Source organism: Balaenoptera musculus, chromosome 12 (assembly GCF_009873245.2).
Source record: "Balaenoptera musculus isolate JJ_BM4_2016_0621 chromosome 12, mBalMus1.pri.v3, whole genome shotgun sequence".
Classification (NCBI taxonomy): Eukaryota; Metazoa; Chordata; class Mammalia; order Artiodactyla; family Balaenopteridae; genus Balaenoptera; species Balaenoptera musculus.
The window spans coordinates 54432443-54504531 of NC_045796.1; the positions used below are offsets into that span (position 1 = coordinate 54432443).

A 72089-nucleotide genomic window follows, 5' to 3' on the forward strand; every position below is an offset into this window, starting at 1 on the left:
CCCCCAAAGTCCGTGGCTGGGGCTCCCCAGGGCCTCTGCCTGTGGTGCTAACACCAGGAACTGCACTGCACCTCAGGAGAACCTATGGGGAGCCCTCTCATTGGAAGAAAGGCCTCCCAGTATGGGCTGGGAGGGGTGTTTAAAATACCAAAATGCTGAAGTAGACACCATTAAATGATGTACTTTCTGAAGGAGAGAAGAAAATAAAATAGAAAGGAAAAAATCTTCTTCTCTAAATAAAACCATAATTAAAACCGCTTTAGAGGCATCAGGTTTTCATTCCACTGCCCTTTTCCCCAATCTGTTTTATTTGTACAAGTCAAGGGGGAAGAAATCCATCCACAGAAGAAGCTTCACAGAGTAAAAAGATGTGTTAGGGTTCCACTACCCAATAAATTCCCCACAGGCACCTAAAACTGCATTTGGAATCTCAATGGCATGGAACGCAGAGATATTTGAATATTGATCTCTAGCTCTTAAGTATATCAGGTCCTCCAAAATTTCCTCCCAGGTTAATCTTCTTAGTGGACCCCATTCTCCCCATGGAACTGAATTTTCACCTGATCCTTTCTGTCCCGTGGAAATGAGAGGAATTTCCATCAAAGGAGGAATTATTTTATTCGACAGCAGAGACCTAAAATAAGACTTTCCGGGGAACCCATTTGTGTGGATAGGAAGCCTCCTAGAATTCTGACCTTGCTCGCTTTGGCTCTAAAGCTTCCCTCTTGGCAGTTTTCTAGGCAGGCTTCCTGACTGTTCCTTTTGACCCCAGCGAGGTCAGGCCAGCATGTGTTTTAGTGAAACCTTGCACTTTCCCTACCGAGTAGCCCAACATAATTTACAATTTCATGTTTTGCTCCTGAGTTTGCCTCACCTCTTCTTTCTTCTTTCTTCCATTATCTCCAATCCCTTAACCTGTATTCTTGAGACCTCAGGATTCCCATCTCTCCCCTAAACATCCCCTCTCCATTCCATGCCATCAGTACAACTCTGTGTGTAAGTGTAACTCAGTAGCCAATGATAACGAACCCCTTAAGCCTTCTCCCCTCATTTTCCCCATGAGGCAACTGAACTGAAGAATGTCGTGGGCTTTGCTTTACAAGAACCAGGAATCCCAAACCTACCTCCTTCAAAAATGTTAATACTAGATTGAACCAAAGAATGGGAAGAAAAAGGATCAGTCTGTCTAGCTGAGACAACAGATATCCTCGCCGCCCCTGCCACCCATTGAGGAGATTAAATATACCTACTTTTTAAAACTCTCAAGCTATCTGACCATGTGGCATACGGGTATTTTACAAGATATATGAGAACCCCTATGTCCTCAAGTTTTATACCATAGAAAAAATCCTCAGTGTCTTCCAAGCTAAACCAAAGAAACCGAGTTTACTTGATTTGCCTCTGCTAGTCTCATCTGTTCAATCAAGCTCATCTGTGTGCTGTTATATATACGGAGTGAGGGGCTTTATTGTATCTCCCCTCTATTTAGTGATGCATTCTGTCTCCTATGCGCATAACACTTTTGCTTCAGTTATGACCCTTGATTTGAAACTTTCCGTTCTCTGGATAGGATGGAAAAAATAACTGGGCAAATCTTGCCCAGTCTTATAAAAATCCACAGATGCTTCTTTGAATAAAACAGTTCAAATGGCTTAAAAGAGGCTTTCCACTCTAACTTTCATCTAACAGATGAGGTGGCTGGGGGGGGAAGGAGGAAGTGGATCACCGGCTACAATCAAGTTTTGATCCCAGCTCTCACCCAAGCCCCACCCACAAACACCATCTAAAGCAGGACCGTTTGTCAGCACTTCAGTCATGAGCACGGTAATTAAGATTCCACAGTTCACTTCTGGTGTCAAACGGTGGGGTTTTTTTGTTCTGTTTTTTAAAATTTAGTTATTTTATTTATTTTGGGCTGCGTTGGGTCTTCGTTGCTGCGCGTGGGCTCTCTCTAGTTGCCGTGAGTGGGGGCTACTCTGTTGCGGTGCGCAGGCTTCTCATGGCGGTGGCTTCTCTTGTTGTGGCTCGCGGGCCCTAGAGCGCGTGGACTCAGTAGTTGTGGCGCACGGGCTTAGTTGCTCCGCGGCATGTGGGATCTTCCCGGACCAGGGCTTGAACCTGTGTCCCCTGCCTTGGCAGGCGGATTCTTAACCACTGCGCCCCCAGGGAAGCCCCTCAAACGCTGGTTTTAATGGAAATAATTTATATGGCATCTTCTCTGTGAAGAAGCAGTAGGGCCATTTGGACTCTCGCCTCTGAACACTGGTCTGAGCACAGCTCCATGCTGCAGGGTGGAAAGCTTGCAACAGACCCCACTGAGATGGACGCTACAGATGTCACCCAGAACCTGGAGCAGCGAAGAACTTCGGCAAGTTAGGAAAGAAAGTGAAGAGGAATGTTTTCCCTTCTGCCATTTCTCTAACAACTGTGTCAAACCTGAAAATGTGGCTCCAATCCTTTTCAGAACTATTATTTTCTTTACAGCAAAGTTCTAAAAACTTGGTTTCTTTTGATTTCTGCCCCCCGGCAGGAAAATGACACATTTGGGGCCAAGGCATTAAAGCAGGGTCTCTTGGGAGAAGGGAGAGGGCTATTGCTTTCCAGCCCACAAACAGTTGCAGGTGCAAAAAATGTGCACACGAAAAGGGAGGTCTGCTAGAGGCCCCTTTTAAACTGCAGCCTTTTAAGTTCAATAAATCTCTTTGCTCTTCCCTTTGTGGGCCGTGTGCTTCCCTCCCACGATCAAATGCACATCCCAGTCCTCAATGTGGCCTCCAGAAGGAATCTTCATGTTTGTCGTGAAGTTTTCCGTAATTACATAATCGGTGAAGTCTGTGAGTTCGTGTTGAGGTGGTTGAAAAATTCAAGCCTGGGGATTACGGTAACATAATTAGATGGCTTCCTGTAAGAGCCAAGTGATTTTTCCCTGCGCCGGACTCTGATTGGCTGCCCTCAGAGGCCTTCCTCTTGATCAGTGAATCACAGTTGGATGGACACTTCTGTTGGCCCAAGGTGTTTTCACGGGGTTTGTTGGTGGTGTGGGTGAACTCTGCGTACTCTGTTGATTTGATTAAGAAGGCAGGAGCCACGAAAACAGAGGGCTGTGGTTTCTTGAATGCCTTTGCATCCGTGTGTGACAGAGCCAGTGCTTAGCTTGTCTGGGCTGTGGTACCTTGACTCATCCAGCAGTGTCTAGAAGCCTGGATTCCTTGCCTCTTGGGGTTTTAGGGGCAGGAAGAAAGAGAATTTTGAAGGGAAAGACCACAGCTGAGTTTTAGGTGTGTAATAGCATTTGGTACCTGATATGCATCATTTCTTGTGAATTTTTTCCAAGTCAGCTGGATGTTGACAATTAGATATCAAAAACCAAACAGAACCAGAAATAGCCTTTTATTTTCCCACAGTGTTAGTCTCTCAGAATCTGCTCTCCCAGTACCTAGCAATCCTCTGAAATGATTATTCATGTGCTCTCTAAACCCTACCCCCTCTCTCTGGTGTTCAGTTCTTTTGTGTATTTGCTATTTTAGCTCTGTCCTGACAGGTGCAGAGACTAGGAATTGTTTAAAAGCACAGGCCAAGGTGTGGTAGCTGATTGTTTTCTAAAGGAAACCCTTACATCGCTACCTTGCTATTTAGCTGGTTTCCATGGAAACATCAACTGTCAGTGGTCTCAACCCAAAGGAGTAGCTATGAGATAAGAAAAGATGACTACGAGGGAAATCTCTCCCTTTATTTTGTTCCGTAATAAAGAGCTAGACAGTCAGATTCTATACTTGATGCCAGAATTTAACATCTGATTTAAAAAAATACAGATGGAAACACAGATGAGTCTCAGGTGGAAAGAGTATACATTTAATTTTCAGGGGCATCAGGACTGGTTCAATTGCCAATGACTATGTTCATCAGGCACAAAATGCTTCTCTGAGCAGATATTGATCAGAGTTTGGATCCTCGAGTAAAAATTTTCCAGAGGTCTCTCTTCATTCTATTGCACTGAGAGATTCTCTGGCTCTGCCCTCTGGACCTTTCATTTCTGCTGCCATCCTACTACTCATACATTCTGCCCAGTTTGCTCTCAGAGTTATTCTAACTACATAAATTTATACAGGGAAGCATAATCCCTCTTTTGCTATGTTCCCCAAGAGAATAAATAACATAAATGTATTTCTTAAATATTGAAAGAATCTCTTTGAAAGCAAACTGAGCCCTGTGCCTTTTTGAGAGGTAACTCCTTATAAGACATCTTACTTTTTGAATAACAGCTGTTCTTGATTTTGTCTTTGCCAAATTTGAACTCCAAAGAATAAAATGGTCAATGATGCCTATCTATACATATTTGCTCTTCTGCCTTATAAAATGAAAGATAAAAATTAGATTTGTTTGGAATTCTCCAAATTTTAATGATTACAAAATGATTGCAAGAGTCCTCGTATCAATCAAACGTATGATAAAAGAAACAGAAACTTGACAAATCAAACGAAGTTTAGCATTCTGGATTATGTTTAAGTAAAATGTGTTGCTGTAAATATGATCCATGTTTGAAAGAGATATACTCATGCTCATGCACAAAGACTAGTATAATAATTGTCAGTAGGGTAATGAGAGAGAAAAATACTTTTTTTCTAGAGGTTTAAATGTCCTTGTCAACTAGTGACATTTATAATACACTTTATGAGTTAAATTAATGATTTGCCAGTATCTTCACTGTCCATAATATATCCTTACTCCCAGGATAATCAGTGACCAAATTCCTATAAAACTGATTATGTATAAAACTTCAATAGAAGAGAAAAACCTCCTTTCTAATATTGTTATATAATAATATATAACATAATTATATAAAGTCATATAATAATTTTTATTGTAAAAATTAACCAGAATAATTTAATCTTATTTTATCTATCCATTATCTATGGCTATTAACAAGTTATCCCCAAACTTACTGGCTTAAAACAACAAACATTTATTATCTCATAGTTTCTGTGGTTCAGGAATCTGAGCATGGCTTTGCTGGATACTTCTGGCTCAAGGCCTGTCACAGGGCTACGATCAAGGTGTTGACTGGAGCCCCCAACTGGGGGAGGATCCCCTCTGAGTTCACTCACTGGAGGAATTCAGCTCCCTGTGGACTGTTAGACTTGCTGGCTCTTGGCCAGAGACATCCTTTCCTTGCTAAGTGGGCCTCTCTATTGGGCAGCTTACAACAAAGCAGCTGGCTTCCCTCTGCATAAGCCAGTAAGAGAGTGAGAGAGGCAAGTAAGATGGGAGCCATGTGCTTTTGTATCCTAAGCTTGGAAACAGTATCCCATCTCTTTTGTTATAGTTTATAACTTAGAAGCAAGTCACTAGATACAGTCTGTGCTCAAAGGGAAAAAATTACATAATGACATGATTATCGGGAATCAGAGATCATTAGGAGCCATCTTAAAGGTCAACTACCATACTTATCATCCACAGGGATTCCTGCTTCTTCCTTATAATTACCTAAAGCCCCCGGTGATAATCAGAAATTGAGTCTTCTGGAAGGAATAGTACAAAATCTCAGTAAAGAGCAGTACTTTAGTTTTTTGCTGGTTCACGAGTCTGAATTGTTAGTAGACACTCCTGTCTAATGGTCATGGGACTTCTAAAACCATTGCCCTTGACAATTAGCAGATGTGGGACTAATCTTACAGACACTGGCAAAGATAACCCATCCGTGTCCAAATTAAATGAAAAGGCCATTTGAAATTAGCTATCTATTGTACTCATGGTCTGTCTTGATATTAGTTATCTATTATATTAGTTATCTATTGCTATAAAACACATTGCCCCAAACTTAAGGACTTAAAACAAACAAACATGTATTTCCTTTAGCACAGAGTTCTGTGGGTCAAGAATTTGGGAGTGGCTTGGCCAGGATGTTCTGGTTGGTATCTCTCATGAGGTTGCAGTCAAGATGTCAGCTAAGGCTATAGTAATCTAAAGGCTTGACTGGAGGATCCACTTCCAAGGTGGCCACTCCTATGACTGGCAAGTTAATGTCAGCTGTTGGCAGGAGGTCTCAGTTCCTCACTGCATGGGCCTCCACAGGGCTGCTTGAGTGTCTTCATGACATGGCAGCTGGCTTTCCCCAGAGAGAGAAATCCAGATTGATTATGGGACATATGAAATATGTTTCAAATTTGAGTAATGATCCTTGTCTTAGGGTTTGTCCATGTTGCAGGCAAAATACGTATGATTGCCAGAGTATTAGGTTCTGCTACACAGGACCTACCTTGTCAAATGATTCAAAAAATATTCAGCTCCCCAAAAAGGTCAAAAAAATTCCCAGGAAACTGTGATAGCTGATCACCAGTTGCCAAACCACAGTGCAAATTTGTTGGACCTAAGCCCATCTCCTGCCCTCTGAATCTCTTAGATGTTCCACAGAATTGCCAATACACAGACCTCAGACGGGAGGAAGAGTTGTATAAAAGGATTGATTATACTTGGCAGAACTTGGAGAAGGAGTGCAAATATGATCAAATCACCAAAAAGTCCTGGGAGATTATATCCATAAGACAAACAAAATAAAACCAATGCTGAAGGGCTCAACAAAAGACTTGGAGCTCACTTTGGTAGAGAGACTCGGTTTGTCAGGACAGGCAGAGTGGCTTTTAGGGGGTGGAGAATTAGGGCTCCCAGGTATGGCTATCTGTAAGAGTCCAGCTCTACAGCAGCAAGAGTCTCTGACAAATCTTGATAGGACCTTGATTTGTTAAAATATCATCCAGAGACCACGGGCACACACCTGTAGTAAAAGGAAAAAAAAAAAAAAGTTTGATTTAGCCTGCAGCAAAAGACAATACAAAGCAGAAGAGTGAGTCAAATACAGTACAAACCATGGAGTGAGTCCAAAGTTGGGGAGCTTAGGGTAAGGTTTTTGTAGGACCTGGGGGCTGGAATTAGTCACAAGATGGTCTTGGCATGGATTATTCAGAATCTGTAAACCAGGCAAGTTGCTGGAACAGTCAGTGGTCTCAGTTTTAGAACATACGACCTTTTCGGAGTTATTGTTACATCACTCTATGGTTCTATCTTGGAACATATGCATTTAAACAAAGAGATATACAATTTTGACCTTAAGTCATTTATCTGTTTTACTAGTCATAGTGCAGACCATTTTGTAAGCTATGGTTTCTGTTTCAACTCTCATCCTCAATCTATATAAGGGAATCTGAACTAGCCCCTTCCCACGCCTTCATGTTCCATGAGGAAACCTCTAACCAAGGTGTATTTGATGAAAAAAATCCCTTTCCTCTTTTTGTGCTGTTTCTTTTTTCCCAGCAAGACTCACCCCCAAGCTTGAGGGGAAAGGAAGAGCTCAAAACTGGATCAGTTCTATCATTGCCTTTGCACACAGTGTTTTCTCTAATTATAACTCCACTGCAAAATTCTGCTCTTTAATACCCAGCTCAAAATTACATCCTTTAAAAAGTATTTTCCAATGTCTCTTCCTTCTCTCCTCCCCATCTTCAGCTCCCACCCCTGACTTGGAGGATAAAATTATGCTCCCTATGTGTTCCTGGTGCTTAGTAGTCCTCTTGGTACACAGTAGATGCTTAGTATATATTTTTGAACTGTGTTGGTAATATCTAATTAATTTGGCAGTAGATATTATTAAAATACTTTGATATTACTGTTACTTCAGCTCTTTCTAAGTTCTCTCCTCTCTGATTTCCTATTGCACAGTTTGGCATTGTTGTTCTCTGACAGTTTCATACATATTAGTTTTGTTTTTCTTTTATTCCAGTTATTAATAAATTGTGAGCTCTTAGGGATGGGGACAATTTCTTTTACTGGGTCGGCACCTTCCATCCCACTCCCATGCCCCTTCAGACTTAAGACGATTCTCATACTTCCTAAATATTTGTTGGTTTTGAGCCTATTTTGAGATATTAGCTTATATTTTCTCCTATATTTTCCCTACCCTTCATTTTATCCCATTCAGGAAGGCAGTTGGCCCAAACTTCATTGCCTCAGGGAAGAGTTGAGGCCAGGTGTGAAGCAGGAGTAGAGCATCAGCCATTGTGGGTTTTTTCCCAAAGGCCTAAACACTAAGTTGAATGGAGAAAGTTTGGAGAGGGAAATAAAGAATGGGACTCCCAGGTATAGACAGAGCAAGTGGAGAAAGCAGGCAATTGTCAGGTCCCCCTTTCACTGCTTCCAGCTTAAAAAAATAATAATAATAATGAAGTGATGGAGAATGTGGAGAGGAGACAGAGACAGTTCTGGGGGTCCAGGAAAGGTGTGGACTCAGGTCCTGCCTGCAAGGCACAATTCCAAAGTAGTGGCAAACCTTCAAAGAGGAATGGATAGAGAGCGATGGTGGGTTTGACTGTGAGAGACCCTGCGGTGGATTGTCCTCTATATTCGGTGTTTGTGGGGAACATTCCATATGAGGCTACTGAACAGCAATTAAAGGACATCTTTTCTGAGGTTGGACCTGTTGTTAGTTTCAGGTTGGTATATGATAGGGAGACAGGAAAGCCAAAAGGTTCTGGCTTCTGTGAATACCAAGACCAGGAGACAGCACTTAGTGCCATGCGAAACCTAAATGGGTGTGAATTCAGTGGGAGAGCACTTCGAGTGGACAATGCTGCCAGCAAAGAGAACAAAGAAGAGCTGAAGAGCCTTGGCACTGTGCCCCTGTCACTGAGTCACCTTACGGAGAGACCATCAGTCCTGAGGATGCCCCTGAGACCATTAGCAAAGCAGTTGCCAGCCTTCCACCAGAGCAGATGTTTGAGCTGATGAAACAAATGAAGCTCTGTGTCCAGAATAGTCCTCAGGAAGCACGGAACATGTTGCTTCAGAACCCTCAACTGGCTTATGCTTTGCTACAAGCCCAGGTTGTGATGAGAACTGTGTATCCAGAAATTGCCTTGAAAATTCTGCATCGCCAGACAAATATCCCGACACTGATTGCAGGCAACCCTCAGACAGTCCACAGCGCTGGACCTGGCTCAGGATCCAATGTGTCAATAAACCAACAGAATCCTCAGGCCCCTCAGGCCCAGTCTTTGAGTGGAATGCATGTCAATGGCGCACCTCCTCTGATGCAAGCTTCTCTGCAGGCTGGAGTTGCAGCACCAGGGCAGATACCAACGACCGTAACAGGACCTGGCCCCAGTTCCTTAGCGCCTGGAGGAGGAATGCAGGCCCAGGTTGGAATGCCAGGGAGTGGACCAGTGTCCATGGAGTGGGAACAAGTGCCGATGCAAGACCCCAGAGCAGCTGTGCAGCGTGGGCCCTTGCCTGCCAACGTCCCAACTCCTCGAGGTCTGTTGGGAAACGCTCCAAATGACCCATGCAGAGGCACTTTCCTTTCTGTAACTGGAGAGGTAGAGCCTAGAGGTTACCTGGGACCACCTTATCAGGGTCTGCCCATGCACCATGTCCCTGGCCCTGATAGCCGCGGCCCACCCCCACATGAGATGAGGGGAGGGCCATTAGCTGAGCCCAGACCTCTAACGGCAGAGCCAAGAGGACCCATGCTAGATCAGAGGGGTACACCATTGGATGGCAGAGGTGGAAGAGATCCCCGAGGCATAGATGCACGAGGTATGGAGGCACGAGCCATGGAGGCCCGTGCAGTGGAAATCAGAGGGACTGAGGCCAGTAGCATGGATACAAGGGGCCCAGTCCCAGGCCCTAGAGGCCCTATACCTAGTGGAATCCAGGTCCCAGTCCAATTAACATGGGGGCAGTTGGCCCCCTGGGATCCAGACATGTCCCAGTCATGCAAGGAGTGAGCATTCAGGGTGGAGGCCAGCCTGGTGGCTTTAGTCCTGGCCAGAACCAAGTCACAACACAGGACCATGAGAAGGCTGCTTTGATCATGCAGGTTCCTCAACTAACTGCAGACCAGATCGCCAAGCTTCCTCCTGAGCAGAGGCAGAGTATCCTGATCTTAAAGGAACAAATACAGATGTCTACTGGAGCGCCTTAAAATATTTTCAAAACTACCTGGCGACAAATCTGGAAATTAATTCCATAACTTGGTTGAAGTGTTGCGAAAAGATGATTTCTGCATCCTTCCCTTTGAATGACTCAAATTGGTGCCAGGTGGGGGACTCCCATCACCTTCTCTCAGAACAAAATCAGTTCATTCTGTTGTCTTAGTTTATATGTTTTCTGTGACTTGAAATAAACTTTGAACACAATTTTAATATACTGCAGATTGATATACATGACCTTTTTCCTTTTAGAAGGCTGAACACCAAGGGTGAAACCTTACATGTGTTTTCTACCCTTACTGCAGTATTGTACTTTTTTTTTTTTTAACGTCTTTATTGGAGTATAATTGCTTTACAATGGTGTGTTACTTTCTGCTTTATAACAAAGTGAATCTGTTATACATATACATATATCCCCATATCTCTTCCCTATTGCATCTCCCTCCCTCCCACCCTCCCTATCCCACCCCTCTAGATGGTCACAAAGCACCGAGCTGATCTCCCTGTGCTATGCAGCTCCTTCCCACTAGCTATCTATTTTACATTTGGTAGTGTATATATGTCCATGCCGCTCTCTCACTTTCTCCCAACTTACCCTTCCCCCTCCCCATATCCTCAAGTCCATTCTCTAGTAGGTCTGCGTCTTTATTCCCGTCTTGCCCCTAGGTTCTTCATGACCATTTTTTTTTTTTTTTTTAGATTCCATATATATGTGTTAGCATATGGTATTTGTTTTTCTTTCTGACTTACTTCACTCTGTATGACAACTCTAGGTCCATCCACCTCACTACAAATAACTCAATTTTGTTTCTTTTTATGTCTGAGTAATATTCCATTGTATATATGTGCCACCTCTTCTTTATCCATTCATCTGTTGATGGACACTTGGGTTGCTTCCATGTTCTGGCTATGGTAAATAGAGCTGCAATGAACATTTTGGTACATGACTCTTTCTGACCTATGGTTTTCTCAGGGTATATGCCCAGTAGTGGGATTGCTGGGTCATATGGTAGTTCTATTTTTAGTTTTTTAAGGAACCTCCATACTGTTCTTCATAGTGGCTGTATCAATTTACATTCCCACCAACAGTGCAAGAGTGTTCCCTTTTCTCCACACCCTCTCCAGCATTTATTGTTTCTAGATTTTTTGATGATGGCCATTCTGACCAGTGTGAGATGATATCTCATTGTAGTTTTGATTTGCATTTCTCTAATGATTAATGATGTTGAGCACTCTTTCATGTGTTTGTTGGTAAGCTGTATAACTTCTTCAGAGACATGTCTATTTAGATCTTCCACCCATTTTTGGATTGGGTTATTTGTTTTCTTGATATTGAGCTGCACGAGCTGCTTGTAAATTTTGGAGATTAATCCTTTGTCAGTTGCTTCATTTGCAAATATTTTTTCCCATTCAGAGGGTTGTCTCTTCGTCTTGTTTATGGTTTCCTTTGCTGTGCAAAAGCTTTTAAGTTTCATTAGGCCCCATTTGTTAATTTTTGTTTTTATTTCCATTTCTGTAGGAGCTGGGTCAAAAAGGATCTTGCTGTGATTTATGTCATAGAGTGTTCTGCCTATGTTTTCCTCTAAGAGTTATGATAGTGTCTGGCCTTACATTTAGGTCTTTAATCCACTTTGAGTTTATTTTTGTGTATGGTGTTAGGGAGTGTTCTAATTTCATTCTTTTACATGTAGCTGTCCAGTTTTCCTAGCACCACTTATTGAAGAGGCTGTCTTTTCTCCACTGTACATTCTTGCCTCCTTTATCAAAGATAAGGTGACCATATGTGTGTGGGTTATCTCTGGGCTTTCTATCCTGTTCCACTGATCTATATTTCTGTTTTTGTGCCAGTACCATACTGTCTTGATTACTGTAGCTTTGTAGTGTAGTCTGAAGTCAGGGAGCCTGATTCCTCCAGCTCCGTTTTTCTTTCTCAAGATTGCTTTTGCTATTCGGGGTCTTTTGTGTTTCCATACAAATTGTGAAATTTTTTGTTCTAGTTCTGTGAAAAATGCCAGTGGTAGTTTGATAGGGATTGCATTGAATCTGTAGATTGCTTTGGGAAGTATAGTCATTTTCACAATGTTGATTCTTCCAATCCAAGAACATGGTATATCTCTCCATCTATTTGTATCATCTTTAATTTCTTTCATCAGTGTCTTATCATTATTGCATACAGGTCTTTTGTCTCCTTAGGTAGGTTTATTCCTAGATATTTTATTCTTTTTGTTGCAATGGTAAATGGGAGGGTTTTCTTAATTTCACTTTCAGATTTTTCATCATGAGTATATAGGAATGCAAGAGATTTCTGTGCATTAATTTTGTATCCTGCTACTTTACCAAATTCATTGATTAGCTCTAGTAGTTTTCTGGTAGGATCCTTAGGATTCTCTGTGTATAATTACATGTCATCTGCAAACAGTGACAGTTTTACTTCTTCTTTTCTGGTTTGGATTCCTTTTATTTCATTTTCTTCTCTGACTGCTATGGCTAAAACTTCCAAAACTATGTTGAATAATACTGGTGAGAGTGGACAACCTTGTCTTGTTCCTGATCATAGAGGAAACAGTTTCAGTTTTTCACCATTGAGAATGATGTTGGCTATGGGTTTCTCATATATGGCCTTTATTATGTTGAAGGAAGTTCCCTCTTTGCCTACTTTCTGGAGGGTTTTTATCATAAATGGGTGTTGAATTTTGTCGAAAGTTTTTTCTGCATCTATTAAGATGATCATATGGTTTTTCTCCTTCAATTTGTTAATATGGTGTATCACGTTGATTGATTTGCATATATTGAAGAATCCTTGCATTCCTGGGATAAACCCCACTTGATCATAGTGTATGATCCTTTTAATGTGCTGTTGGATTCTGCTTGCTAGTATTTTGTTGAGGAATTTTGCATCTATGTTCATCAGTGATATTGGCCTGTAGTTTTCTTTCTTTGTGACATCTTTGTCTGGTTTTGGTATCAGAGTGATGGTGGCCTCATAGAATGAGTTTGGGAGTGTTCCTGCCTCTGCTATACTGTGGAAGAGTTTGAGAAAGATAGGTTTTAGCTATTCTCTAAATGTTTGATAGAATTCACCTGTGAAGCCATCTGGTTCTGGGCTTTTGTTTGTTGGAAGATTTTTAATCACAGTTTCAATTTCAGTGCTTGTGATTGGTCTGTTCATATTTTCTTTCTTCCTGGTTCAGTCTCAGAAGGTTGTGCATTTCTAAGAATTTGTCCATTTCTTCCAGGTTGTCCATTTTATTGCCTTTTAGTTGCTTTTAGTAATCTCTGATGATCCTTTGTATTTCTGCAGTGTCAGTTGTTACTTCTCCTTTTTCATTTCTAATTCTATTGATTTGAGTCTTCTCCCTTTGTTTCTTTATGAGTCTGGCTAATGGTTTATCAATTTTCTTTATCTTCTCAAAGAACCAGCTTTTAGTTTTATTGATCTTTGGTATTGTTTCCTTCATTTCTTTTTCATTTATTTCTGATCTGATCTTTATGAATTCTTTCCTTCTGCTAACTTTGGGGTTTTTAGGTTCTTCTTTCTCTAATTGCTTTAGGTGTAAGGTTAGGTTGTTTATTTGAGATGTTTCTTGTTTCTTAAGGTAGGATTGTATTGCTATAAACTTCCCTCTTAGAACTGCTTTTGCTGCATCCCATAGGTTTTGGGTCGTCATGTTTCCATTGCCATTTGTTTCCAGGTATTTTTTGATTTCCTCTTTGATTTCTTCAGTGATCTGTTGGTTATTAAGTAGTGTGTTGTTTAGCCTCCATGTGTTTGTGTTTTTTACAGATTTTTTTCCTGTAATTGATATCTAGTCTCATAGCATTGTGGTCGGAAAAGATACTTGATATGATTTCAATTTTCTTAAATTTACCAAGGCTTGATTTGTGACCCAAGATATGATCTATCCTGGAGAATGTTCCATGAGCCCTTGAGAAGAAAGTGTATTCTGTTGTTTTTGGGTGTACTGTCCTATAAATGTCAATTAAGTCCATCTTGTTTACTGTATCATTTAAAGCTTGTGTTTCCTTATTTATTTTCATTTTGGGTGATCTGTCCATTGGTGAAAGTGGGATCTTAAAGTCCCTTACTATGATTGTGTTACTGTCGATTTCCCCTTTTATGGCTGTTAGCATTTGCCTTATGTATTGAGGTGCTCCTATGTCGGGTGCATAAATATTTACAATTGTTATATCTTCTTCTTGGATTGATCCCTTTATCATATGTAGTATCCTTCCTTCTCTCTTGTAATAGTCTTTGTTTTAAAGTCTATTTTGTCTGATATGAGAATTGCTACTCCAGCTTTTTTTGATTTCCATTTGCATGGAATATCTTTTTCCATCCCCTCACTTTCAGTCTGTATGTGTCCCTAGGTCTGAAGTGGGTCTCTTGTAGACAGCATATATATGGGTCTTGTTTTTGTATCCATTCAGCCAGTCTATGTCTTTTGGTTGGAGCATTTAATCCATTTACATTTAAGGTAATTATCGATATGTATGTTCCTATTACCATTTTCTTAATTGTTTTGGGTTTGTTATTGTAGGTCTTTTCCTTCTCTTGTGCTTCCTGCCTAGAGAAGTTCCTTTAGCATTTGTTGTAAAGCTGGTTTGGTGGTGCTGAATTATCTGAGCTTTTGCTTGTCTGTAAAGGTTTTAATTTCTCCATCAAATCTGAATGAGATCCTTGCTGGGTAGAGTAGTCTTGGTTGTAGGTTTTTCCCCTTCATCACTTTAACTATGTCCTGCTACTCCCTTCTGGCTTGCAGAGTTTCTGCTGAAAGATCAGCTGTTAACCTTATGGGGATCCCCTTGTATGTTATTTGTTGTTTTTCCCTTGTTGCTTTTAATATTTTTTCTTTGTTTTTAATTTTTGATAGTTTGATTAATATGTGTCTTGGCATGTTTCTCCTTGGATTTATCCTGTATGAGACTCTCTGTGCTTACTGGGCTTGATTAACAATTTCCTTTCCCATATTAGGGAAGTTTTCAACTATAATCTCTTCAAATATTTTCTCAGTCCCTTTCTTTTTCTCTTCTTCTTCTGGGACCCCTATAATTCGAATGTTGGTGCATCTAATGTTGTCCCAGTGGTCTCTGAGACTGTCCTCAGTTCTTTTCATTCTTTTATCTTTATTCTGCTCTGCAGTAGTTATTTCCACCATTTTATCTTCCAGGTCACTTATTCGTTCTTCTGCCTCAGTTATTCTGCTATTGATTCCTTCTGGAGTATTTTAAATTTCATTTATTGTGTTGTTCATCACAGTTTGTTTGCTCTTTAGTTTTTCTAGGTCCTTGTTAAATGTTTCTTGTATTTTCTCCATTCTATTTCCAAGATTTTGGATCATCTTTACTATCATTATTCTGAATTCTTTTTCAGGTAGACTGCCTATTTCCTCTTCATTTGTTAGGTCTGGTGGGTTTTTACCTTGCTCCTTCATCTGCTGTGTGTTTCTGTGTCTTCTCATTTTGCTTAACTTACTGTGTTTGGGGTCTCCTTTCGCAGGCTGCAGGTTCATAGTTCCCGTTGTTTTTGGTGTCTGCACCCAGTGGCTAAGGTTGGTTCAGTGAGTTGTGTATGCTTCCTGGTGGAGGGGACTAGTGCCTGTATTCTGGTGGATGAGGCTGGATCTTGTCTTTCTGGTGGGCAGGTCCATTTCTGGTGGTGTGTTTTGGGGTGTCTGTGACCTTATTATGATTTTAGGCGGCCTCTCTGCTAATGGATGGGGTTGTGATCCTGTCTTGCTAGTTGTGTGGCATAGGGTGTCCGGCACTGTAGCTTGCTGGTCATTGAGTGGAGCTGGGTCTTGGCATTGAAATGGAGATCTCTGGGAGATTTTCACCATTGGATATTACGTGGAGCTGGGAGGTCTCTTGTGGACCAATGTCCTGAACTTGGCTCTCCCACCACAGAGGCACAGCCCTGACACCTGGCTGGAGAACCAAGAGGCTGTCATCCACACGGCTCAGAATAGAAGGGAGAAAAGAGAGAAAAAAGAAGATAAAATAAAATAAAGTTATTAAAATAAAAAATAATTATTAAAAAAAAATTTTTAAGTAATAAAAAAGAAAGAAAGAAGAGAGCAACCAAACCAAAAAACAAATCCACCAATGATAACAAGTGCTAAAAACTACACTAAAAAACAAAACAAAACAAAAAAAATGGACAGACAGAACCCTAGGACAAATGGTAAAAGCAAAGCTATACAGACAAAATCACACACAGAAGCATACACATACACACTCACAAAAAGAGAAAAAGGGGAAAAATATATATCATTGCTTCCAAGGTCCACCTCCTCAATTTGGGATGATTCGTTGTCTCTTCGGGTATTCCCACAGATGCAGGGTGCATCAAGTTGATTGTGGAGATTTAATCTGCTGCTCCTGAGGCTGCTGGTAGAAATTTCCCTTTCTCTTCTTTGTTTGCTCAGCTCCTGGGGTTCACCTTCGGATTTGGACCCGCTTCTGCGTGTAGGTTGTCTGAGGGCCTGTCCTTCACTCAGACAGGACGGGGTTAAAGTAGCAGCTGCTTCGGGGGCTCTGGCTCACTCAGGCTGGGAGGAGGGAGGGGTACGGATGCGGGGCGAGCCTGCGGCGGCAGAGGCCGGCATGACGTTGCAGCAGCCTGAGGCGCGCCGTGCGTTCTCCCGGGGAAGTTGTCCCTGGATCACGGGACCCTGGCAGTGGCGGGCTGCACCGGCTCCTGGGAGGGCGATGTGGATAGTGACCTGTGCTTGCACACAGGCTTCTTGGTGGCGGCAGCAGCAGCCTTAGCGTCTCACGCCCATCTGTGGGGTCCGCGCTGATAGCTGCGGCTCGCGCCCGTCTCTGGAGCTGCTTTAAGCGGCGCTCTTAATCCCCTCTCCTCGCGCACCAGGAAACAAAGAGGCAAGAAAAAGTCTCTTGCCTCTTCGGCAGCTGCAGACTTTTCCCGGACTCCCTCCCGGCTAGCCGTGGCACACTAGCCCCCTTCAGGCTGTGTTCACGCCGCCAACCCCAGTCCTCTCCCTGCGATCTGACCTCCGAAGCCCGAGCCTCAGCTCCCAGCCCCGCCCTCCCTGGCGGGGGAGCAGACAAGCCTCTCGGGCTGGTGAGTGCTGGTCGGCACCGATCCTCTGTGCGGGAATCTCTCCACTCTGCCCTCCGCAACCCTGTTGCTCCGCTCTCCTCCATGGCTCCAAAGCTTCCCCCCTCTGCCACCCGCAGTCTCTGCCCGCGAAGGGCCTTCCTAGTGTGTGGAAACCTTTCCTCCTTCACAGCTCCCTCCCACTGGTGCAGGTCCCATCCCTTTTCTTTGTCTCTGTTTTTTCTTCTTTCTTTTGCCCTACCCAGGTACGTGGGGAGCTTCTTGCCTTTTGGGAGGTCTGAGGTCTTCTGCCAGCGTTCAGTAGGTGTTCTGTAGGAGTTGTTCCACATGTAGATGTATTTCTGATGTATTTGTGGGGAGGAAGGTGATCTCCACATCTTAGTCTTCCATCATCTTGAAGCCACTCCTCCCAGTATTGTTCTTTAATGTTATGTTGCCATAGCTCTGTTTTTCCTTTTAAGATAACCATTTATTCTTCTTGATGATATTTGAGAATTTCTCAGAAACAGTGTTTTCTGGAACTTAGTTTTTGCTTAGTTTGTTTCCAACAGGAATAATAATATTTGCCCTTTGAGAACTTGCTAGAACTTCTGAGTCCACTGGGAGAAAATAGCATGTGCTTAGAGCTATAAAATGGTCAGAAGGCCAACTATGCAAAGAGCCTACCTAGCAGAGCAGTGTTTTTAGTGTAGAATAATCCAAATATCAAAATGTGTTTTTTGGTCAGTACCAAGTCTATTCACACACATAGTTCAGAGGTAAGACAAAGATGATGTATGATCACTGGTTTGAGTGTGTCAACAACACAAGAGACTGTTGACATTTTCTTCTCTGTTTTAAAACTCTTCAGTCTGGGTAGTCAACCTTAAACGTTAAGAAAGGCACTAAATTTTCACATGCTCAAGGTGAAATAAACACTGAACAGAAATCAGACAAACAAAATACATTTCATCCTGCCTTCTAATAATAACTAACCTACAGCCCTACCCAGTAACCAAATTTATTCTGGGAAATTAAAACCTAGAAACTCTAAAACTTTTACATTTTTCTCATTTATTTTAAGAGGACCAAATGCAGAGCAAAAGCTGTCAGATTGCCCATTAGGCCTGCCCCTGCCTGCTTCCTTTCAAATAGGTGTGAACATAATCAGTGCTACTGACACTAACCTATTGCTCTTCCAGCCTAGAATTCTCTCTTTCATAGTGGCATTAAGGAGAAACATGATTTCTCTCCATCACACCAACCTCAAGAGGTTAAGAGGTGCCTTAATAATTAGTAAAGTTCCACTGGAACTACTCCTGAGCCTGTTTATGTTCTCAGAGTCTTAGCATCTGGGTTAGGATTATGGTCAAGTGAATTAAAAGCCTGCCATAGGCTTAGAGAATGTAATAACATATTGCTTACATGTGAAACAAAAGAATGCAAAGATAATCAACTTTATGAGAGACATTAAAATTGAGGGATTTTCTACTCTGATATATAAACATTTACTGCAACAAAAATTTGCTGAATAAGATACTTGATATAACAACCTAGGAAGAAAAACTTGCTCAAAACAGCTGAGGAGATTTCTGGGTATCTTGCTCATCCCCAGTTTGGGCTTAGATGTTGATTATGTGTAGGATTTATTATTATCATTACCTTTCCTGCCTACTTCCATGAACATTCTAGGCCTTGATATGTTGATTTTAGCAGCAGTCATATCTTGACGTGTCAATATATTTAGACATTAAGACCAAGAGTACAGCCTTTCTCCTTAGGAACTCATTATAAGTTTCAAGAGCACTAAGATTCCAAATCAAACTCACTGATGATCAAATTATAATTCGGTCAGCAGTTGTCTAGAAGGAACCATATCATCAAGGTTCCATCATGCATGTTCCAAAAGACTTATTAAATTTAAATTAGCTGAAATCCGGGAAATTGGTAACAGCAGGGGTATCCCAATCTATTCCCACGGAAACATCCATTAGAATTTTTTCCTGATGTCCAGTTAATAAATGAAACACAATTAGCTACCATGAGTTCATGACCTACCTTTATTTTGTTCAGACTAGTGACTGAAAAAATTGGTTTTACTAGTCTTTCAAGTCACGTAGGTTTCTGGATAATTAGAAACAATCATTCATTTTTGCTCACTTAATGGTAGAGAAATAGGTGCTATAATGTTGATTCAGTAGAAACATTCTTGTAAATCTAGTGATTTAAATTGTCTTTGGGCACAACGAAATGTGGATTATTTTTCCTCTTTTAAGGGCCCCAGTCTTCTTTCCTTCTACTGATTCACTGTGACTACTGACAACCCAGAGCCAGGTGGATGGAAGAAATAAAAAGCATTTCGATAGGAGAAAGAAAAGGTATTTTGCTTATGTCATTAGGTGAATGATTCCTTAATGAATAGGTACATAGGAGCCAAAAAAAGTGTTGTCAAAATTTTAAATTATCTTTTTTTAAGACTAGACATTAATAACCCCCCTTGATAAAAATGGTAATAAAGAGCCCTTGCTGACTAAATAATCATCCTAAGATGGAGTTCAAGTTTTCACAATTATTTCCGAACAATGCAAGCTAATGACAACATAACTGACTTTCAGTTATAATACAATTTCAATTACGATTATCATACTTTCAAGATTTTCTTTCCCAAATAGAGAGCCTAGGTAAAGTAACAAAAGATTTATTCATTAAGCAAAGAAGAAAATCCTTCATTTTTTGACAAGCAAAAAAAAGTAAAGCATAAATTGCTCTTCACACTGGATAAGCCCATGTTCAACAGTAAGAATGTACATAGTGTTATATAGGGTTTGGATTCTCAGTAATTCTATGTTCGTTGTTTTACTGTTTATGCTTATTATTATGTTTTGTCATTAATTCTTTAATAAATTTTTATTTAAGAAAAAAAGAGGAATGGATACACTGACCAGGGACAGTCTTACAAAAAGCCCTTCCACTCATGGTATCATTTTAAGTCCCCCACCAGTGTGAGATGCTTTCTTGAGCTTTGGGACAAGGTGGATGAGGTTGCTTGAAGGAATGAAACACAGGGCTTAGAATCAGAATTTAAGTTGCTATAATCCATAGAGAAAGTGCTCTTCTTGCACACCTGAGTATGTGGGAATTTACAGACATACCTCATTTTATTGCATTTTGTTTTATTGCATTTTTTTTTACAAATTGAAGATTTGTGACAACCCTGCATGGAGCAAGTCTATTGGCGCCATTTTTCCAACAGCATTTGCTCACTTCCTGTCTCTGTATCACATTTTGATAATTCTCACAATATTTCAAACTTTTTCATCATTATTATATTTGTTCTGGTGATGTGTGATCAATGATCTTTGATATTACTACCATGACCTGCTGAAGGCTCAGATGATGGTTAGCATTTTTTAGCAATAGGCATTTTTTAATTAAGATATGTACATTGTTTTTTTAGACATAATGCTTCGCACACTTAATAGACTAAAATGTGCCGTAAATATAACTTTTATATGCACTGGGAAACCAAAAAATTCATGTGATTTGTTTTATTGCAATATTCACTTTATTGCAGTGGTCTGCACTGGTCTTTATTCACCTTCAATTTGCATTTGTTTAGTTGATTAATTTGTTAGTTATATAAATTTGGCAAAATTATTGCCTATCACATCCTAGAAGGGAAAAAAGTTCATGTCTCATTATGTAACAGGTGAATGTGTTATATAATTTTGGTTCCTAACTCTGTCACTAAATTAGCTGTGTAACTTTGAGAAAATTATTTCACTTTTTTAAGTCCAAGGTGCATCATATATTTGTAAAGGAATGTCTGCCTTGTTGGGGTGATATGAAGATAAATTGAGATAATATCTATAAAGTGCTTCACAAAGGAACTGCAATGATAGCTATCATATATTAAAGTACAGACTTTTTTTTTAGGACTGAAGAACCTTAATATTCATGTAGACCAATTATAATATTCAAATTTTGACAGCAGTAAAAAAATATCCTTTTCCTCCTGTATCTTTATTTCTCTTTCAAAAAGTAATTAATATTTTAGGGAAAATTCATCAATATTTATAGAAGAAATGGACAAAAGTAGTTCCTCAATTTTAAAAATTCTCAACTAAAAAAATATAGAATAGGAAGAAAGTTATGCCTCAGAGACTTATTGAACATTAAAAAAAAAGTGTAGATAAGATGAAAACACAAATAAGTTATTCGATACTGCATATTTTAATTAAAGTAAGACTGAACTAAGTTGTATATACTCATTTATTGCATACCCATGCCAGAAAAGGAGTCTTATTTTTTCTAGGTGAATTTACAACCTATATGTCAATGAAGTCTAATTCTTTGCTGATTGATGGAAAGCCATATATAATGATGACGAATATGTTAAAAGCAAGAGCAGTAAATGGCAATCTTCTAACTTACTGTATATGTCACTGGGAAGAGTGATTATTTCTCACAAGTAGAGGTGAAGTCAGGAACTATTATCGTCCATATTTAGGTGGTTTTGCTCTTTTCTTCTACATCCACCAACTTGATTAAATAATGATTTGGCTCACAAGAGACTTGAGCTTGGTGGCTCCAAGTTCATTCCCAGTCAGGATTGTAAATGTAAAGAGAAACACAGAGATAAGAAAAGGCTCCACTAAGTCAGAACCAGACAGGGTTATGGGAGGGGGCAGCAGCCTGGAGGAGAGGCAGCAAGTCACCAGCCAGAGAAAGAGTCAGAAGACCTGAGTGACAACTACAGGTCGCCTTCCCAGTACGTTGCATAGCCCCAGGCAAATTCTAGTCTGTTGAGGAGGAGGAGGGGGCTGTAGAAGCCATCCCTTAAGGAAAAAAGCTTTGAATCCTCTCAGACTGATTGAGGAAAATCCAGGACTTGCTAGAAGATCCCAGTAGTTTCACAGGATAGTCAAGGAAGACAATTCTCTGGTGGTGGTTGTTAGGTCTTCAATGAGAGCCAGGTAAAAAGTATTAGTCACATTTCTGTTTCAGCATTTCAATGAAGAAACACCAGGGGGTTAGTCTCCCAACACCTGTGATCTCAATGGGCATTTTAATTGGTACTGCTAGTGGGCAGGAAATAGACAGCTTTTTACCAGGAGCAGAGAGTGTCAGCATGGCCTAACAGTAAAGAACTTCAGAAAAGTTATGTGATACTATGATTTATAAGAAATATGTGTATTTAATCTTCGTCCATGGTTCTTGGCTCACAGCTCCCAAAACCCCTGGAATTTCCTGAGTGATAAGAACAATGGGAGCATCTTTTATTATAATATTTGGTTTTGACCTCAGTTTCTGAAAATGCTCCAGAGCCATAGAGGTGAAATGGGTGTCTTGTTATTTATAATAAGCTCTTTTCCACCACATCTGGGTTCATGTTACTTTTAAAAATGCCCTGAGGATGGGGACTGGTTGCCAGGAGAATGAACCATGAAGAGAGGGTTGGAACTTTCAGTCCCACCCCCTGATTTCCGGGGAGGGGAGAGGGGCTGGAGGTTAAATCAGTCACCAATGGCCAATGAGTTAATCAATCATGTCTAGGTAATGACGCCTCCATAAAAACCCTAAAGAGGTGGGCGCTCGGAGAGCTTCTGGATTGGCGAACGCATTGAGGCGCAAGGAGAGTGGTGTGCCTGGAGAGGGCATGGAAGCTCTGTACCCTTTCCCCACGTGCATCTCTTCCATCTGGCTGTTCCTAAGTCATATCTTTTTACAACAAACCAGTGATCCAGTAAGTAAAATGTTTTCCTGTGTCTTATGAGCCACTCTAGCAAATTAACTGAACCCAAGGAAGGGGTTGTGGGAACCTCTGATTTATAGCCAGTGGGTAAAGAAGTACAGGTAACAACCTGGTTTTGCGGTTGGCATCTGAAGCAGAAGAGGCAGGGGTGGACAGTCTTGTGAGATTGAGCCCTTAACCAGTGGAATCTGATGCCATCTCTGGCTAGATAGCATCAGCATTGAGTTGAATTGTAGGACACCCAGCTGGTGTCAGAGAATTGCTTACTGGTGTGTGGGAACCCCTCCTCCACACCCACATTGGAATTGGTGATCAGAACTCCTTTAAGGTGGTTGTCTGAATGTCTTCTTAAATTTTTTAAATTTACTACTTTAAGTCACAGTTACTCAACTTCTACTGCATTCAGAGTTATGCATTAGGGTTCACAATGTTTAATGTCAGATATTTGTTCAGAATTATAACTAAATTCCTCTTGCTTCTAAATCAATCTCAGGTATATAGGCTATCAGCATTTCCTTTTCTGAAAAACTGGTCTGTGTCAAGCACTAAAATAGTTTTTATTTTTAACATATTGTCTCATGACATCATTGTAAAAGTGCCATGTGGTGGTCATGTGCCCCATTTTCAGAAGAAGAAACTGAAACTCAGAAGTTAATTTGCCCAAACCCCACAGCCTAGTAAATTGAAGAGAAGGAATTTGTAGCCAGAGCTCTCTAATTTCCATAAATCGTACTCATTCCTCCACAAATGCTACCTGTCATAGAACAAAAGAGACAAAAGCCTTTGTGTTGAAGAAAAATCTCTGTTCTCATTTGGAAAAATATTTTGGGGTCATTTCTCACTTTGCCTACTTTTACTTATATCTTGATTAATAAGTAAAAATGAAAAATCTTTTCCCTATCATTAGAATGCTGTGGTTTGACAACATAATGAATTAGGTGCTTCATTTTTAACCCATGCCAATCCCCATGACGTGCTATAACTGTTTAGAAGGTGAATTCTGAAGTTAACCTTAGAATTAGTTTCTTAGAAAATACTTGCTCACAAAGAAAGTCTCTCACCAGCTTTTTCCTATTCATTTCAATTTGGTAGACGAGACCCTAAAATACACTTAGGAAAGAACACAGCTTTCCTTTCATAGTTGGCATTCTGATACACTGAGAAAAGGAAAGGGGAAAGCAGATATCTGAAGCAGCGGAGGCATTACAAAATATATAAAAAGAAATGTATCATTCATCTGTTGATAGACACTTAAGTTGCTTCCATGTCATGGTCAATATTTTATAATAACTTTGGGGTTATTATAGTCATTATAGTCTATAAAAATATAGAATTACTACATTGTATATCTGAAACTAATATAAGTCAACTACACTTCAGTAAAAAAAGAAATGTACCATGTTTATTAAGAGCATTTCTAAATGTTTGACTCATCTTCTATGTGTGAGTACAAAATTTTTTTTTTCTATCTAAAATTACTTGACATGTCTTCCTAAGTGTAATTCTGTAGCCGAAATTCGGCCTCTGTACCCAGTACCAAATCGAATCTCGAATCCTGGGTGAAGTAGAAAATGATAGCTTTAAACTTTGCCAGGTAAAGGGGGCTACAGCAGGTTAACGCCCTCAAAACTCTGTGCCCAGACCTGCAGGGGAGGAGTAGTGACGAGTTTTATCACAATGGTTCAAAGAGGAGGGTGTGATCCACTAATGGACAGTCTTCTGATTGGTTGGTGGTGAGGTAATTGGGAGTCAGCATCATGAACCTTCTGGTCTGGGGTTTACGTGTTCCTGGGCACCATACAGTTAACTTCTCTCACCTGGTGGGGATTTCAGTATCTGCAAAACAACTCAAAGATATTGTTACGTGTATCCCTTGAGAGGGAATCAGGACCCTGACCCAAGGCTGCACTATTGGGTTATTTTTTTGTTTTCTTAAACTGCTCCACCCTTGTCTCCGCATAGCCTCCCTTCCCTGATTAGCAACTGTTTGAACCTGCCCTTTGGAACTGAGGGAAGGTCATAGAGACTGAATGAAGCCTATTTTCTGCTAACAAGAAAATGGGGGACACAGAAAGATTTTGTGCCCAGGAGCCCCACAGGGTCCTGCTTGGTTTCAATCCCAGTTTATACATTTGTTTTCTCTTATGAAAGAAGGCTATTTTTCATTATCTTAAAGTGACCTATTGCTGATATATACAATATATAGCTATGTATTATTATACGTGTGTAGGTATATATATGTATATATCATCTTTGTCTTCTATACAAATATTACTGAATAATATACTTTTTTGATAAATATTAAGGTAACATTATTATAATGGCTTCTGTACATATATGAATATGGTTTGCAAATAATGATAATTATCTTGAGAAGAAGAGAAGCAATCCCTGACATCGGGAGTTGGCCTGGTACTATTAGGCAGGCCTTGGGGTTCTTCCATTAAATATACATAATTTCACAGAACATCAACATCAGATGAAGCCACACTGTGACCATCATGTATCCAGACTAAAATAAGACCACTCTGTAATCATGTCTGAGCACAGACAAATCATGAACAATGGCCAAGCCACAAATTACCAAATATGTCCCTGTTTTGACTAATAAGTGTGTTGCATTATTACCAGTTACAGCTTTAGCCTTGGTCTAGTCTCCCATACCTCTAGACGAGATTAATTAAGACTTTAATAATTTACTGACACCCAGTCACAGAGTTATCTCCACTTCCTGACAGCATCCTCTCCAGAGATAAGCCTTGCTTCCTTAAACCCTCCAAAATCACTTAACACAAGCCAAATTGTAGTTAAGTCCTTCCCAATATCTTGTTACCGAGACACCCCACAAATCTCTGTTAGCTTCATTCCCCAGCAAGCCTTCTCTTGATGCAAGGAGTAATAAGCCCACATTGTTTAACAACAGATGAATTCCTGGTGGTCTTTGTCTGGAGGACATTGATAGATAGTCTCTCATATCAAGCTTTTTTTCTTACTTTTTCATATCTTGTTACATTGACCAGATTCTAAAATTACACAGAATAATAATGACAGCAAAGGGACTAATATGTTTTACCATGGAATTAATACTTGCTTTCCTTTTAATGTGGGTTCCTTTATCAAGTAAGAATAGTTCTGTACTTAAAAAAAAAAGTTTATTTTGAAATTGACACAAAATTTTAATAGTTTTTGTTTATTATTAACTTTTTATTTTTTAAATATTGTAATGGAACATGATTTTGATAGATTTTCCTCCCATGAATTTCTAGGATAAATCCTTTTTGGTTGTGGTAGATTATATTAATGAATTCCAGCTTTAATAAATTATATAATTTACTTTATCATGTAATAAACACTCTTTAAGTACTTACAGTATACCAAGTTCTGTCTTAAGTCATAGAGACATTGCAATTTAACAAAATCACAGGGGGACTTCCCTGGTGGCGCAGTGGTTAATAATCTGCCTGCCAATGCAGGGGACATGGGTTCAAGCCCTGGTGCAGTATGATCCCTCATGCTGCAGAGCAACTAAGCCCATGCGCCACAACTACTGAGCCTGCACTCTAGAGCCCAGAAGCCACAACTGCTGAAGCCCATGTGCCTAGAGCCCGTGCTCTGCAACAAGAGAAGCCACTACAATGAGAAGCCCATGTATGCAAGGAAGAGTAGCACCCGCTCACCAGAACTAGAGAAAGCCCACCCGCAGCAACAAAGACCCAAAGCAGCCAAAATATTAATTAATTAATTAATTAATTTAAAAAATCACAGGAAGGGAGGTGACTGTGTTTATAAAAGTGTACCATGAGAGAGCCTTATAAATTTTCCGTACCTTGACTATGGTGGCAGTCACGAATCTCCACATGATAAAATTGTGTGGAATCACACACACACACACACACACACACACACACACACACACAGATGGGCACATGTAAAACTGATGAACTCTGAATCGGATTGGCAGATTCTATTGATGGCAGTTTTCTGGTTGTGATATTGTACTATGGTTATTCAAGACGTTGTCATTGGGGGAAACTAAGTGAAATGTACATGGGATCCCTCTGCACTATTTCTTACAACAGCATGTGACTCTACTATTATTTTAAAATAAAAAAGGTGTAATAATTATATAATCCCTGACATGTAGAATACTATCTAGTAATAGAAATAGATTATAAAGAAATAAACACACAAAAAAGCCATGTAATAACTACTATAATGTAGTTAGAGAAAAGTATCGGGTCCCATCGGTGCATAAAATCTTGGACTCTAGTCTGTACTCAAGGGTCAAGAAGGACCTCCCTGAGTATGTAACATTTAAAATGAAGCTTAGGGACTTCCCCAGTGGTCCAGTGGGTAAGACTCCGTGCTCCCAATGCAGGGGGTCTGGGTTCGCTCTCTGGCCAGAGAACTAGATCCCTTAGTGCATGCCGCAACTAAGAAGTCCACATGCCACCGCAACTGAGAGGCCCATATGCCTCAAGGAAGATCCCGCGTGCAGCAACTAAGACCTGGCGCAGCCAAAATAAATAAATAAATATTTTGACAATAAATAAAATAAAATGAAGCCTAAGAATGAGAACGAATTGGTCATACAGAAAGGAAAGGAGAAAGAAGATTTTCACCTTTGAGGGAGTGGGGTCTCAGCAGAGAATAGTGATCATGAGGAAGGTTGACAAAAGGTAATGCTGAAGAAATAGTTTGGGGACAGGTCATTATACTCATGGATTAGAGTAACCGTATTATGTTAATAATGGAAAGCCATGAAAATGCTTTAAGCAAAGCAATAATCAACTTACATTTTTTAAGTATTAATTTGACTTTTAAATAGAGAACAGCTTGGTTGGAAAGGATCCTCACAAATATGTAGAAAAAAGGAGGCTGTAGGAGTCCAGGTTAGTGATGGGGGTCCTTGGAATTGGGTGGGGGCCTTGGAGATGGGAATATGTAAATGGATTCAAGAGATACTGGACAGATTTAGTAATGATTTGAATGTGAGATGTTGACATCATAGATTTTACCCAGATTTTGGCATGGGCAATGGAGCGGATGGAGAAGCCATATTCCCAGGTGGGTTGGATGAGAGGAAGTACTGATCTGAAGTGGGGTAGGGGATGGTTTGGTTCAATTTTAAAACTAAGATAAGATGCCAGCAAGACTTCCAAGTGGAGATTTCAAGAAGGCAAGTAGATCTCTCCAGCTGGAACACAGAAAAAGGGGTACGTGCCAGGGATAAAAGCTTTTTAAGTCTTTGGCATATAGATGATATTTAAAGTCAAGGTTGATAGTTATGGGCAGTAAGAGAGAGTGAAAAGACAAACAAGTGGCCCAGAGGAAATTCCTGATGAATTTGAACATTTAAAAGTCAAGGAGACTGAGAAGGTGCAGTCAGAGAGAAAGTGAAAATCCAAGAGTGATGTTGGGGAAGCAGAGGGAAGCGAGTATTTCCAGAAAGAAATAGTAAACCCTGTTTCAAATGATCTGCTGAGAAATCAAGTCAGATGAGGCATGGTCATGGCCATTGGATTTAGCAACATGAGGATCATTTGTAACTGGGGTGGAGAAGGGGAGAAGGAATGCCAAGGGCGGGGGCCTGCAAATTTGACTGGAGGAAATAAAGGAGCTGAAGCCAGATGACAGTGATTTTTTTTCTGCAAAAGTATAGACATTGGGAAAGATTTGGGGAGGATGAGGAAGGTGTAAGACAGTTGTTGCAAGAGAATGACAGTGGAAAACATTTCAAGTACTGGGGTAAATTTTTTTAAAGTTTAAATAAATGGAAATTATCCAGATTTTCCCTTGGATAAGAAGACTCAGTATTGCAAAGATGTTAAGCCTCGTCATCTCTATGATTATTTTTGATGTAATCATAATTATTACTAAAATTACAATTATACATCACACTTACAGAGGGCTTACTATGTGTCAGGCACTGGCTTAAATGTTCATCAAACCCTAATCAAAGTCACAAGTTCAAGGAAACTTGCAAAATGACTAAAGTTTATCTGAAAAATAAACATGCAAGAATAGCAAAGAAAATTCTGGGAAAGAAAGTAAAGAGTGCAGATTAACCAACTGTAATTGTGGTTTGTAACAATAAAGAGCTCAATGGAAAGAACTCAGAAACAAACACAAGTTTATACAGAGTGACTTTGATAAAGCTGGGTTTTCCGATCAGTGGGAAAAAAAAAGATTTACAATTAAAAGTTTGGGACACCTAGGTAGCCATTTGGGAAATAATAAGGCTAGATTTCTACATAATTCCTTAACCCCAAAGTAGATGGATCAAAGATGTGAACAGAAAAAAATTAAACTATAAAAGAACTAAAGATAACCTTTTAAAATATAGGATAATATTCATCATTGACCTGGCAAAAACACACACACACAAACAATGCCAAAAGGTAAATGTTAAACTGGGGAAAACATTGTCAATTTTTTAGGACAAAAGATTGAGCTTTCATAGATCAATTAAAAATATGACAAGCCCATTTTTAATAAGAGGGGCAAGGGGCAGACAGTTCAGAGTAAAAGAAATACACATGGTTAATAAACCATGTGAAAAGATGCCCAAGTTTTGTCACAAATTTAAAAACACAAAAATTTAAACAACAAACTGATAGGACTTTTTACCTATCAGATGAATTCAATTAACATTCTTTTTGAGCACCTACTAGATACCAGGTGTTTTTAGTATTTTTTATGAGTATATTTTACATATTTTTGTGAGCATATTTTCCATAATCTACCAATTTTTAGTAATATCATCAGTAGTTTGAATGGAAACATGCCCTTAAAGAGCTTGATAATACTCGAAAGGTGATTTTCTTATGTAAGTCAGACTTTCAGCAATCTTGTTTATATGCTTAATTTGATTAACACATTCTTTTTCACAGAATGCACAGTCTTCAAAAGCAATCTATTTTTTTAATGCTCACAAAAGTAATTATATTTTATGGAATTGACAGTATTTCTGAGCATTCAAACTTAACATTGTAATGTTGAAATCAAACCAAAGCAGAATCATAACTACTGACTCATCTATTCAGCAGAAGGTGAGAGGTGCAGTTGATGAGACTAGTATTTCTTCTTTTCTTCATCTCTTCATTCTTTCATTCAACGAACATTTCTTGAATCTCTACTCTGTGCCAGCTATAGAACTAACTACTGGGGATACTATAATGGACAAGAGAGAGAATCCTTACCTTTGGATTTTACCATCTAACTAGGGCTACAGGAAGTAAACCTGCAATGATAATACTTTGTTGTTAAGAACTTGCATTTGTTTGAAGTAACTGACATCTCCCCTTGCCTCCATTCTTTCAATCCAGGAACAGGGTAGCGCTACCCAGGGTGACATGTTACTTCTGTGACTGTACTAGATCCCCATTTGGGGGTGATTGAGGCACCATATTTAAAGTATCTTTCTAAATATGTGTGACAACTAAATGCAGCTAAGTCATGGACTTCCTCCGAATTAATGTGATTAAGCTTTTTGGCAACATGGAAGATATATTCCAGATCTAAAAGAATCATTAGAGATGAGCAAATCATTTGTAATTAAGAAGATAAAGATGTATGTATAAAAGCATCATAAATCTCAGAATAACCCCCAAATGTGTCCGTTTGTCTTTGTCAAAAAATATTGGAAAGAACCAAAAGAAATAGTCAAATGTAATTCCAAATAGTTTATGCTTTTGAAAACCCACTAAGCTGATATATACTGTTTTAGGAGGAAAAAAACTCAGTATAAAGAATTAGTTATTAGAATTAAAGAATTAAAATAGTTTCACAAGATACTTTATAGAGTTCCTAAGTTATATTAGATTGAATCATTTGAAATAGCCAACATTTAATTTTTTTTAACCTACAAAATTGGCAATTGCCCATGGTTCACCCTAATAGCATGGCATTATTTCAATTCCTAAGAAGAAATCTTTGAGTAATGAGTAATTTATAAAGCTCTCACTGCGAGCCACACGCTGTTCTAAGCCTTTTCTGACATCAATCCAAGGTCTTTACCTGGGGCCCATAGTCGCCCACAAAAAAGTCCAGGCAAAATTGAGGAGGATCTTTTAACTTGGATGAAAAAATTTACATATTTGTTTTCACTAACCTTTAACTGGAACTTAGCATTTCTTTCAACTGTAGATGCAAGCAGCAAACTTTGGTGTTTGTTATCTTTGTTTTTATCACCAGTAGAAATCATAGATATTTTCATATTATATTACAGTTGTTACAGCTATCTCAAAATAACACTTATACTTATCACAAACTTGAAATTTCCTGTTAATATTACACCTACTTTTAGATATTATTTAATGTGTTTATTACTAATCACAAATTTGTTTTAAAAAATATTGGAAAACTCTAAGATGATTTGTTTGCTTCATAGTATCATATCTTTTATGTATTTAAAGTATATTATGCTGAAAAGAGTTTCCAAGGGCTTCCCCAGACTGTCAAATGGGTCCATGACTCAAAAAGTTAGGAATCCCTGGTACCACTTGATTGTTGTAGCCACTCTGCATAGCAGGTGGTATTGCCATCCCCAATGTACAGGGAGGAAAGTTTGGGTCACTTGCTGAAGGTACACAGCTAATAGCACAACCAGGTTTCACAGTGAGTCCGGCTTCAAAGCCCAGGCTCTTAACTAGGACCTACACCTCCTCTGGAAATTTCCACGTGACCAACGGAGATCATAATAGTCAAGATGCTGATGATCATCAAATAATGTTTGTGTGAACCTGAAAATATTTCCCTTGTGCTACAGCAAGGACTATACAACAACCAACTTGAAAAGCGTTGTCCAAGGCAATCATAGGTTTACAATATGAACAAGAAAATGTTAACTAAATAATGAGCGTGGGCCCTGGGCAACTGCAGTGCTGTGAGGGGGTAAAGGTCTGAGAGACCCAGGGAAGGATGTGTCAGAGAGGGGCAACACTTAGCACACAGAGGTGTGACAAGGTTGTAGCAAGTGAAATTTATTTTTTACTCAGAAGGTGACCCCTGCCACCTTCTCCTGCTTCTGTGTTTATTTCTCTTTCTCTCTTCTGTCTCCATTCAGTTTCTTGTTTAGGTTTCTATCCCACTTCTCCATATACTAGCCAATATTCAGCTTGAAATAGAGGGAAATAGGCCAAGTTATAGCAGATGAAATTCAGGCTTATACATTTATCCATTCATTTGGTACTTGTTTTTTGATAGAGGTATAATTGAGATATATTAGTTTCAGGTGTACCACATGATTTGATATTTGCATATATTGCAAAATTATCACCATAGTAAGTCTAGTTAACATCCATTACTGTACACAGTTATGAAATTTTTTTTGTGATGAGGACTTTTAAGATCTACTCTCTTAGCAACTTTCAAATATGCAATGCAGTATTATTAACTATAGTCACTGTGCTGTACCTTACATCACCATGACTTACTTATTTTATAACTGGAATTTAATACCTTTTGACCCCCTTCATCCATTTTGCACCCCCCAACCTCCTGTGCTGGCAACCATCAATCTGTTCTCTGTATCTATGAGTTAAATTTTTGGGTTTTTTAGATTCTATGTATAAAAATATGAGATAATACAGCATTTGTCTTTCTCTACCTGACTTATTTCACTTGCATTATGCCCTCAAAATCCATCCATGTTGTCGCAAATGGCAAGATTTCTTTCCTTTCTGTGGCTGAATAATATTCCACTGTGTGTGTGTGTGTGCGTGCGCGCACATGCGCGTGTTGTGTGTACATACCACATTTTCTTTGTCTATTCATTTTTGATGGACATTTGGGTTGTTTCCATGTCTTGGCTGTAATGTGAATGTTGCTGTAATGAACATGGGGATGCAGATATCTTTTTGAGATAGGGATTTCATTTCCTTCAGATATATACCCAGAAGTGGAATTGCTGGATCATATGGTAGTTCTATCATTATGTTGGGGGCGAATTGCGATACTGTGTTCCATAGTGGCTGCAGCAATTTAGATTCCCACCAGCAGTGTACAAGCATTCTCTTTTCTCTACATCCTCATCAACATTTGCTATTTCCTGTCTTTTTGATAACATCTCCTCTAACAGGTGGAAGTGATATCACATTGTGGTTTTGATTTGCCTTTCACTGGTAATTAATGATGTTGAGCACTTTTTCATGTACCTCTTGGCCATCTGTGTATCTTCTTTGGAAAAACTAATATTTATTCAGATCCTCTTGTCCATTTTTAAATCAGATTGTTTGTTTTTACATATGAAGGAAAGAGACAATAGATTCAAAGTAAGACAGAGATTCCCCACCTAACCCGAAAAGCAATAGGGATTCCACACATATCTCTTTCATACTTAATACATTCAACCATTATTAAGTCATGAGTCAGGTCCTAAGGATTCCCAAGTGCCTTTCAGTTTTACCAGGATAAACAGATATTGACAAATATCACCTTCCCAAATTCCACTCTCTTTATTTGCGTAATAATAAACGTAGATATGATAGCCATCTTCACTTTCCTTAAAGAACAGTGAGGATCCCCAGGGAAACTTGGCATTACAGGAACATCGCTGCTGAGAAATGGCCCTCTAGGCTAGCGTGTTGGTGAGCACCCACTGTGGCTGTTCCTTTTCTTGATTCGTTGGTATCAGGCTCCCAACAATGTGGTGGTTTGTAGACCATGGTTCTGCATTCAGATGACCAACATTTAAATTCCCACCTCCACGTTCTGAGAGAGATGACCTTGAACAAATTAGTTAACCTCTTTGTGCCTTGGTTTTTTCATCTGTAAATGACGTTGATAATATTCCTCTCTTCAAAAAGATGTTGTGGGGATTAACAGATGTTTGCAAGTAGTTGTCATATAGCTTAATAAATGTGTTAGCCATTTTCATCATGACTGATAGTAATACCACTAATTTCTCTGTGCGTTTGCTTTTCCTCTTCAATCCCCGTGACACAAATGAATTCCACTTCAATGAGGAAAGGAAGGGTTCAGAGATTGATGAAGCTTATATTTCTCCTGTCAATTATAATAGGTTTGCGGTGGTAGAAGAAATTATGAAGCAAATATCCCCAGCTATTTGGTTAGACAGAAACAAAGGGCCTAGAAAGGCTGACGCTCTCAGCAATAGAAACGTGCTTCCAGAGTCACCTAAGGTGGTATGAAACTTTGGTTTCTGAGGCATTATATGTTTTCACTATCATTGCTAACATAAATAATTAGCCCATTTTAAAGCTACGGAAATTTGAGTTTTACTCTCATTCTGTTCTTGAAGCTTTTGCTCCAGGATCAGTGAATAGTTGAAACCATATGATAATTATGAACTTCTGATAATTGAGGCCCCTTTCATGGACTCAAGACAGAGAGGTTGGAAAACCAGGTCATTGTAATGAGCACTTACTATGTATCAGGCGCTATGCAGTTTTTCACACATTATCTCATTGGTCATCAGGATGGCTCTGTGAAACAGGAATTGTGGCCCTACTTTAGTAGATGAGAAAATGGAATTTAACACAATTGAGTAATTTGTCAAAAGTAAACACAGTCAGAAAGGGGCAGCAGTGTCGGGATTTGAATGCTGGTCAGTGGTCATTGCAGGGCCCACATTCCACCCCATATGCCGCTGGTTACCTGGTGTGTTAAATGTGCTGCTCTCGTAGGAGCTGTAGCATATTAGCTTCACCGTGAAAAGTTCTGCCCCTAGATCTCAAAGATGTTTATGCAGTTGACCCTTGAACAACAAGGGTTTGAACTTCAGGTGTCCACTTATACTCAGATTTTTTAAAATAAATACGGTCCTACAGTACTATACTATCCTTGTAGGCTGAATCTGCTGGTGCAGAACTGCAGATACTGAGGAACTGCGTATGTGTCCGGCCAACTATAAGTTACATGTGATTTTTGACTGCACGGATGGTTGGCACCACTAATCCCCACCAATTCCGTGTTAATCCCCCCCCAACTCCCGTGTTGTTCAAGAGTCAGCTGTTTTCATTGTTAGTGAATTTCGCAAACCTACACGATGTTAAAATCATGATTAATTTTAACTTCATTAATAATACCATAATCTGCTAAAACTGTCAATGGCCACATAATACAATGCTATGACAAAGGTTAAGCAAAAATTAGAAAGTGAGTGATTTAACTAAAAAGAACATGCTGACTCTTAGAGTTCTTTGGATAAGAATAAAATGGTTCCGGTAGACTCAGAACTTGCATTTGTCAAAGTCCACAGGAGGGAAGGTGTTATCTTTTCCTGCCAAACTCCAGGTTCACCAGACAAGGCATATTGCAGAAAAAGAAAGTCAAGAGGTTATCTCCCACAAACATTAAGAGACTCTCAATAGGCAGGGAATGGTGTTTTGGATGAAATTCTCAAAGATCTTATCATTGGGCTAATGGTTTTAAAAGTGAACTTTTTCCTTCTATTTAGCATTCATGAATCATACCATAAATGACTGCCCCGGGCTCTAGTTAGCTGGGTATTAACCATTTCATAGCTGTGTCTATGTTTACCCAAGAATCATCTCTTCTCAGAAACTAATTTTTTTTTAATAGATTTATTTATTTATTTATGGCTGCATTGGGTCTTCGTTGCTGCTCGTGGGCTTCCTCTAGTTGCGGCAAGCGGGGGCTACTCTTCTTTGCGGTGCGCTGGCTTCTCATTGCGGTGGCTTTTCTTGTTGCGGAGCATGGGCTCTAGACGCATGGGCTTCAGTAGTTGTGGCTCTCAGACTCAGTAGTTGCGGCTTGGGGGCTCTAGAGCGCAGGCTCAGTAGTTGTGGTGCACGGGCTTAGTTGCTCTGCGACATGTAGGATCTTCCTGGACCAGGGCTCGAACCCGAGTCCCCTGCGTTGGCAGGTGGATTCTTAACCACTGCGCCACCAGGGAAGCCCAGAAACTAATTTTCCATATCTTATACTCCCTGCTGACTTTTAAAATAAAATTCAGCTGAGCTATGAAAAGTGCCTTGGGCTCATTCAATAAAGCTAATCCCATAAATTCAAGCAGAGGTGAAAATGCATGGTCCACAGTATTCATCTTCATTGCTGATACATAGTGTTTTCTGATCTAAATTTTATACCTGAAGATACTTTGCTTCTAAGAAAACAGCTTCTGCAGTGACATTCATTTTTCATCCAATCAGTAGCCTGTTGTTTTCTGGCAAAGTCAGAGAGGGTTTGCCTGTTGGGTGGTAGGGATGTAACGTCAGTGAGGGTGCTCGCAGGCAGTTCCCATGGTGACCACCATGCTGGCAAATAGCCCTCAAGGTAAGCTTGACCAGTGAATGAAGTTGTCGCAGAATGGTCCAGCTGTGAAGTTGAAAAGCCTGGCACCTCTCTTTTGGAAGATGAGTGTTAGCAGATATAGTAAATCACCATTTTAATTAAAAAGTAACCAAATATGCAACATAAAAGTCTTCCCAACATAGATACTGTCTTCCCAATATAGATACCCAAAGAAAGGCCAACTTGCTCACCTCTCTGGGGTCAGCTTGCCTTTGTAAAACTTAGGACTGGAACAGCACATATCTATGAGGCCCCAGGGGCTGGGGTTGATTCTTCCAGGGCTAATCTAATCCTAGAGTAATTTGGAGACTTTACAGGTAGATAAAATGGGAAAAGGAAATTGCTAAAGGTTTGAGAGAAGTTAGAATTTAATTCCATCTCTCTAGACCTTCTTGTAGGGGCCTATTCACTCTTTGCCCTTCAGCTGGGATTTGGAATAGCACAAGAATCATTTTCTACATAAAGAGCTGGGGAGAAAGGCTACATTAACAAATGAGTATCATGCAGCAGACCTGGCACTCACAAAAGCCAATCTTATATATAATTTTACTTAAGTAATATTTACCAATGCCTTTTATCTACCGGACTCTGTGCATAGAAATACAGTTTATCAAATCATGGGTTTTAGAAAAGAAAACATACCCAATTTTGTCTAATAAAAGGCAAAAATAACAGGATTTCTTTGATGTGTATAATCACCCTATCTTCATTCCACTTTTAACATTATTTTTTGACAAAGTGCAGATCAGAGAACACAAACAAAAACCACATCATTCCTCAAGGGAACTTTGAAGCAAGAAGAGATCATAGTCTCTAACTCCGTCATGTGATGATCAACATAGACCAGCTCTTCAACCATTATTTCAAAGTCTTCACACAGTTTTGAAATCCTAAAGGATTACATTCGTCCTTGGACCAAGCATACCATTCACATTAGTATGAGTGGGAAGTCTTCTCACAGGCAAAGGGCAGTTTGTAGCTCCAATTCTGCAAGAAAAAGCATGATTCACATTGACATTTATCTTAGGACCTGGTTTCCCATGAGCTAACTTATCTATCATGCACCTTGACAAGTTTGCTGTCTCTACCATTCTGACCATGTAGTGCTTTGTCTAAAACTCTTCAATGATAAGGGCTTTCATTCACATAAGCTTTTTTTTTTTTTTAAGCCTTAATTCAATATCAGGTAAATCCAGATGGAACATTGTTAGAAAATGACTGAGCAGAGACTGGGAAAGTTTGTGGAGTACCCATTGCAGGAGAATAACTTCTGCCCTCACATGTATCAGGAAGCTGGAGGCACAATTCACTTCCTCATGGCCGAGGGCTGGGGGGCAGGGGTTCACTTATACTAATGCTTCCCTAAATTCTCCATTCAAGAGCATTCCACCAATTGACTAAAATTGCTGCTATGGGGAAAGGAGTAAACGGTGCAGGGGAGGGGTTGTTTTGAAAAGATTATCCTAACTCCTAATAATAAGGTGGAGGAAAGAAAAGCGGCACAGATCCCAGCAAATATGGTAACTCACCTGCTGTAAGGATACCTAAGTTAGGAAGTACAGCTTGCAATGTGAGTTTAAGTCTGCTTCCAGAAGATTGGGAGGAAGGTTCGGCAAGGAAGAGAAGAGGGCAGACTTCCTAGGTAAGGAAGCGCTGATGGCACCTCCCAAGGAGGAGGGGTCAGAGTGAAGCCAAGACTGGCAGTTTGTAGAGAGTGGTAACAGCAATGCCCAGTTCGTATGAACCATCTACAGTTCATGTGAACTTTCGTGATATTGTTTGAACACCCAGTACAAGATGAAGTATAAATTAGGAGCTATTTGTTTCCATCTTATTGGTGTAAATCCCAGGACAGGAAGAATTAGTAACTGGCTCATGGTGGCATGGCTGGATCTCAAACCCATCTCTTTTGATTCCACATCCTATGCTTTTTCCACGGGACCACGGTTGTTGCAGTAACCTATTTTGTGATCTGTTCTGGGGTAGGGCATTGACATGTAAACAATTCAAGTGGAATTGTGAATCTAGCACCTAAGACAAGTCAAGGAGAGGAAGTAGGCATTAGATGAGATTTCCAGTCTTGTAATGGCGTGAATATGATACTCTTATTCTAGCCATCTTAGAGGTGAACTAGTGGAGGACAAGCTACTCACAGCCCTAATACCACGTATCTGCCTGACCCAATTCCAAAGGAGAACACTGGAAGGGTGGATATGGAGCTAGCAGGAATCAAAATATGTAGGCAGAGTGTGTGTGTGTGTGTGTGTGTCTGTCTGTCTGTCTGTGAGTGAGAGAAAGAGCACGCTCAGGAATGGATCATTCTTATATTCACATTATACCTCATGACTAAGAAAACTGTTCTCTGAATGCAGCTGTCCAAGTTTTACTAAATCTTTGTCTCCTCTCATTTCACAACTTTTCTCGTAATCTTCGCAGAGACTGAAAGTATAGAGGTGAATCCTGACTGACCACATGCTGATTGCCTCTGTATTTCAGTGCATTCATCTTTTCTGTGTTTGGGGGAAATGCCCAAATGCCCAGATAGATTAGCTGAGGTTGCACCCAGCAGCAGGCGGTCGGGAAAGGGTAATGATTGTGGCACTGCGGCCCGCGTCACCTGACTTGTAAAATGTCCTGACAGCACACTATTGCATGTTGTAAAACCCTTGGACATGTACTTGGGGAAAGCTTTTTCACCCACAATAACACTCTACATGCCCAAAAGTTCCTTCCAGCCCAGTGAGTGGCATCAGTGGTAGAGTGAATTTGCTTCTCAGGAAAACTTGAAGTCAGTGCCAGTAAAATCAAGTGCACGTTGAAGAACCACATTTTTTAAATAGATAATGTGCATACCAGTAACACTGCTCACTGTTATCAAAATTGCCTCGTCTAGGGCTCCCCAGAAGTGATTTCTAGCAAAAGGGAGAAGCTTGGACTGTCCTTTAGGCTGATATCTAGAGGAATGGTCTGCATGTGATGCCTCCATCTCCTTCCTTTACATTTCTGGTTTAAGCGGGCTCACTTGTATTTTTCACCTCCTCTCTTCCACTCCACTGAAAGGGATCTCAAAAATCAGCGAGACTCTTCCCTTGCTGAGTACAGCATGCTTTTCTTAGTTTGTGTTACAGACTTTCTTCTTTCCTTGACATTCCAGATTCTACATTCTAAAACTCTTCTCCAATCTTCTTCTACTCTTCTCCAATCTTCTCAGTGTGCTTTTCTGACTTCTCTTCATTCTCCAATCTCATAATTCAATAATTCTTTACCTTCAAGTTCGTGGACCCTCAAGAATCTGATGGAGTTATGGACTCTTTTCCCAGAAGAGTGCACATATTCAAAAACATACACAAAATTGACTGTAATGAGAAACCACCCACACTGAATGGATAATAATAACAACGACGACAACACCAAGTGCTGACAAGAATGCAGAGCAGTAGAAGGCTCATTCACTGCCAAGGAGAATGCAAAATGTGGCAGCCGCTTTGGAAAACAGTTTGGCAGTTTCTTATAAAATTAAATATACACCTACCATACCACCCAGCAATCTCACTCTTTAAGATTTACCCCTCAAAAATGAAAACTATGTTTCCACAAAAGCCTGTATGCAAATGTTTATGGGACCTTTATTCATAATCAACAAAAACTGGAAGCAACCTAATTGTACATCAACTGGTGAATGGATAAACTGTGGTATCTCCATACAAGGGAATACTGCTCACCAATGAAGGGGGATGAACTACTGATACTCGTAACAGCTTGGATGAATCTCAAGTACGTTATGCTTGGTAAAGGAAACCAAACTCAAAATGTTACGTGTTATTATGAGTCTATCCATAGGACATTCTGCAAAAGCAAAAATATAGGATTAGAAAACTGACTAATTGTTGCCCAGGGGCTGGGGTGTGGGGAGACATTAACTACTAAAGGGCATAAAGGGATTTTTGGAGAGAAATGGGAATGTTCTAGATCTCGATTCTGGTGATGGTTACACAACTTTATCTAGCCATCAAAACTCATGGAACTGTATACTTTAAAGAGTGAATTTTACTAGATAAATTTATACTTCAAAAACCTGACTAAAAAAAAATTTTTTTTCGCTCTGCATTTCAGGAGCGTTAAGGGATGCCAGGGTAAATTGACAACCATGAAACCCTCCCCTTCTTTCCTTCCTTTCCTCTCACTCTGTGTTTTCTTCCCGGGCTCTTACCCTCTCTGTGGCTTCAAGCACAGTCTCCACACTGATGACTGCAAATTTTATATCTCCTGAGCTCCAATTCAAAATACTTACTGGTAATTCAAAATTACCATGTTGTGAACCTACTGAAGAGTTTCTTTCCAGAACTGCACCTTCTCCTATGTTTCCTACGTGCTTTGTCTAACTTCCCTGTTCTCAGGACACTTTTATTGGATTCACCTCTAACTCTTTTCTATGCTCATATCTCATCAGACACTAAATCCTGTTGATTCTCCTTGTTAATCATCTCTCAAACAACTTTATCTCTATCCTTATATTTCCCAAGCTACCTTCCAAATCCATGCTGTTGTCATCTCTTCATTAAATCCATGTAATAGCTCCCTTTACAACTAAATCCTTATCTCTTCAACCCACACCTCATTAACATGGCACAAAGTTTGGGTGACATGTTTCCTTTGCTCAAAAATCTGCAAAATTTCTCACATCCTACAGGGTAAAGAATGCTCTTCTTAGCCCAGTGTTTAAGGCTCTGAGTGATTGAATTAAAGCACCTTTTTAAGTCACATCTCCTACCATATCTTCCCCTACGCACATCCTCTAGAAACATTATCAGTATATTAGCAGGGGCCTGCAGAGACCACACTGCTTACATTCTCCTTGCTTGTGTGAGGTCTCTTCCTAGAATATCCTTCCTCTAAAATTGTTCAGCTAGTGACAAAAGTTCTGTTCTTTGAGATGTGGTCCAAATATCACAATCTCTAATGAACCCATCACCAGTCATTCCTCTCAGAATTATTTTCTTCCTTGGCATGCCTTTGGCCTGCAAGTGTGCATGTACGTGTGTGTGTGTGTGTCCTAATAGATTTAGTTACCATGTTGAAATTATTTATGTAATTGCTGGACCTTACTAGAAAGTCAGTCACTTCAGGACAGGAACTGTGTCTTACTCATTTTTGTGTACCCCACGGATGACGAGTAAGGGTGTCTTCCAAAAAAGATACTCAATACTCAATATTTCCTGGACTAAGTTTAATTTAGACCATCTTCTAAAGTTAAAAAAAAAAAGAAATTCCACACAATTAAAAAAAAAGATTAATTAAAGTCCATGTATCCTTTAAACAAGACATGTGTACTGTATCTACTATGTACTCTATTCCAAGTTATGATTCAAAGAATATAGAAAAGTCCTTGTCCCCAAATACCTCCCCTGTTAGCCTTAAATTCTACTATCTGTAATCAGAACAACAATATCTGACACAGCAGAAGAAAGGCCTCTGGTGCACGTGCTTCCTGGGACTGCCCTTCTTTAATAGCAAAAGTAAGGTTATTAGACATTTTGGATTTAAATCACTTTTAGGCTTTTGTACAGTAGTCAATTTGTTAAAATAAAATTGTCTGAGATTCAATACTAATGGTTTCTTTGTCCAAGTAAGGATGAGAGATTAGTTCCCAACCATGAGTCCTCTAAATGTTAAATAGAAAAATATAAAAATAAGATAAAAACCTCATCAGTATTTCAGGCCTGTGGTCAATCAGTAAGAATCCATTGAGGATTTTCCATGAAACTAGCATTGTCCAAGACAGTCTAGAGGACATGGGCATTGAGACATGTTCTTTACTCCCAAGGAGTTTAGAGCCCAGAGCCAAGAGAAGGGGGCAAAATTAGCAAGTGAAATGATCAGAAACTAGCATCCAGGTGGTGCCAGATGGTACACAGCAACCACATCTAGAAAAGGGAGGGACTTCCATGCTCTCCTGGAGCAAGGTCCACAGGTCTTGTTTGAGAAAAGACGTTCAGTGAAACAGAGTCAGGGTGTTAGTTTCCTAGGCCTCTATAACAAATTACCGTAAGCTGGCTGGCTTACGACAACAGCAACTTTTTAGATCACAGTTTTGGAAACAAGAAGTCTAAGATCCAGGTATCTGCTGGGCTGTTCTCTAACCAGAGGCCCTAGAGGTGATTTTGTTCTATGTGTCTTCCAGCTTCTGGTGGCCCCAGACCTTCCTTGGCTTTGGCTACATCATCCCAACCCATCGTCCCACTGTCTCCTCTTCTCTGTGTATCTGTCTTATAAGGATACTTTGATTGCATGTAGGGACTTAGGACCCACCTAGATAATCCAGCATGGGCTCCTCCTCTCAAGATCCTAAGCTTAATCACATCTTTTGCCGTATAAGGTATTATTCACTCTTTTGCGAAATAAAGTAATATTCATTCTTTTGCCATATAAAGTAATATTCACACGTTCCAGAGATTAGGACACGGACATACTATTTGGGAGTGAGGGCTGCCAGTAAACCCACTACAGGTAGCTACATAATTTGCAGGGCCTAGAGCAAAATGAAAATGGCAGACCCCATATGCAAAAGCCAGGAAAACTGTGCCATTCAAGGTATTAAAAAACTTTTCATTTTCTTTGGTGATCTCTCTCCCTCTCTTGACTTGTCATAGTTTTTTTATTTGCTATATAATGTCATTCTAAGAAAAGAATATTTAAATTATTTGCATGAATTCTATTATTCATCTTTATTCTGTGCAATGACAGTTTAAAATGCAAATATAATAACATTTAACTCATATCACTCATAACATTAACTCAGAATCACCAAAATTACACAATTTGTATTTCATAACTAATACATGCTTATGTATTTCATTCTTACCAGAACACCAGATATACTGCACTAAACTAAATCTACTGTTTTTATTACATTTCTTGACACACACACACACACTTTCTACCAACATTCATTCTCTCTGCCGCACTGATGATTCAGGACAGACTGAAAGGAAAATGCACTCTGGATTGTCCTATTTTTCCCTTTCCTTCTATGTCATCATTTTCAGCCTAAGTGGTTGGCTAATACAGGGAAGTAATATGAGTAAGAAAGGATATGATAAGGCTATTTGGTAATTTGTACTTCTTAGAATGTCATTGGCTTACATCTCAGTTGAAGCAAATTCAGGTTTATATTGAGCATGGACCCTCCAGGCTGTTAGTGTCCCCACTTACTCATAGACATAGCACACTTACCATGTGCTCACTTTGAGTCTCACTGAATTCCCACCCAGTGTTGATTCACCAGAATTCTGTACTCATGGGGCATCATGAATGCTGTATGTGAATGGAGGCCAAGGAGCAGCAGACACGCAGATTGCATCTATCTCTGCTCAAGTTCATGCTCCATTGTCCTGTTGGACTTCACTTACAAAACACAAGTTCAGAGAGAAAATTAGGATGAAGAGTTTTGGATGACAACAAGAGAGCCTTAAACCAAGAGCCTCTCTGAGCATGGATCTCTTCGCAACTACACAGGCTGCACGAGACAGCCCTGCCATGAAGGACCCTGTGGTATAGCTTTTCAAAGTGCGGTCCATTTGTGAATTGCAATCCATTGGTTGGTAAATCAGTTTAGATGTGGGTGGGTCGTAACCAGCTTTAATACACACACACACAACTTTAAACAGAAGTGATTTATATAGAATGAGGATAAACATTAATTCGTAAATTAAATATGGGTATATGTATATCTATTGAAATCACAGTTAGAAGGGCCAGTTCATGGGCTCTGGAGTCAGAACATAGGGACTTCAACCCCATTTCCACCTGTTTCTCTCAATGACCTTAAAGGGCATCACTTAAATTTTTTGAGCCCATATTTCTTTACTTGCATGAGGTTCAAATGGGGTAAGTGAAAGTGCTAGATAAACATTAATTATTAATGAAGTTAAGCCTAAACTGATGCTTTAATAATTTCATACAAATGACTGAATAAAATTGACACTTGAAGATTCTCAATCTTATCATCAAAGATGGAATAACTTTTTTAAAGTGTTACTAGAGCATTATTTCCTGCTTTGCTAAAGTGCTTTGAGAGTTATAAAGTCTTTCTTTTAGAGTAAATGCAGTTGTTTACCATGAACAGCTGGTTAACGAACAAGCCTTCCACAGGTAGATTTTAGCTTAATATTTATTTATGATAACAAGCACCACTCACAAATGTCTTCATATCCACACGATTCATAGTGTTTTAGTGGGAGAATGGATGTGCATAGTATTATGGAAATCAGCTTCCTCCTCCGAGAACATATGCCTTTATATAGGGTTCCCTCGAATGATTAGTAAAGTAGTTTGTAATTTACAGAGTCAAAGGCTAATTAAACATCCAAGTTTACATATTATTCAGTGTGAAGTTGATGGATCTAGCTACTTTCATTAAATTGCTATAGGATCATTTCCTAAATGCTCTGTGTTTGAAAAAATGGAATGAACAATTTGAGAATGAAAAAAAGAAATACTGAACCATTAGTAACCTTCCCACACCCTAGAATTGAAATAGTGAAATTGTTGCTACAGGATTTATAGAACATTCTTTGGAAAACTTTAATCATTGTGGCTACGATCTTCCCCATGATTCTTAACACTGAAAATGGTGTAACTAGGCCATGCCATTTCGAGAAGTCACCTCCGTTTGGAGGAGGAATACCACTGATTGTGGTTTTATCTTATTCACATTATGTAACGTATTTGGTTCTGGTTAAGTAAAGGAAGAAGCTTATTTGAGAGATACATATTTTGCGCTTTTATACTCTTCTTAAAATGATTGCTTTCTAAAAGATGTTTTTAATATAACAAAGCGTCTAGGTTTGAAGCCAATAATAGTGTCATAAATCTAAAGTGTTTTTCAAACTTGAGTACTTTTGCTCTTAAAAAACTATGGGCTTTCCTTTTTATATTCACTTCGTTTTGGATTATTTTCACAAAAGAACACAGACCTAATAGCTACCTCATTCATAGGACAAAGACAACGGAGACATAATTTCACTGATCACTACTGGGTTTGTGGTTTTAGCTACAGATCATCTGACAAAAGGAAACCCCGATATCTGGGTGGGATGAGAACTGAAATATGGGTGGATCTAAAGTGAATCGTTCCATTACTCTCCCCGAATGTATGGACTCAGGAAACATATTCCGAACATCCCCGCAGCAGGTTGCAGATTTTATGAGCAAAGAGAAAGTGAGATTCTTGAAAACACAAAGTAACTCAGACATATTTTTGGCTGCCAGAATGATACTTCACATGAAAGTTTAGAGGCAGCAAGAAAGCAGGCAACGGAGTTCCCAGAGAACCAGAAGCTGTGGTGAAAATGCATCTTGTGTGGATTTTACTCCAGACATCAATGTACTCACTGAACCTTTGGGGAGGTGAGAGAAAAAATACAAATTAATAATTTCCAGATTCAAGGCTTCAGGGCACACGCTGGTCCACTGGCAATTAGTCAGTCTTTATTTTCTCTTCCTGTTCTGTGTCTGTGCTAAATTGTGTTTGTAAGATTTGTTTAAAGCAGCTGTTGTTCTTTCCCATTATTCTTTTGAGATTGGCTCCTTCTCTGGGTGGTAAATCGAGCATTCCTTCTGAATTTGGGCTGAATTGGGGGATAACAATTTGAGGAGTGTTGGGTTGAATTTGGAGTTAACACGATAGAAAACAAACACCGTGTCTAATGATTCTTAGTAAGTACACAGAACAAGAATCTGCCCAGAAGAGCTCTCAAACAGTTTCTTCATAATCAAAAATAAAAGCAATACAGTCATGAGGGTTCCTAGGAATTCAACATGCCATATGGCTCTGATAGGTCAATCTGGTAATGAAAATTGCTTTTCAGTTATTAGCATTTTTATTATTTTAGCTAACAGCACTTTCATCAGAAAATATTTTATGGTACTTATTTTCACCATGGTCAAGAGTAAGCAACTGACCACAAATCTTGGTATTGGTGTGTTAAAAGGGAGAGATCTGTGTTGTCTTATCATTGTCCAAAATGTTAAGAGAGAAAATCAAAATCCACAAACAGACTCAAAAATCTCAACAGCTATGTTCTATTGGGCTAGCATCATGTTCTTAAATGAATTTAAATGTCTTTAGACAGAGTATATACTCCCCAGTTTGCCAAAGGTCTACTACTCCCTATTATTTTTTTATTTCACACTTCTGTTACCCTCTTGGCCAATAAATGCATTTGAGTTTTTTTTTTAATTTTTATTGAACTATAGTTGATTTATACTATTGTGTTAGTTTCTGCTGTACAGCAAAGTGATTCAGTTATACATATACACATATCCACTCTTTTTTAGATTCTTTTCCCATATAGGTCATTACAAAGTATTGAGTAGAGTTCCCTGTGCTATACAGTAGATCCTTATTAGTTATCTATTTTATATATAGTAGTGTGTATATGTCAATCCCAATCTCCCAATTTATCCCCCCCCCCTTTCCCCTCTGGTAACAATAAGTTTGTTTTTTACATCTGTGACTCTATTTCTGTTTTGTAAATATGTTCATTTGTACCATTTTTTTAGATTCCACATCTAAGTGATATCATATGATATTTGTCTTTCTCTGTCTTACTTCACTCAGTATGACAATCTCTAGGTCCATCCATGTTGCTGCAAATGGCATTATTTCTTTCTTTTTATGGCTGAGTAATATTCCATTGTATATATGTACCACATCTTCTTTATCCATTCCTTTGTCAAAGGACACTTCGGTTGTTTTGCATCTGAGTTTAATAACCCTACCCAGACCATCATAAGACTTAATAATATGAATGTAATTTCTATAAACTGGTGAGGATACTGATGGCTCCATTGATTAAAGGCTACTGTAGTAACATAGGCAGAACATTTATGCAATGAGACTGATGAAAGGGAGATTTTTAGAATAGGAGAATAATCACAGATACTTATAAGGGAAAATGACACCTTCATAAAAATGAAGCAGAAAATTATTCTAGAAGCCTAGGAGCTGGGTCTGAGATAAGATATGAATAAAGTTACACACCAGAGATGTATAGGAATATCTTTTTAAAATCTTTCTTGTTGGGCATGCACCTAACAGAATGCCATATACACAATTAGCATTCGATAATGTGCTTATTAAATAAACATTTTAAAATATGGTTTTAAAAAATTGTAGATGGGATATTTTGTTTTCCAAGTATAAAAAAATTTCATATGACTAATTTAGGATAAAAAGTGATGGATGTTTTCAGTTTGTATACTTCTGATTATTATGGGCATTCAAATGCACTTGCTCTATGCTCAGACGGAAGTGTCTGAATTTTTTAAATTTGCAATGTCAAGTCATCTGCATCTTAATTGAAAATTATAAACAAGGATAGAAAAGAAGTATCAATGTAATAATGAGAAGAGTAATTAACACTTTACTGGCACCTCCAAAGAGGTTCCATTTCCACGTTGGGAGAGCAAAAGTATTTAGACCGGTTCCTGTTACGAAGGGGGGGCGATAGGGGCGGGGGGCTTACTAGTATTAGGGATTTTTCAGAAAGCCCTAAATCCATTTTTGTTTTCCTTCAAATTTTGTTTTTTGAAACTTCACGTTTTCCAAAACATTTTCCCCTTAACTTGAGCCTTTGTTTTTCAAAGGAAATTTTAAAAACATGTTTTTTCTAACTAAAGTTCAAACTTGTACTGTATAAGTAAAACAGATTTTTGTTTGAAATTAATTCTTGTTTGCTTCTAGAACTACGAGGGAAACAAATTCAAAGGGCTGAGATAATGCATTTTCAGAGTTGACTACAGCATAAGCTAAAACATTTCAAATTCTCTTCTCACTTCAGATTTTAAATCATTTTATTTCTTTTTTTTGTTATTATTTATATGAGGATATGAGTTTAAAAACATACCAGTAAGTAACAATCTAGGACAGATATAATGAAAATGTTGTTCAAGGTCACCTTAGGAAGGTGTAGGCTGGCAAAATCTGTTGGCAGAATTTCTGTTGAAGGTTTAAGTTGGCAAAATCTGTTGGCAAAATCTCTGCTGGTGTCTAGGATTTCTCACTGGAGAAGGAGTAGAAGTAGCCCCAAGCCCCCAATGTTAGAGACCTCTGCTGAGATGCAAACACAGGGCCAAGCAAGCCCTGAATTTCTGGGAAAAGAAATACACATCCTCCGACCTCTGTTTGTTTCCCGTTATTTTACTATGTACCATGGCTGTGATGAAAATAAAGCAGAGTCAGGGATCATGATAGAACTGCTCTGAGGAAATTTTCTTCTCAAACTGAGAGCCTTTTAAAGTTGTTTAGTAACTTCTCCTGTCCCTGCCTCACCCTCAAGGTCAACACACACACAACGTTTTTGATCCATCCATTTACTAATTCGTCTGATATTTGCTGGGCATCAGAAGTGTGCCAGATCCATCCTAGGCACTGAAAACACTATGATAGATGAGACATCCTCTAACCTCCAAAAAGTTACAACCTTATAAGGGAGGTGGACACACAAAGAGTTATCACAAGGAGATGAATCACAGCCGTATTAGAACATAAAAGTTAGCCCATCATTGAGTAGGCTTATCTCAGATACACAGGCTTCTTAGCACTATTTCAAAAGCACATTGGTCAGCGGTGGATTTGAGGCTAATCAAGGTGTCCCATGGGTTTGCCAATGTGCAGATACCAAGACAACTCTGCCTGTGGGCTCTGTTTCTCCATTGGCAGAGACCCTCACTCCTGAGCATTGCTTGGCGAGCTCTGCTCATGTGCCCTGCCCAGCGTAAAAGAACCACCCAATACAGTTTCTTTGCTCCCACAGGCAGAGGAAGATAAACTGAGTCACCTCAAGGACAAAATGCAGAACAGAAATTTGTATTTGGCTTTCCAGCCTACCATTTCTTCTTCTTCTCATTCTATCAGAATCAGATCCCCTGGTCCCTTCAGTTCATACCTTTTCCCCAACCCTCTCCTTATACAAATCAGGAAAGAATCCACATTTGCCCATGGTAGTTTATTGGTTACCACCTGTAGTGTACAGTTTTCATTTTTGGCTGCCCAGCAGCTGAAGGCTTTCCTGGGTTGGGAGAACATCAAATTTTATGAATCTTGGGGGAGGAGAGGGGAAGGAGAAGGAGACAGATGCTCTCTCCCCATACTCCAATGTCGAGGAGCTGGCATGAGACAGTGACTGTGAAGCAGGTCAGCTTCAGGGGCCACCAGAGCCAGCAGAAGTGGCATCAAGTATCTAGTGGCTGAGGTGACACAGGTGGTACCTCACCACCTGATTGCCATGGTGTGAGTTAATTCTTGCACTGTTATCAGTTGAATTGGGTCCCCCCAAAACTGTTGAAGCCTAACCCCCTGAACCTGTGAATGGGACCTTATTTGTAAATAGAGTCTTTGTAGATGATCAAGTTCAGATAAGGTCATTAGGATGAGCCCTAGTTCAATATGATTGTGTCTTTATAAAAAGAGGAAATTTGGACACAGAGACATGTGCACACAGAAGGAACATTATGGGAGCATGAAGGCAGCGATCGGGGTAGTGCATCTACAACCCGAGGAACTCCAAAGATTGGCAGCAAACTACCAGAAGCTAGGAGGGAGGGAGTCATGGAAAAGATTGTTACTCACAGCCCTCAGAAGGAACCGACCCTGCTGACACCTTGATCTCAGACTTCTAGCCTCAAGAACTTTGAGACAATAAGGGTTTTTTTGTTTGTCTGTTTGTCTAGGCCCCAAGTTTATGGTATTTTGTTGAGGCAGCCTTAGCAAACTAATGCATGCACTTTTACCCAACCTGGTTTGCCAGCCTTTCTGATAGTTTGTTGAGCTACTCAGTGTATTTAATCAACTCCTTTCCTTAACTAGACTTGGTTTCTTGTTAGTACCGTAAGGCCCTGATTGATATCTTTCAGTATCCAGTCTTTTCCTTCTTCCTTCCCAACAGCTCCAATTCCCATTTTAGAATTCATGTGGTTGAACATATGACCTCTTAGCCAATCAACAAGTGGTTGGTTCCTGAGTGGGCAAGTCCTGAAGATGATCCACTCACAGTGAAGTGCCAGACATTTTCTAGAATGATGAGGCAAAGATATTCTCTTCCCTGCTGTATGTAAATAAAGATGTTTGTAGCCTAGCAACTCTGGCAAACTTGCCTCAGAGACAAGCCAACCTCAGAAGGCAAGAAAGAAGGGAAGAAAAATCCCCATTTCCTTGATGATGATATTGAGCCCCTGGGCCAGGCCACACCTGAAGTTAGCACTCCCTATGGCTTTGTCATCACATGAGCCAAACAATTTCCCTTATTGTTTAAGCCAGTTGGAGATTGACTCTTCTCCTATCTGCAGCCAAAAGTATCTGAACTGACCCACCCCATTTATACTTTAAACATTATTCACAGAATTTTGATAAGCCTCTAGGTTATGTGCTGTTTAAAATATTGTGTCTAATTTTATAGTGAAAACCCTTTAAAAATAATGTCGATCCATTGTAAGCAGTTGGATGGCACTTTAAGTGAGCTGAGGGTTATCACGTAACTGCTGATATGATGGTATTAACCCTGAAGGAAATAATAATAGTAACGACAATAATGACAGTGGTAGTGGTGGCGGTGATGGCTATTTGGTCTCAAGTGCATGGGGCACTTGAAGAAAACTTGTAAGGCAGAAACGTTGGATCTGGGACTTGAACAGTACATTGGAGTTTGCCAGGCACTTCTAGTTCTTGAGGACGATAGGAGAGTCTAAGGCCTAGATCAGACTCCTACCTTCCTTTCCTGTGTTTATACCTGCCTGTTCCTGAGTCATGCAACACAGGTACAAATGGTCCTGTAATCATAGCCCTGCCCATTAACTGGAACAAAAGAAAGAAATTCAGAACTCCATCTGCCCTAAGGGGGATGGGGCTGGCACCAGTATCCCCTTCCCAGTGAGGTTTATGGTTACCTCTGGCTACCCTGTGTGCACTGAGTCACAATGCCCTCTCTCATCTCCTAACACTGTCCCTTATTTTGTGTGGTTAGAGTTATATTCTGGTTTCTAATTTGCACTCCAGTCCTGTGTTGTGACTAAAGATCGCTGAACTTTCGGCCACTCAGGGGGCTCCTTCTCAACACAGAAAGATTTTGAATCTGACTATATCACCTGCTAGAAAATAAGCACAGCTCCTACCCAGAGATTCCTGCAGTCTTGCCCTTCCTAATTACTAAATGTGAATTTCAGCCATTGGTTCTAGCCTGGCAGCAGGTCTGAGTTTACCCCGTGGCCACTGCCATAGGATCTGCTGGCCACTCTTCTTAGGGGAAAGCCCCACAGCTGGCAGGCTCTTTCTCCCAGTACCTGCTCCCATAGCTGTGCTTTAGTCCCTTCTCCAGCTAGAACTCCAGCAAGTATAATAGCTGAAGTCATACGGATTATGACACTTCTTTCACCAACAAGACTCTTATAATTCTAGCCATTATTGTATCAGATCCTGGGCATCCAGCGTTCATTTTCTTGCATCCTTTCCATTTCCCTTTCTTTGTAACCACTAACTGACGTCCCTTGTTTCAGAAGGATAATCAGGCAGCCCCCTCCACCCCCTCTATCATTGCAAGGGCCCCAGTGTCTTTTGCTTTAAGTTCCTTAAAACCCAAATATTTACCACTGAATTAAAGGACAGGCATCCTTAGGTATTTGGAATCAGAGAACAAACCAAATAAAAAATGAGGCTTGAATAATTACCTAGGGGAGTGACAGCAGAGGGATTCGAAATAAGGGGAACCCCACCCAGATGTTATGGGGAAGATACTAAACTTATATAAGAATCACAATGTATAAAAATTACCATTACAGTTAAACAGTACACAGCAGCAGGAAAGATCATCAGCAGAAATGCTTATTATAGACACTAGGAACCAACAAGGTAAAAAAGAGAAAAAAAGACAACTGTGCCATTTTCATGTAAATTATCTACATTTATGTAAATCACCTTACATTAAAGATATTACTAAATGTTTCTATATTCAACATAAACTTCATTATTTACAGCAGTTTAGTGTGATTTATACCAGTTACAGTATGATCAAATACTTACAAATTTTAAAAATTAAAGGGCTAATTACTCTAGAAATTTAGATTCCATTGATCAGGAATGATTCTGGTTGCTGCAGAGATAAGTAAGGATGTCTACATGGAGCTCAAAAGTGTTAAGTACACATGTGACTGTCATATAAGGCTGAATTTGAGTATGTTTCTGAGAGTATGTAGTGCTGGAGGTGACATCTAGTTAAGTCAGAGAGGAGTTGGCTCTTGAGATTAGACAGAATTTAGACAATAGCATTAGACAAAAGGGACAACATCACATAAGTTGCACAGTAAGTGTGCAGATTTTTATGCTATTTTAGTTTGCCCTCCCTTTTTTCTCTGTCTGCCTACTGTTAATCCATTTGGGAATAGAAGAGAAAAATGTTAGTTAGAGAACATTGTTAGCGCAAGATTCAGGAACTCTGCAGAGACTAATACTGACCATGTTTGGCCAACTTTCAATGTGCTCTTTTCCCATATTAAACACACAGAATAACATAAATGTTTATCACTGACAGAGCCCCCTTTTCACTGGATTCGTTTTTACAAACAATGTCTTTTCTTCCCACGTTTGGAAAACCAGAAAGTCCAAGCGTTTCTTCATTGAAAGCATCTTTGTTGGGAAGTCATTCCAGCTTTATTACAAAACTGAGAGACATTTCCCAGCAAGATGGACTCCATCCTGACCATTCCGAGCATTATTACCTTAGCAGGATATCTCATTCTGTTTTTGCAATACCCATGTCTAGATCAGCGCTTGGATTCTAGGGTTCACCACCAGGGAAATACGGGTCTTGCAGATTCTGGCTTTCCTTGTGCTGAATCAGAAAACAAAAACATCACTTTTTGTAACTTGGGGTTTATTCTATTCTCTCCTGACCAGAGGCACATACTGAAAAAGGCTCTCTTCTTAACAACCATAAATGCAAAGACAATGGCTTGCCTAAATGATACTAAATGGAGAATACTGAGTCTATTATGGGCATCCTTTGATGTGTTGTGATTTCCTGATGAATGATCACTAATGAAGAAACTGAAGAAGGAAAACTTATAATCCTGGGAAAGTTTATTGTTGAAAATCTGTGTGGGTTAATGGATACTTCTGAACCCAATGTGCGTGTTCTTATAGGTGGAGTGATTCTTGAAAAGTTTGTCTTTGCCTCCCTGTCTTAGACTTAGAAATAGAAATACACTTTGTTGTGCCTTGCTTCCTGTAGAGATACTCGCCAAGTTTAATCAGTACTAAACTCATCTCAGATTCATTTAGTGGACTGGCTGTGATTGACCAAAAGCTTACTTTGAATTGCAAAACTTTCAACAAGCTGTGTATGAGAGTCAAGCTTAGAATGACATGATATTGAGGGAAACAAAATACTTTTTGGCATTTCATGATAAAGAGTTGGCCCAGTACAATTTTTGTGACCTTGTGTGACATTTTCACTCATCTCTGGCAGATTAACTTCGTCTTTTATGTGTGTAAAAATCGGGCTTTTATAAGATAAAGCAAAAACTAGATATTTCAACATTCATTAAGAAATGTTTTTTAAGGGCCAACTATGGGGTAAGGCTTGGTGCTGTAGATATGGTGTCGAAAAGATAGACATGGTGCCTCCCTTGTGGAGCTCACAGAGAAAGGGGGAACCAGGCAAATAAGTGAGCAGAAACAATCAAGTGTGATAAGTTTTGTTCATTATCCTTAAAATAAATCGAGGAGCAATGTTAGTTACTAAGAAACACAGAAGAATTTTAAATATTAATTCTCTTGGAAGAAAATCTTCACAAAGACTTTTTATTGTATTTGATAATTTATAATTTGTCTTTCTCTTAGTTTGATAGCAAGCAGCTAAGTTTTTATACTATGGTCAGAATAGTAAAGAAAAAAGTCTAAACAATTCACGAATACTGGTTTGGATCTTCTAGAAGAAATTGTAGATGATCATTTGAAGGAGACAATTTAAGTATGTCTGCTAGGAATCAGACATGGGAATAAACAAAAATTTCGTTTCTTTCTATCAAAAAAATTTGGATAAAACTAAGAGCAGAAGAGGAAATAAAGCATGCTTTAATCATATAGCAATTCTGAAATAACTTTTACAAGCAAGGTGAAATTTAAAAACTAGATCTCAGCTCATGTGTTGAGTTTTGCTTTATTCAGAACTGCTGGGGTCACTGGCCTGAGAGGTGTAAGACCCAGGCCTCATCTTCATCAGGACAAGTAGGCAACCCCAATACACCCTGCCAAGCTCAGGTGAAGATGCCCCGCAGTCAGTAAAGAATATTTGTTAAACAGTTTTTGAAAGGGCATGGCTGGCTCATGAGACTGCAGTGAATACAGGTTGGCAGAACAGAGGGTGTGTGCTGGAAGACAAATTGGAGAGACCGATAAGAGGGAGGAAAAGAAGTACTAGAAAATCAGGACAAAGAGTTCAGATTTTAACATGAAGTTAAACAGAAAGCTTTCCAGCATTGGGAAGGAGAGGGTGGAGTGACACTGTCAGAAAATTTTTTTTTTGAAAAATCTTTCTGGTTGCAGATTGGAAAATTGATCACAGAGAGAAAAGTTTGGAATAGGCCTTTGCAGTAATTCAAGTAAGAAATGACTAGGTCCTGAACTTTGATAATGGAAACAGAAACAGATGAGCTGGGTAATTGATCAGAAGTGAGGGATGAGAGGATGCTTCCAGATTAAGTTGGATGATGGTGGGGCATTTACAGAAATTATGGGAAGAGAAGTAGGTTTGGATGGAAGACAAAGAGTTGGATTTTAAATGTTTGCGTGTAAGATGCCTGTGGGTGGAGAATTCTGGAAGGCAGCTGGAAACATTGGCCTGGAGCTTCAGAGAAGAGATCTAGACTTGAGATAAAATTTGTGAGAGGGAAATCACCCAGCAAGAGCATGTAAGGAAAAAAAAGGGTCAAGGACATGAGCCTGGTAAACACAGATATTTAAGGGCCGGGCAGACAAAGAGGAATTCTAATAGATGACCAAGAAGTAGAGAAAATAAAAAACAGGGAAGATTGGTGTCATGAGATCTTAGGGTGGAGAGAACTGTCAGGAAGGAAAACATGGTGTTAATTTCTGTAGAGAGTAAATGAGGTGAGTCCATTGGCAAGGACAGTTTCAGTGTAGGGTGGCATCAGAAGTCAGCTTGCAGGTAGGGTGAGGAGTTAATTAGAGGTGAGGAAGCATAAAGAAGAAGTGTAGACCTGTATGAGGGCTTTAGGAAAGGAAAGAGGTTAGTAAATGTACAGGCCTATGTGTTTATGTTTTGGACTAAAGTAGCTTCATCCCCACACGGACCCCAAAAGAAACACTGTCATCTGCTTTACTTTATTGATCTAGCTTAAGAGTGATAGAATAATGGCATGTAAAATGCCAGTAACAGACATCCTAAAATTTTCAATCCTTCCTTCCTTCCTTCCATCCTTCCTTCCTTCCTTCCTTCTGTAATCCCAGAAGAGATAACAAATTATTTTTAATGAGTAGGAAGAAGTACAAGAATGCAAAGGAATTAGGTATAAGTTCAAAATTTTAGAAACAAATAAAGCATCAGATAACAGCAATGATACCAGTTGTAATCCCAAATGCAAGTACTTCTGCTTACTTCATTTTGAGAAATTTTGTCTTTTAAATAGAGGCCTGACTTTTTTTAAAAGAAATGGAAATCTTTTACAGTCCTCTTCCTAAGGAAATACACAGAGGTTTAAAGTGACTCAGAAGAGTGGGTAAATAGTCACGTTTATATGAAGAAAGGTCCAAAATGCTCTTTAAAAAGAGTAGTTTTATGTTGAATATCTCCGCAACAGAAGGAACTTTAGAATCCATTAACCCATTTTACAGATGGGAAAACTGAGGCCCAGAGAGGTCAGGTGACTTGTCTAATGATAGGACCAGGACAAAAATCTTTATCTCTTAACATCTATCCAACCACTACCATCCCCAAAAGATTTCTTCTTCCTAAACCAATGCAAGTTGCTATTGGTTATCAAAGGAATATAATAATTCTGTCCATTTAACTCCCAAAGTTTTCTTGCCAATAACCAAAAGGGTTTACAAAGTGCCTTGAGCTCTAGGGAGATAAACCATTCATTGAAGGCATTTGTCTTCTACTAATTCTACACCTTTGTATTTACATTTCCATCTTCATATTTTCTTGGTTGCTCTCTGTATTATTATTCTACATCTATTGTCTAGTTTCCAGTCATTCTCTTGCCTAATTTTACACACACAGATACACCCACTTTTGTTGTAGGAACTTACTCCCCTTTTCATAAAGCTGTCCTTGCCTCTGCCAGTTGAGTGTTTGGGTTCTACCTGGACACCATGTGGCGTGTGTGTTCATGCACACGGATGGCCTGAGCCTCTTCACTTAGGGACAGTCCCTGTCCCTAAGCCTTGTTCCCACAATTCGGACAAAGGCCAACCTCAAAGGACCACTACTTATGTGTCCTCTGTGGGATTAGAAACAGGAGGTTTTACCACGTTTTCTGTACTGGTTCCATTTCTGAGAGCGCATTGCACACGGCATTAGAATTGGAGATACTTAAGAAAAAAAAGGGAGAAAAAAAGAACACCCTTAAAGCTAATACTGCTGTTGACACAAAGCAGAGTTAGACCTTGGAAAATGTCCATCCCATAATATCTCATATTGCTCTCATTTGTAGTGTAAAATGATGCAACTCACATTGTACTTTGCCCAGTAGTGCACTTAATCCCCATGAAAGAAAGAAATGAATCACTGCAGTGAGACTCTTGTCTTCCAAATGACTCTTTCTCAAATTAGAAATGAGTAATTATTATAGGGATAAATAACTTTGAGTTTCTCAGAATAGATAAATTTCCTCAAGTCATGAGACAGCACTCACAGATTCCCCCATTCCAAATCCTGGAAGCACTAAGCTTCTGACACCCCCTTTCTTGCGTTCAGGAACTGAGACATTTAAATGGGCATGAGTGGAAAAATCCACACTGGCTCACAGGATGTGAATACAGTTTCCTTACTTCAAGTGGCATCTTAGTGGGAATTGTGTTTTGTACTGCATTGAAGAGGACAAGCCCCGGAGAAAGCCTCTAACTTTCAATAGCTGTATATAAATAGAGTGAGGGAGTGAACAATGACCTCGCTGCTTTCCCAGGCCAGCCGTCAAGGGCATCAGACTCCAGAACCAATTGCATGAGAAATATCTCTCATGTGTATTGCCATGGTGGTTTCCATCTTGAAAGCTGGTATTCACTATTCAGTCAAGAGTGTACTGTAACAAAAAAAAGGAATGATTGTTATTCATCATGATAAAGCGAATCCACGGCAAATACCAACTTTTTGGAGAAAAGAGATACTCTAAAGCAATTCAGATGTCTTCAAGAGAAAAGTAATTTATCTTGCCTTTTTGTTGTTATACAAGTTCACTATCTCTCTTCCAAGCTTCAGGTGTTTCTAGTCTCTAGAAAATGTCTTGAAAATTAGGCTAATGTGAGTAAACAAACCAGCTAATGTCAAACAGATTGATTCCCCAAGCTCTGGTCATGATGTATGAGCCAGAATGAAGAACCTATCTATCAGTCATGCACTGTTCTCTTTAGTCCTGGCTTGATGAGTAAGAAGCTGAGTTATGGGTTCTTGGCTGAGATCAGCTGTCTCCAGGAACTTGGGTAACTATCTCCAACCCAGTGTGTGTACAGAAAGTAGAAGGGCCTTAGGTAGCCCAGAATTTAGCGAAACACAAGACTGTCCAACTAGATGGCAGCAAAATTACAATTGAAAATGGACCAAAGACTCTCCTCCAAGTAAAAACGTTAAAAAAATTTTTTTTATAATTGTTTAAAGTGAATTCTATTTTTTTTAAAACATCTTTATTGGAGTATAATTGCTTTACAATGGTGTGTTAGTTTCTGCCGTATAACAAAGTGAATCAGCTATACGTATACATACATCCCCATATCCCCTCCCTCTTGTGTCTCCCTCCCACCCTCCCTATCCCACCCCTCTAGGTGGTCACATAGCACTGAGCTGATCTCCCTGTGCTGTGCAGCTGCTTCCCACTAGCTATCTATTTTATATTTGGTAGTGTATATATGTCCATGTCACTCTCTCACTTTGTCCCAGCTTACCCTTCCCCCTCCCTGTGTCCTCAAGTCCATTCTCTACGTCTGTGTCTTTATTCCTGTCCTGCCCCTAGGTTCTTCAGAACCTTTTTTTTTTTTTTTTTAGATTCCATATATATGTGTTAGCATACGGTATTTATTTTTCTCTTTCTGACTTATTTCACTCTGTATGACAGTCTCTACGTCCATCCACCTCACTACAAACAACTCAATTTCGTTTCTTTTTAAAAACATTAAAATTTAAAAATAAAATCAATGCCAGGCTGGACCAGGAATGTTTTCTGGGCAGTGCTTTCCCACTATCATCGTGACCACCAAAGATTCTAGATAAACCACAAGCATTCTGATTCTCTCAAAAGGGCATTATGGATCTGTCATTCATGAATTATAGCTAATTATTTTGGAAGTGATTTATATTCAGTCTACACTATCTTTTGAGAATAACAAGTATCATATATATATACACTATTCACTATGTTAAACAATTCATTCCTGTTTGAGCTAAGTTTCTGTCTCTTGAATTTTATAGGTTATTTTCCACATTCTAGTAAACCAGATTTTGTAAACAAATTTATGTTATTTTCTTCCATAGTTTAGATGATTTTATAGGTTTTATAGATACCTTCTTGACCTCGCTTTTTACTAAAGAGTATTTTTTTATTTTGTTTTTCAGCAATTTTACTAGAAATATCAAGTAAATTTATAAATGTCAAAATCTCAGAAGTAGGGCACAGATTTTTTTTTGCTCACTTCTTGATAGGTAATCCTTGTGGTGAACATGGAGATAATAGTCTAGAAAGAGATAAAATATACATTTTATTGCTGCATTGCTTCTGAGGATCATTTCCAAGGATCATGTCTTACTTGACTCAAACATACAGGCCAGATTTATCAGTTTTACAAAATGTTTCTCAAATTATCAGCCTCCCTCCATGCTAACCCCCTTTTTGTTGCAGGTAAAGATAATAGTTATTAAGTGATTGATTATACCACATCAGAACATTTCCTCTTTACATACACGATCTGTTTTCATCCTCACTACCTCTGAGAAATAGGCATGACTATCTCCATCCTACAAATAAGCAACTGAGACTTAGAGAAAGGTTAAGAAACATGCAGAAGGTCACATAGCGGGTAAGTGAGTCCTAGCAAGACTAGGATTCAAACCCAGGACTGTCTGAGTGCCCAGTTGAATAGCTGAAATGTTTTCTAGCCCTGCCATTGGGAGGATTCTTATTCCTTTAGGTTGATCCTCATTTTTTAGGATACAAGTATATCCTTATATTCATGGTTCCTTTACACCAGCTATGGATTTCAGTTATTTTAGGTAAAAACCATAACCACAGGGGGCTTCCCTGGTGGTGCAGTGGTTGAGAATCTGCCTGCCAATGCAGGGCACACGGGTTCGAGCCCTGGTCTGGGAAGATCCCACACGCCGCGGAGCAACTGGGCCCGTGAGCCACAATTGCTGAGCCTGCGCGTCTGGAGCCTGTGCTCCGCAACAAGAGAGGCCACAATAGTGAGAGGCCCGCGCACTGCGATGAAGAGTGGCCCCCACTTGCCACAACTAGAGAAAGCCCTCACACAGAAACGAAGACCCAACACAGCCATACATAAATAAATAAATAAATAAAATTTAAGATATAATTCACGTTCACCCATTTAAGTGTACAATTCAATGGCTTTCGGTACACTCACAGAGTTGTGCAACCATCATGACAAACAATTTTAAAAAAAACAAAACAAAACCATAACCACAGGAACATATCTGCCGCATCTGTCTCTGCAGCCTTTTCTCTATTTGGAATGAGATTATAGCACATTGGCTAGCATCAATCCCATATGAGTTGATGTGAAAGGCAGCACTGTTATTAATTAAAAATGTGAGATGCTACCAGTTTTCAATTTGAATGGTTGAAATTATATATATGGCTATTTCCCACTTGTAAATTAAGTCTTTTATCCTCACGAAGCATCCAAAATGAGGGAAATAAAAATACTGTTGCTAAATATTTGGGGGATTATTTTGTAAACCCATGAAAACAGAATCTTTCATTTGTTTCACCAATGGTGGGAAGGTTTTCTTTTTAATTTTCCTGTATAGGTCTCCTGGGAATGTGTGCACATAACACAGAATCATATTCCTTTAATTGTTTTTCCAAAAACACTGTTATTTCTACATGGTGACATCCATCCCTCTTTTCCAAAATGCCCCCGAAACCTCCCTAAATAGACTCAGTACAACTCAAAAACATAAGAGATGGCTTATTTTAACTTCTGTACTAAAGTCTAAAGCAAGACAACTTTTAAAATGATGCACATGTTAAAAACTGTAGCTTTTCTCCAAATTATAATATTTTTAAAGGTAAAACAAATTTCTCCACTTTTGGGGGACTTTGGCTGTGAAAGTGTGAACCCATCAGGACACCTGGACCAAAAGGTCAGTGCCTCGTCGCTTTCCAGTGTCGGGGGACTTATGGGTACAATATGGCATCTGGCTTCACAGAAGAGAGCCAGGGGCTAAATCAGAATTCTGAACTATTAAATATCCACTAAAACATCTATGCTCTCCAATAAGCATGATATAAAGCAGTTTCCCATGAAAGTATTCATCTTGTCTGGCTTGTTGTAGACAATCGTGGTGAAATAAGTTTAGGGAATATGGTACATTCACCTTCTTTCCTATTGACAACACACACTGCTCTATTGAGGGATGCAGTAAACAGTTGAATTTTCTTTAATACAACAGTTTCTACCTTCTTTGACTCTGCAAACTCTTTATCCTGTGGCATCGCATGAAGCTAATACTTGGTGGAACACACTTCAGAAACTATTGATCATCAGAGTAAAGGGCTCAAGCTCTAACTCAGATGGGGTTCAGGCTAAAGTTTTGTCTCTTAAATTTTGCAGTTGTCACTTGGACAAATCATAAGACCTCGTCCAGAACATATGGGGTGGAAATAATCCTTGTTCTCCCTGTGTCACAGGGAGATGGGGAGAGGAAATCAAATAATGGGTGTGAAAGCATCTTTTCGATAGTAATCTTGCATGTCAAGTAGTTATTATTTTCATTATTTTTTTAAGAAAAAAGTAAGAGAAAAATTAGGTGAATTTTTGGTACAGCACAGTGGATTCAGAAGTCAGTGCTTGAGCTGGCACCCCGGAGAGGGGTCCTCTGACATCAAATTTTACAGTCCTGAGCTTAATCCCCCTGAGAATCTCACGTGACCTTTGAATGTGGTCTTTGTGTTTCTTTTAATGTGCCTGAGACAGAATGACCAAGTTTTTGTTTTTTTACCTAAGCACCTTCGTGAGCCAAGATTCAGAACCACCAGAAACACAAGAGGTAGCAGTGTGACCTCTACTCATTAGCTAAAATAAGAAGAAAAAAAATTTCTAGGATTGCTGGTTAAAGCAAAGCAAGTTGTATTCCCAACAGGACAGACAAGATAACTAGTTACTGGATAGAAACTTTGATGTCTAGGGAGTTACTGATATATATTATTTTGTGGCATGCAAACTAAAGTCTGTCTTTTCAATTATTTTGAAAAGCTCTGTTAAATGTGGCTTTCCTTGAATTTGTAATGATAAGTTGTCCATGTCCCAAGAAAAGGAATGGATAGTAAATAAACCCATAATGACAACTTGGTCCCTTTCCTGGACCTCCGTCATTGCCAATTGTCATCCTCTATTCTTTGAGTTGGAAAAATACTTTTCCATGTTAATATTTAATAATACTATATACTGATACGACACCCTCTTAACTTTAAGTCTTGTAACGGTCCTTCTAATCAGATGCATGTAATTTTAACTTCACTTCTCACACCGAGATTCAGAAGAGGATTTCAGATATGTGCCTGAATCCTTAATGATAATCAACAGGATAAGTGAGCTGAAGTAAAACAACAATAAATAATATTTGTTGACGATATACCACATATCAAGCCCTGTACATATTTGGGATGGGAGGGGTTGTTTTTGTGGGGTTTTTTTTCTTTTTGCTTTGTAAGAGAGGTACTATTTTCTCTACTCTATAGGGAATTATAGAGAAATTTAGGAGTTTTAAAAAATGAATTTAGGAGAAATTTAGGTGTTTTAAAAAACTGAATTTAATACCTTTTATAAGTTCAAGCAACTAAAGGATCGAGCTGGGGTTTGAACCCGGAATGGTTTGCCTCTAAGACTGACCTTTTTTCAGTGACAAGTACTGCCTCTCCAAATAACCAGTGGCATAATTCTGCATCATGTCATAGCATGTTTTCCTTTTAAAATTATTTTCCACAAGCTTTGTTTACGAGAAAATAAAATAGCAGATTTTTCAGTATTCAGATTTGAACCTACCCCCAGGGGATATTTTGCCCAGACTAGTATCATCTAATTGGGTACTTATTCTTTTCTTGGCAAAATCCTGCTTACTTCGTGGACTAAAATAGCCATTCAAAGCATACCTTCCTTCTGCATACTCACGGCAAATCTTTTCTTTCTAAGCACATGAGTTTACACTATGACTTTTTTTTTTTTGGTGTAAAAACTACCTTACAAACTATATGGATAAGGCTTTGCTTTCCTTGAGATTTTCAGAGCTTTATAATGTCACATGATTTTTTTGTTCTGACTTTTCAGTATTCAAAATCATGTTTAATGTTATTAATCTTTTTTTAACATCTTTATTGGAGTATAATTGCTTTACAATGGTGTGTTAGTTTCTGCTTTATAACAAAGTGAATCAGCTAAACATATACACATATCCCCATATCTCCTCCTTCTTGTGTCTCCCTCCCACCCTCCCTACCCCACCCCTCTAGGTGGTCACAAAGCACCAAGCTGATCTCCCTGTGCTATGCGGCTGCTTCCCACTAGCTATCTATTTTACATTTGGTATTGTACATATGTCCATGCCACTCTCTCACTTCGTCCCAGCTTACCCTTCCCCCTCCCCATGTCCTCAAGTCCATTCTATACGTCAGCGTCTTTATTCCTGTCCTGCCCCTAGGTTCTTCAGAACCATTTTTTTTTGATTCCATATATATGTGTTAGCATACTGTATTTGTTTTTCTCTTTCTGACTTACTTCACTCTGTATGACAACTCTAGGTCCGTCCACCTCACTACAAATAACTCCATTTTGTTTCTTTTTATGGCTGAGTAATATTCCATTGTATATATGTGCCACATCTTCTTTATCCATTCACCTGTCGATGGACACTTAGGTTGCTTCCATGTCCTGGCTATTGTAAAGAGAGCTGCAATGAGCATTGTGGTACATGACTCTTTTTGAATTATGGTTTTCTCAGGGTATATGCCCAGTAGTGGGATTGCTGGGTCATATGGTAGTTCTATTTTTAGTTTTTTAAGGAACCTCCATACTGTTCTCCATAGTGGCTGTATCAATTTACATTCCCACCAACAGTGCAAGAGGGTTCCCTTTTCTCCACACCCTCTCTAGCATTTATTGTTTGTAGATTTTTGATGATGGCCATTCTGACTGGTGTGAGGTGATACCTCATTGTAGTTTTGATTTGCATTTCTCTAATGATTAGTGATGTTGAGCATCCTTTCATGTGTTTGTTGGCAATATGTATATCTTCTTCAGAGAAATGTCTACTTAGGTCTTCTGCCCATTTTTGGATTGGGTTGTTTGCTTTTTGATATTGACCTGCATGAGCTGCTTGTAAATTTTGGAGATTAATCCTTTGTCAGTTGCTTCATTTGCAAATATCTTCTCCCATTCTGAGGGTTGTCTTTTCCTCTTGTTTATGGTTTCCTTTGCTGTGCAAAAGCTTTTAAGTTTCATTAGGTCCCATTTGTTTATTTTTGTTTATTTCCATTTCTGTAGGTGGTGGGTCAAAAAGGATCTTGCTGTGATTTATGTCATAGAGTGTTCTGCCTATGTTTTCCTCTAAGAGTTTGATAGTATCTGGCCTTACATTTAGGTCTTTAATCCATTTTGAGTTTATTTTTGTGTATGGTGTTAGGGAGTGTTCTAATTTCATTCTTTTACCTGTAGCTGTCCAGTTTTCCCAGCACCACTTACTGAAGATGCTGTCTTTTCTCCATTGTATATTCTTGCCTCCTTTATCAAAGATAAGGTGACCACATGTGCGTGGGTTTATCTCTGGGCTTTCTATCCTGTTCCATTGATCTATATTTCTGTTTTTGTGCCAGTACCATGCTGTCTTGATTATTGTAGCTGTATAGTATAGTATGAAGTTAGGGAGCCTGATTCCTCCAGCTCCGTTTTTCTTTCTTAAGATAGCTTTGGCTATTCCGGGTCTTATGGGTTTCCATACAAATTGTGCAATTTTATGTTCTAGTTCTGTGAAAAATGCCATTGGTATTTTGATAGGGATTACACTGAATCTGTAGATTGCTTTGGGTAGTCATTTTCACAATGTTGATTCTTCCAATCCAAGAACATGGTATGTCTCTCCATCTGTTTGTACCATGTTTAGTTTCTTTCATCAGTGTCTTATAGTTTTCTGCATATAGGTCTTTTGTCTCCTTAGGTAGGTTTATTCCTAGGTATTTTATTCTTTTTGTTGCAGTGGTAAATGGGAGTGTTACCTTAATTTCTCTTTCAGATTTTTCATCATTAGTGTATAGGAATGCAAGAGATTTCTGTGCATTAATTTTACATCCTGCTACTTTACCAAATTCATTGATTAGCTCTAGTAGTTTTCTGGTAGCATCTTTAGGATTCTCTATGTATAGTATCATGTAATCAGCAAACAGTGACAGCTTTACTTCTTCTTTTCCGATTTGGATTCCTTTTATTTCTTTTTCTTCTCTGATTGCTGTGGCTAAAACTTCCAAAACTATGTTGAATAATAGTGGTGAGAGTGGAGAACCTTGTCTTGTTCCTGATCTTAGTGGAAATGGTTTCAGTTTTTCACCATTGAGAACGATGTGGGCTGTGGGTTTGTCATATATGGCCTTTATTATGTTGAGGAAAGTTCCCTCTATGCCTGCTTTCTGGAGGGTTTTTATCTTAAATGGGTGTTGAATTTTATCAAAAGCTTTTTCTGCATCTATTGAGAGAATCATATGGTTTTTCTCCTTCAATTTGTTAAGAATGGTTTATCACATTGATTGATTTGCGTATATTGAAGAATCCTTGCATTCCTGGGATAAACCCCACTTGATCATGGTGTATGATCCTTTTAATGTGCTGTTGGATTCTGTTTGCTAGTATTTTGTTGAGGATTTTTGCATCTATGTTCATCAGTGTTATTGGCCTATAGTTTTCTTTCTTTGTGAAATCTTTGTCTGGTTTTGGTATCAGGGTGATGGTGGCCTCATAGAATGAGTTTGGGAGTGTTCCTGCCTCTGCTATATTTTGGAAGAGTTTGAGAGGATAGGTGTTAGCTCTTCTCTAAATGTTTGATAGAATTTGCCTCTGAAGCCATCTGGTCCTGGGCTTTTGTTTGCCGGAAGATTTTTAATCACAGTTTCAATTTCAGTGCTTGTGACTGGTCAGTTTATATTTTCTATTTCTTCCTGGTTCAGTCTCGGAAGATTGTGCTTTTCTAAGAATTTGTCCATTTCTTCCAAGTTGTCCATTTTATTGGCATAGAGTTGCTTGTAGTAATCTCTCATGATTCTTTGTATTTCTGCAGTGTCAGTTGTAATCTTAAAGATAGCCTTAATAACAAATGATAACACCCAACTTTATGGTTTTCAGAAATCATCCATTTGTATGTTTTGAGGCCCCTCCAAGTGCCAAGTTTGCTCTTAGGTGCTAGAGGGGAGGTGATTAATAGTGGAAATTGCTGTCCTGAGTAAACATCTAGAAGCAGGCAAAATAAATAAATATTAACCACAATACAGACAGACTAGAGTGTTATTTTAAGGTAAGTAGAAGGCACAGTTAACCAAATTAGGGGTATTAGAAAAGAATTACCCAAGAGGTTGATATCTAAGCTGAATGTTGAAAGATGGGTCCCTGTGGGTTAGGCAGATACACGGATAAGGTTGAAGCAAGACCAGGTAACCTTTAGTTTAGTATACGTATGACACATGGGATGAGTACAAAACACTCTGCATTTGAAAATATATTTTTGAATACACTTGAAATATATTTCCATCAAATGTAAATAATTTTCTCAGTTGCAGGTTTGCGGGCAAAATGTCAATATATCAATGAGCCTCACCATTTTTCAGAGCCTTTTCTAGGTTAAAAATGAGAAAATACTGGATTTAGTGAGGGTGGGGTGGGCTGTGGAGGTGACTAAATAGCTGATGTAATAGGATATTTTCCTGGAATCAAATTCTGATGACATCAGCACACACGGCTTCAACAAGTAGTAGTTCCATTTACGAATTCTGTTTGATAGCCTTGTTGGACTGCAAGATTTTGAACTTCCATTATAGTCTTCTCTTTCATGTATTTGCATATTTAATTTACTTGCTCATTTTTCTATGAGAATGTGCCCTTGCATCACTTGTTTTTTAGGAAAAAAGAATTATTTTGTATTGCACTACTATTTTAACAGAGAAGTTGGAGCAAGAGAATGTTCAAATGTGACAATTTATGAATTCAAAATCTTTATGCTTGTATAACTCTATATAAAGGTCTTCTCTTTCCTCACTACTGCTCCTGTCTGCAAAAATTACATCAGAGCATCAATGAACAATAATGTAATGTAATTTCTGCTACCATTCTCCGTTACCAAATATGGACATATTCAGTTTTTTTTTTAAGATACAATTTTATTTTATTTATTTATAAATTTATTTATTTATTTATTTTTGGCTGCGTTGGGTCCCTGTTGCTGCGCGCAAGCTTTCTCTAGTTGCAGCGAGCGGGGGCTACTCTTGGTTGCGGTGCACAGGCTTCTTATTGCTGTGGCTTCTCTTGTTGCGCAGCACAGGCTCTAGGCACATGAGCTTCAGTAGCTGTGGCACGTGGGCTCAGTAGTTGTGGCTCGTGGGCTCTAGAGCACAGGCTCAGTAGTAGTGGCGCACGAGCTTAGTTGCTCCGTGGCATGTGGGATCTTCCTGGACCAGGGCTCGAACCCGCGTCCCCTGAATTGGCAGGCGGATTCTTAACCACTGCGCCACCAGGGAAGTCCCCCGTCTTTCTACAATAACTTAAAATATAACTCGATGGGAGAAAATGTTGAGAGGTTTTTGTTGTTGTTATTTAAGTTCCAAAAGCAAGTTGCCATTAATTTTTTTTAAATGAAGCATTGAAAAAAGAGTGTGGGTGTGAAGCCCTTCTGAGAAACCATTCAGGTTATCTGTTGAAAGCCTCAGTCTCATTTGGTTGTCTGGAAGCCGAGTAACTCTTACTTGGAAACTCTGATGACTAGGCGTGCAAGTTGGGACATGGTTTACTTTCTTCATTTTAAGTCTAGATGACTTTCCCAGGAGGAACTGGCTTGTGATCCACCTGTGCAGCACCACTCCCTGTCTTTCGTACAGAGTGGATTTCATCATTGCAGTTCTTTGGAACAGTCATTTGGGGTTAAATATTTTGGGTGAATTGGAATGATCTTATCCCTGCTTTACTGTAGTCTAAACAGTATCTTGGCAATCATCTATGTCATTCTGGAGAGAATATATTGCTATAGATTCTGCCTTGAAATGTTACCTGAAGGGCCTTTAGATGACCATATTTTGTTGAATTTTAACTCCTTGGAAAATTCTTCAACTCATTCTCACTTCAAGTTTCAGCCAATGTATCTAAGTAGAAAATTTGCCCAAGAAACTAAGATCTATTAATTAACTAATTCAGTTTGTGATATTCCTTGTGTCACCAACTTGCTGAGAAATTATGTAACACAATCAATTAAAAGAGAAAAAGTCTTAGAGATTCAGAAATAAAAAGTATAAAAAGAGTTATAAGCTTAAGTGATTTTGCATTAGCAATCCTAGTACAAATGACTAATGACCTCATTGTTCATTATATTTGAATCTGTTGTTTGAGGCCAGTGACTAATAAGGATGAACACCGTAAAAGATCAAGAATTGTTAATAATTAGGGTCCTGGTGTACATACATTATGGAGGACAATAATTTCTTAATTTTAAGATAAATCCTTTGCCATGATTACAGCAATTAAGTATGAACATATTGAATGAGTTCCTACTAGGAGCTGCCACCAAATGAAATTCACTCATACTTGTGAAATTAAGTGCATAATTGAGGATGGTAAATAATTTAACATTTCAGTTAAAACCAACAGACATTTACAATGAACCAAGAAGAATAAACATTATCCTAATAAGTGAATTTGCCATTTTCTCATCTATAAAAGGCATTGGCTGATAGTCTTCAGATAAGAAAACATAATCATGGTGATAAAAATAGTTGTAATAATGATTATAATTGCTGCTATTATTGTTATGCTTCATATTTTATATCACTTAATTCTCAGAGTAATTTTATGTAGCCATATGAAGATAGTATATTATACAGCCATATCTCTAACTACATTTATGTACATATATAATATTAGAAACAATTTTATAATCACAGAGTGGCTAGGTGTAAGTCCAAGAAAATATTTAATTGCTTTATTGGTTTGGGTTGTATTTTGAGTTGTTTTCTCCTCCTGATCTAATACAGGAAAATTCACTAAGTTGTGTCAAATTAATTTCAAAACAAGTAGCTAAAGATTAAAAATAAAATGTCAAGCTGGCTGTGGTAAAAAGTGAACATAGCTAGTTTAGACTCCATATGAACATTTAAATTAATTTTATTCCTAGTAGTAAAGCTAAATGCATAACATACATTGTTCTCTAGATCATAAATATTTGCAAAGTTCCTCTAGCAATTTAAAGGAAAGGCACTGGCTTCAAGAAAAACTAACCATCTTAATCATCTTAATGGATAATATTTCCCATGATAATATACTCCATCTAAACTGTTTTCTCTACTAAATAAGGGACAAAGAAAACTGTCACACTCTTCGGTAGAAACTTAGCAAATCCTAAACTTTAAATGCTTTATATTTGACCAGAGAAATTTGATTTCATCCAGTATATTTCTATAATATTATAATCCAGGTAATTCATTCGGGTAAACATTGTGGAAATCACAGAGTGGTTGATTTAATACCCTGAGGAAACCCTGGATGGCTGTCCTGTTTTGTTTTACTTAGTTCATTAAAGCCAGTATATTATTTGCATACAGATCTTGTGGAAGCCAGGCACCGTGATTCATACAGTGAAACATGAAACTAGCATACATTTCCTGAAATTCCACCTTTTCCATGAAATCGTTTATATTAACTAATTAGAAGTGACAGATTTCCTAGCTAAGAAAGCACTGTCATTTCCTCTAAGTTCACTTTTCCCCTCAGCGTAAGTGTTATGACACAGTTTCTTCATATGTAGTTTGAACAATGTTAGGCCTGATAACTACATAGGGACAAATGGACAATCTGAGGGATTTTTGTTTTGCCTCTTAGACTATAAGTTTGCCAGAAACACAACCATCACTGTTCATCTTCTGTTTTTGACTCAGCCTTGCTTTGCCGACGGTCATTCATATTTTGAGAATGGTGAGGATGATAGTGAGGAAATGGCAAAAATATCTGTGTAAATGGAGGAGGATAATAAGGCACATATTCAGAGTCGTTTTGCTGAAAAGCCTAAGGTACGGTCAAAACAGGCAAATAATTTTAGATAAAGTGGTGAAGGGCTTTCTTTGACCTGCCTACTGAGGATGTATCTCTGAGAGGCTGTAGGATGGAATTAGATCATCATTTCTTTAGATTCCTTGTGATAGGTTTATGATTTTGGGCAAGTTATTTAACCTTTATGAGACTCAAGTTCCTCATGATAAATAAGAACAACCCTGTAAGATTGATAGGAAGCTGAGAACCTCTGTTATTAGGCTGATAAATAAAATGATTGTAACATTCTTGGTAGTAGATCTGGTACTAGATACTGGCACCTTAATAAGTGATATCTACTGTTATTGGGAATCAAAAACCTATATTTAATGCCACACAAGGTGATATATGATTCAGAGTTAGGCTCTAATGATATCTACCCTCAATTTTGTGTTTACCTTGTGTCAAACAGTGTATTATTATAACTACTATCTCATTCTTTACATGAACGCCCCATTAAATTTTTTTTTAACAGCTTTATTGGAGTATAATTGCTTTATAATGGTGTGTTAGTTTCTGCTTTATAACAAAGTGAATCAGTTATACATATACGTATGTCCCCATATCTCTTCCCTCTTGCGTCTCCCTCCCTCCCACCCTCCCTATCCCATTAAGTATTTATTAAGTGGATTACATAATTAATGAAGATGAAAGGCAAAGAGTAAACCCCAGGCCCTGTGTCACCATCCGCTGTTAACTTTCCCCCAAAGAGCTTTCACATCCAACAGAAATCTAAAATCTTTGTTTTCCTGATAAAAAACTTGGCATTATTTTTCTAACATCATCTTTCTCTTCAAAATCCTACCAGTAATTTGGGGTAGGTAAACACCAACTTTCACTTTGAACCTGATCAGGTGCATTTTTTAAACATTATAGTTAAAGAAATATTTGTGGATTTTTTTTTAAATGGGAACTTTTTTGAAGTAATGAAGTAATGAATTTGTTCCCTTCAATTTTAGGAAAAATCTCTAATACTTAAAATAGTGTCTGGCACATAATAGGCATTCAATAAATATTTGTTCAAGTTATTCCTCAGTTCTGAGCAGTCTGCTATCTTCTCTGCTTTTTTTTCACCCACCCTCCACCTCTGGCAACCACCAGTCTGTTCTCTGTCTCTTCTTTTTTCTTCTACATAATCTCCCTAGTTCATCCACCCTATGACTACCGTGCTAATTTCACAAACTCTTTGAACCTCAGTTTCCTCTCCCTTAAAATAAAGAAAATAGTGTCCATAAAATTTTCTTGGGATGATTAAATGAGACAATAAAACATTAGGTATGTGCAGCAAAATGAATGCCTATCGCATGGTAGTCAATCGATATTTGGAAGTATTATTATTGTTAAGCACCAATCATGCATTGCTAACTTCTAAATCTCTATCACCAGTGCAGACTACTTTCCGTCTCCAAACACATCTAACTTTGTATGACTCACCTCCACTTGGATTTTCACCAGCTGTCTCAAACACAGAACACATCTCAACATCCTCACAGGATCCCTCCTTTGTCCCATCACCGTATTTTCTATTTCCACTAAATTCCACAGTTGCCCCAGTCAGAAATCCGGAAATCATTCTAGATATCTTCCTTCTCCTGCATCCAAAGAGTCCCAAAGTCCTGATGAGTCCACCTTTTACTCACCCTTGAATCCATCTACGCTTCCATGCATCTTGAACATCTCCGTGCAATGCTTTCTCTCATGACTATTGCAAGAAGCCACCTATGTATGTGGTATCTGAATCTCTAGTTTCAGTCCCCTCCAATTCATCCTCTAGACCAGCAGTCCCCAACCTTTTTGGCACCAGGGACCAGTTTCGTGGAAGACAATTTTTCTATGGACTGGTTGGGGGGTGGGGGGGAAACGGGAGGGGATGGCTCAGGCAGTAATGTGAGCCATGGGGAGACACAGATGAAGCTTCTCTCGCTCGCTTCTCACCTCCTGCTGTGCGGCCCGGCTCCTAACAGGTCCCCAGGGGTTGGGGAACCCTGCTCTAGGCTGCTTCCAAAGAGAGGCTGTTGAAACGCAAATCTGAGCATGTCAACCCTTCCTTCAGGCTCAAGTCCCACTTCCTTACCCTGGACCATCTGGTCCTGGATTTGTTCTTCAGCCTCATCTTTTTACCCTGTGCTTTCACCAGGTCAGGCATCATGCACCTCCCCAATGCTATGTGCTGTAAGCCTACAAATCTTTGCACAAGCTCTCTCCTTTTGCTCTCTCCACGCATAATGT

The 72089-nt window shown here is 39.1% G+C and overlaps 1 protein-coding gene across 1 annotated transcript; it reads left to right on the forward strand.

The window, feature by feature from the left end:
- The first annotated feature begins 8346 nt into the window (after window positions 1-8346).
- Window positions 8347-9973, forward strand: LOC118905341 (cleavage stimulation factor subunit 2-like). The gene is given in 3 exon segments (XM_036871980.1): window positions 8347-8662; window positions 8665-9699; window positions 9702-9973. Coding segments are annotated over 3 exon segments (1623 nt in total).
- The last annotated feature ends 62116 nt before the right edge of the window (window positions 9974-72089 follow it).